Genomic DNA, 72,089 nt, shown 5'->3' on the forward strand with positions numbered 1-72,089 from the left:
AACTATCTGAGAAAGTAGATACTTATAGCTTTGGTATTGTTGTCCTTGAAATTATTAGCGGGAAGAGGTGCCGTGTTGTCAAAGATGGTGAATTCGGTAGCCAAAGCCTCCTTGATCATGTAGGCATCCCACATGTCGATATGATTATTCAGTTATAGTTTATCCATCTTTAACTTTTTCTGTTATTGTTTCTGATAGGCATGGAATCTATACGAGTGTGGGCAGCATTTGAATCTGATGGATGACAGACTAGACCCTAGCGAATATCAAGCAGAAGATGCAAAAAAGATCATAGAGATAGCTCTGATGTGCACTCAGTCACCAGTCTCTGCAAGGCCAGCTATGTCTGAAGTTGTTGCACTTTTAGGTGACAGATCACTTGAAGAAATGCTACTCGTAAGGTCTACATTCCATGACGATGCCGTAAAGATTGAAGTTGATACCTAAAGATCATTTTCCTCCAATGTGGCAATGCCACTGCCTCTTTATTTACACCACATTACTAGTTTGATTTTTACAAAAATGTATGGTAAAATCACCAACATTAATGTACATGCCTCTGTTTTCCCTTTCAAATTCCACCCCTGTTTCTCTACCCTGCATATATGTAGCTTCTACTGACCCGAGCCCCAAGCACCATATTGTATATGTTTTACCTTGTGGATTATACAATTCATATACGGAGTATGTGTGAAATGTTAAGAAAAAAACTATTATGGTACATTAATTCTATCCCACTTAATTAAACAGAGGAATTCACATATACATCATTCTTTGACCCACAACCTTACGTGGATGCCTACAAAACGAAAAGCACATAACACCCATTATGCATGTTATTTTTGAGATCTAGGATGCATCTGATATTGTTACATCAATACATCTCATATTCTATACCATTACATTTGTCTTTCAACTCTGCACAAATCGAACAAAAATCTCTGCCTAACACTATCAAACGTGCCTTAACTCACTTTGATATGGGGACTGACACACCCACACGCTCGTCCATGAAGATATGTGATTAAAAAACAAGAATTTGAAGAAGTATATTACATTTTCATGACTCTAACCATGCCACATAATATCGAAAAATGATTTATTACAAATGTTATTGAATACATGATTGATGTTATGTTTGTTCGGAAAATTCAAAAATTAATACTTTTATGCGCAAAACATCTAAATAATTAGATCCATTTGTGCTCATGTTTCTAAAACCCATGTATCACTTTTTAATTAGTTAAAGTATACGCCATTAGCTTAAAACAACCAATTCTTGAATTAGAAAATACCCTGACACATCTTAATCGGCCATTAATTTGGGACTATGATAATTATAAGGGATTAAGGGATTAATTATAGGATGATTAACGTACTTTTCGTTTATATATGGTTGCTTATTATTATACTCTTTTTTATTGATATATACTAGTCTTCAGACTCGTCTATTGGACGAGTAGTCTCAAAATATATAGACCAAAAGTTTTAAACCTATTATAAAAGATCCAAACTTTATTACTTTCACACATCAAAGTTCAAAACTTTTTAACTAATTTCATCCGTATAATCAATATCACAACTTAATCAATACAAAACTACTTATACACATATGTAAAGTATGAATATACTACTTAAATATAAAACTATACAGTGTGATTGTCAGGTTTAAAGGTGCAAAAGTAGTACTTATATCTAAATAAATCCCAAAATTCAATGCCAATTTTTCACAAAACCTAACAGAGAGTTAAATCAAATTTATGCTAAAACTGAATTTGGAAAGAAACACTCATGAAATTTGGACGAAAATTGTGTGGAATACATCAAGAATAAATAAAAAACTACAGACTAAAACACGAAACATGCGAAGATTAACTTCATATCAAATCAATTCCAGTTAACCCCCTTTTTTCATCTTCTTTTTATTGGCAAATTCGTTACTTTTGTTTGTTAATTTGTAATAATTAGTTAAATACAAAATTTGCAGTTCGAAGGAACAGAGAAGGAAAAATATCAGATGATGAAAGAGGTGAAGAATAGCTCGTGAAGTTGTAAGTAAATACAAATTCTTACCCCTTTTTCTTAGGTTATATATTTATATGTGTGTGCAAAGAAAGAGAAGAAGCTCAAAAATAAATATGCAACACGTTTAGAAAAAAGCCCAAAAACTAATGTGCAAATATATTAGAAACTTTAAAAAAAATTATAAAAATACATATCAATTTTGATAAAGATGAATAATTATTATAACATAAGAATTTAATTTCAAAGAATAATGATTAAACATTAAATATATATATATATATATCCTTTTTTTATATTAAATTCGAAAGGTAGTCGAATTTTTTTTTATGTTGAGAATTTGTGATGGTTTTTTCGTAGACTATATATAATAATAATAATAATAATAATAATAATAATAATAATAATAATAATAATAATAATAATAATAATAATAATAACTTTTTGGGAGAATTTTAAGGATAAAAAGCCTTGTACTTTATTTTTTATGAAATAAGAATATAGATCGACTTATAATATTTTAATTAAAAAATATTAAAAAATAGATGATTAATTAGGAGAGATAATCAGGCTCAAGGAGGGGATTAGGGGTGTTAAATGTACCACCAATCTTCTATTTTAGTTATATAATAAATATTACATATCAATTTTGATAGAGATGAATAATTATAATACCATAAGAATTCAATGTCAAAGAATAATGATTAAACATTAAATATATATATATACATATATATATAGGGTAAAGTTATTTTGAGAACCCTTTTTTTTGCGAGAACCTTTGAGAACTTTCAAGCACAACCGATGATTGTTCTTTATATGAAAATTGTTTTTTGACTGTTTTCTGAATAACTTATGTGTAATTTTGAAGTTTATAATTGTGTGGAGCAATGGATTATCATTCGCTATACAATTATGTGGAGATTTGGATATTTAATCACATGTGCACGAATATTGCTATGAACACATGTATGCAAGTCGATCACATGTAATCATAGCAATATTCGTGAACATGTGATCACGAATCAAAATCTCTACATAATTGTATAACGGATGATAATCCATGCCTCCACACAAGGTCAAAAACCTTACCAATGGGCCACCAACCCCGTTGGCTCATAATTTGTTGTTATATTATACGTATAACTTCATTATTGTTTTGTTAAGGGTCTGATTGAGGTTGTCAAGGAGGTGATGCCCAGAGCAGAGCACATGCAGTATGCAAGGCACATTTATGAGAACTTCAAGAAAAATTACAGTGGTGAGCATTTCAAAAACCTCTTTTTTTTTAACAGCAAGGGCCGGATCACGGGTATCCGACCTAAACCATTTCAGAAACTAGTTCTGGAGAGCATGTAAGGCAACATATCCTGTCCAATTTGAAGAAGTTATGAAAGATGTAAAGTTAGCTAACCCTAATGTTTTTAAGTACTTAATGGATAGAAACCCTAAAGCCTGGTCTAGGGCCTTTTTTTGGCTGCATACTGGTTGTGAAGCAGTAGAGAATGGGTTTGGTGAATGTTGGAATTATGTAGTTTTGAAGGTTAGGAATAAGCCTATAATAACCCTGCTAGAAGATTTAAGGGTAAATCTTATGATTAGACTAGAGAGCATCAGGGGTATAAGTTCTAAATGGATACATGATGTGTGTCCTGCCATTAGAAAAAAATTAGACTTGGTAAAAAATCAAAGGAGTGGATGGTTGGTAATTCATGCTGGGGATAATAAACTTGAGGTCAGGAATTATAAGTATTCATATGGAGCAGATGTGGATGCTAGATCTTGTGACTGTAGGTTATGGGATCTGAGTGGAATTCCTTGCGTTTATGCTGTGAATGCCATATTTAGATTAAATGAGGAACCAGAGGACTACATTTCATGTTGGTTTAGAAACGGTATGTTCATGGATGCTTATAGTCAATACCTTAATCCTGTTGGTGGAATGGATACATGGGAAGTAACCCTAATCATAATGTACCCTTGCCTCCAAAACCTAGGATCATGCCTGGGAGGCCAAAAGGTAGGAGAATTAGAGCAACCCATGAACCTAGGGTAAGCCACAATAGAAGGGTAACAAAATATGGTGTGGAAATGACTTGTTCTAATTGTTGGCAAAAAGGCCACAATATTAGGGGTTGTAAAAATGAACCCACTGAGAGGCCTTCACATATACCAAAACCTAGAAAGAAAAGGCATGCATCTGAGAGACAACCAGATGATGAAACACATAATCAATCAGCCCATGAAACACAGAATGAACCACATGTTCAAACACAGAATCAACCGCTTGATGAAACACCAAATCAACAACCCAATCAAGAAAGCAGTCAACCAACTAATGAAAGGCAGAGTGAAAGACAGAGTCAACCAAAAAGGAAAAAAGTTGCAAGTAACTTGTTTGGTAGTCAAGAAACCAGTGAAAGACATAACTCATGGGAACAAGTTTGTGCAAGGTAGTCTGGTAGGAGACAATCTCATAGTCAACCACTTCCTGACATGCAGAGGACTGCAAGTCAACCACCAGCAAGTTAGCCACCTAGGACTGCAAGTCAGCCACCAGTTTATATGCCTAAGTTTGTAAGTGAATCAAGTAGTCAGCCAACAAAGAAAGGAAGTCAAGCAGCTACTGAACCACAAAGTAATGATGCATCAAGGTTTTCAAACCAGCCAAGTAATGAGCCAGTAAGGTTGTCAAGTCCACAAAGGTTCTCAAGTAGCCAGCCAGCCAGGTTCTCAAGTCCACCAAGTAGCCAACCAACAAAGTCTTCAACTGCAGCTACTAGTCATTCAAAACATCGAAAAAAACCTGAACCAATAATTGAGAAGACAACCAACTCCTTTACTCAACCACCAATCAGTCCTGGAAGGAGGCATGGGGTTACAAAAGAGGGTTTCAAGTTTACATTGCCACCAACAGTCAGTAAGTTATTACTTTAATCTTGTTTAATTTATATATTATACTTACAATAATATATAAAGAGGGGTTATAGAGGGGTTACAATAATATATAATCTTTTTTAATCTTGTTTAATTTATGTGTTACAGATAGTGGTTATATAAGAAGCACTGAGGCCAAGTTAGGGATCAAGAGGGGTGGAAATGATTTTGGTAAAGGCAGGGGAGGACACATAGTTGCTTTTGGTAGAACAATGTCATGGCTAGAAAGTGGCATTGGTACATCAGGAACAATGGTTCAACCATCCAGACCACAATCAATTGAAGAAAGGATTACAGTGTCTGCACCAAGGCAACTAAGTGAGGCAAATCAGGGAAAGAAAGATGCATTAGACAAGACAAAGAAAAAACCTCCAACACCAAAGATGAAGGCTCCACCACTCAAACTCAGGACCCCTAGCCAGAGAATTTTGTCATAAAAGCTTGCAAAAAATGTACCAGGACCAGGAAGCACACCTGATGACATGCTTGTAATCGATTAGTTAAACAATTTAGGTCTAAAACTTAACTTATGTAACTGTATTGTTGTCTTTTGGGCTACGAATTTGTAGTAGTAGCTACATGTGGTATACACTTAAGTGCAGGAAAAGTATGATGTCTTTTGTGACTGCTAATTGTGGCATGCCATACTTAATTGCAGCTATTTTGTAACTATTAATCCTGCTATGAATGAATGGTATGTGGCAGTTATAATATGATGCCACAATATTGTATATGGTTTGTTAATCCTGCAGGAAATATATGATCTAGTGTCACTGCTAATTGATCTTTTTGTTTAAGATAGGTATGGTATGCTTTATTGTCACTTTTTATTTCCTTAGAAAAATGTTGCAACAAATTACATTATTTTGACAAAATCAACAAAATATGCCACAATAAAACACTTTCATTACATAAGTCCAATAAAACAGATACAATCAAACCAACACAACCTACTTAGTTCATTAGTACTAGTCCTATCACAATGATCAAAATGAATGCAACACCAACAGTAAAATAAAAAAACTTGTCTTTCATATTCACTCTTTTTTTCGACAAATTCAAGTCTTCCAATGCTTTCAACAGAAAATGAACCTTTGAATCATCTTCTTCGTCTCTCATACCAGATTTAAAGTTAGCAGATTCCTTTGATTGAGAATGAAGATCATAAACAAGGTCCTTGTAGTACTAATTTGGTAGTTCTTCATCAAGGAAGGAAAAGGTCGTACACTTTTGACTTTTCACCTGGACAAAAAACACAAAATAACCCTAATAAACAAACCCTAGTTCAATTTATTCATTATTATATGGAAACTCACCTTGGGGCATCGTACAAATCGCCTCCCTGGATTTTTTGTAGTCCACGAGGTGAAAACGAACATCTTTTCCCTGCAGTAACACTGCACATATCGATTAGTTGGGTTTCTTGAAGAAGTAGACGATCTTGAAGCCATGGGAGAAAAAGAAGAAGAAACAGAGTGGAAGAGAGAGCAGAAAAGAAAGAGAGGGAAAAGAGATGGGGGCGGGAGAAATAAAGAAAAAGGGGGGAAATATTAGGGTTGCGTTATTATTTATGTGACATGGAAGCCACGATGGCACGTTACCGGCTACAAAATTGATCCAACCGGTAACTACATGCTTTACTCAACTTAGTAAGTATACTTCCATCAAACGTTCAATTTTTTTGATGCATACATACAATAGTAAAAGATGACAAGTTACATATGTTTCGGTCAAAATTTACCTAAGATAATTTTAGAAAGGACTTTAGACAACTAATGAACCAAAGATTTGTAAGTGGGGTTTGGTGTTCAAAGATCCTCAAATAAAAGGAAAAGTTTTCTTATCAAAAATAAATAAACTAAGAGTTTGTAAAGTAATGCAAAATAAAGTAAAGATCTTAATGAAATGCAAATAAAAGTAAGAACACCAGAATTTTGTTGACGAGCAAAAACCCTTGATCCAGTTAAGGGATCTTAGGTAAAAAAAAAACCCCGGGAGGATACCATCGACCCTTCCTTTGTTCCTTTATTATTTTCGTTGATTACAATACGATGAATGAGTGAGTGATTTGATCGAACTAGTGAAAATAAAGCAGTGAGTAAGTGTGTGTGATTACAAGTGTGAGTACTGAATGCTTAATGTGTCTATACTTCGATCAACCACTCGATATTTATAATACAAAGATTTAACTAACTATCCGCAATATCCGGGATCTTCCGCGCCCAATATAATCAACGTGTTGAAGTAGAAAATAGACGTTGAGTCTTCCTTGACACGTTTATTTGTCAATCCTGTTCTGATATCCACGGGATTGCATATTGACTCTCTCGTGAAATCCGTTAAATAAACGTTGACACCTATTTTTGACCGTTAGCCATTTCTTGATAAATCCTGTATCTTGATTATAGAATCCAGGATCCTGCAAAACATCAGAAATACTATCGTGTTCAACGGAAACTTATGTTAGTTATATCTTTGTTCAGGATATTTTGTTTGCTATCGTTACTAGAATCAATTATCTAGAGGGCGCGTCGCATGGCTATAGTGGAGTAATCATGTAAAATCTTTAATTTATTCAATAATGAGATGTTTAACCTATCCTTTTGTCCTCGTGACTCCTTATCACTCTGCCTATATATATTACCTTTAACTTTCAACCGTCCCACATAAGTTTTATCTTATATCCCTCTCAACAATCTTCAAAGTTTTTCTCTCTTTTCAAAAAACCTTCAGTTTTTCAAGAATGACATCTTCTTATTCTTCACCGGTTTGGATGAACAAGGTAGAAATATGCTCTTTTTCATTTTATTCTCCTGTTCATCTTTCTTATTCTTATCTTTATTTTGTAGCATCTCGATGAAATTACTACTCGCTGCGAAGAACAGTTGAAGCTTCATAGCAAACTACTTCAAGATATCATTTCATGTTATCTATCATCCAAATCCATCTGTCTACTTCAACAGGATCTCACCACAGAGATCATCAGCAAATGGGGTGATGATCTTCAAGCTCTTAGAGGGGAAATCCTTCAGGCCTATGCCGAAATCAACACCGCTCGTGATGAACTACTAAAAGCCAAGAAGAAGATTACCTACCTGATATCTGTGGTGATTTCCTTGAAGAAGGAGTTCCCTGAAGTCAATGCCAGTCTCGCCGATGTGTTTCTCGAAGGAGGCTCGTATTTCTAGGGTTTTTCAAGGTTAGGTGTGGAGAAATGCAATGGTCATGGTCTAGTTAGTTCTAATCTAGTAGCAGTATGTACATATAGTTTTTTGTAATCTACCACTAATGAATCAAAATAGTTTTTATCTTAGAATATCATACCTTATTTCCAAGCTTTGAATTTTATCCTGCAAATTACAAAGATATGAGAACCTTTAAAATTACATACCTTCACAAAAACCAAGACTCATTGAATTTTATTCCCCTGTTTCAAGACAAAAACATTGACAAGGAAACTTATTCATTAAACTATTGGTTAGTTTTATTAATCATTTATTTTCTTTTTTACCAATCATTCTTCCTTCTAATAGAGATATTATCCCTATTCTTTTTTGAGTGATCGTAGAGATCACGAGCCCATTGAGTTGACTGAAAAATCAACAACCATTTGTTTAAGTCCTAACTGTGAGGTTCTTCCCACAATTAAGAGTTTTTTAATGTGCGACCTGGGCAAAATGAGGTGTACTGTTAAACCTTAGACGTTTGAGAAGGTGTTCCCTTCAACCTAGGATTGAAATGTTCAACCCACTGTAATTTATTTACGGAATTCAAACTTTGTAAGAAATCGTCTCTACTTGTACCTTGGGTAGCAACTTATGATCTCCATTTGTCAAGATCCTGAACGTAATTATGCACAAACAAACCAAAACAATTTGCACACCAAGAATAAACATTAATCAATTTGACTAATGCCACTACGAAGCTCAAGTTAGTACCATATTAAAATAATAATTTCCTACTGATAATAAGCTTTAAGATGAATTGCATTCCATGCTCTTTGGAGCATTCTACCTTCTGGCTCTTGGAGCCAATAAGATCCTTTACCTGCTCCTGAATGTATAAAGTAAGGACCTTCCCATTTTGGTGTAAGCTTTCCATCAGACTTCTTTATAGTATTTTTGAATGCTTTTCTCAATACTAAGTCTTCAACTTTGAACCTTCTGATCCTTATGTTCTTTTTGTATGCCTTTGTTACTTGATGTTGGTATGCAGCTATATGAATTTTTGCAGCTTCTCTTAATTCATCAACCAAGTAAAGATCTTCAAATAATGCTTGATTATTATCTTGAATTGTCTGTAAACTGCATCTTGCTGTTGGCACCATCATTTCTGTTGGGAGTATTGCTTCAGTTCCAAACACCAAAGAGAATGGTGTGTGTCCCGTTGCATGTTTCACAGTAGTCCTATCAGCCCATAATACAAATTGTAACTCTTCTACCCATAAGCCCTTCTTGCCTTTCAACCTTTTCTTAAGATTATTGACAATAATCTTAATGCTTGAATCTGCTTGTCCATTAGCTTGAGGGTGAACGGGAGTAGAAGTGATCATTTTTATACCATAACTTTCACAAAATCCAGTCGTCCTTCTTCCAATAAATTGTGAACCATTATCACAAATTATTTTTGATGGTACTCCAAATCTGGTAAGTATATTTCTTTTGATGAAAGAAATCACTTCTGTTTCTTCTACTTGAACAAAAGCTTAAGCTTCTATCCATTTCGAAAAGTAATTCGTCATTGCCAGCATAAATATTTTTTCACAAGGTGCCTTTGGCATTGGTCCAACTATATCCATCCCGCATTTCATGAAGGGCCATGAAGAAACAATGGGGTACATTGGTTCTGCTGGTTGATGATACAGATTACCATGCCTTTGACAACCATCGCACTTTTTGACGTAATCCTTCGTATCTCTATCCATAGTAGGCCAGTAATATCATGTCCTTACTATCTTAGCACGTAATGCTCTAGCTCCAGAATGATTTCCGCATTCCCCATCATGTATGTTTTGGTCAAAAATGACCTAAGGTAATTTACGTTGGAGACTTAGATTAATTATGTAACCAAACTTTCGTTCGTGAGGTTGTGTGCTTGTAAAATACGTTGAGTTACAAAGATGCGTTGGTAAGAAAGACTTTTGATAATAGATTATGTCGACTAAACAATAAAGATGGTTTATATAATCGCAAACTAATGTAAACAATGCAGAATATGTTAAGATAAACAAGATATTAAGCAAGAATCAAACAAATAATGCGTAAAATAAAGAGTAAAGAGCAAGAACACCGATATTTGATGACGAGGAAAAGCCCTTAATCCTTAGAGGATTGTTGGGATAAAAAACCCAGGGAGGAAACAATCGTTCCTACGTTGTTCTTTATTGATGTATATTGAAATGTTTACAAAGGGTGGAAGTTTGTTGATCAATCTTTCTAAGCGTATGAGCAGCGAATAAGAATAGTATGTAGTGTGTGTGAATACAAGTGAGTAATAGCATATGAAAGTAAGTGCCTAGGATCGATCAACCTTCTTCTATTTATAATGCTAGTGTTAAACTAATTCTCCGATACTGCAGGGATCTTCAGCTCTTGAACGTTGGTGAAGATCTTGCCTGGTCAAGTGACCGTTAGCTTATTTCATTTCGTGTTGAATTCAACTTGAAGTCCGATTATGTTGGAGGACCAAATCTTCTTTGCGCGTTGAAGAGATTCTTTGCGTGTTTCCTTGATTTCGTACCGTTAGAGGTATTTCTCCATGTGTGATATTGATTATCATTGATCCTACATGTATTACTCACGAGGAAATAATAATAACATGTGTAACAATACGTTAGTATATCTTCCGAATGTTTAGCTGTATCAAGATCCTGAGATGTCAAGATCTTGGGCCTTCAAGATATTGGTACTTGAAATTTCCAAGCATAACAATGTATTTCTCTCATGACTTCTCGTGCTTCCTCCTTTTCCAAGCATCTTAAATATGGACCTGCAAGTGATTTCCTGAACAACCTATTTTGTATAATAGAGAAGTATGATACCTTTATCTTGAAAGCTCTGTGATTTTCCTGTTCTGGAATAATTCTTTCTAGCAAATATTTCATAATTGGTTCAATCTAGGATCCTGAATTGTCCCCAGAGCTAGGTTCTTCTGATACTTGTTCATCAACTGCTTTAATTTGTAATGTTTCTATGGTCGGATTCATTATTTTTATTATAGGTATTTTAGTATCAGGTGGAATATTGAGTGAGGATCCTAAATAAGCTAAAGCATCTGCTTCTATATTTTCTTGTCTCGGGACTTGTTCTATGCTAAAGGAATCAAGGTGTTTAGCTAAAGTTTTTACTATTTCTAAATAAGCTATTAACTTTTCACCCCTAACCGCATAAGATCCATTAAAATGATTTGCTAATAATAAAGAATCTACATAAATTTGCAAGCGTTTAATGCCCATATTTTTAGCAAATTCTAATCCTGCTATTAAAGCTTCATATTCTGTTTCGTTATTAGTAGCAGTAAATTCACAACTAATAGATTGAGGTAACATATCCCCATATGGCGATTTTAGTATGATTCTTAAACCTATTCCTCTCACATTTGCAGCACCATCAGTACGCAATATCCATTTTTCAAAATTTTTAGTTAACATTTTAACTTCTAAATCAGCTTCTGGTTGTAAATCATTAGTAAAATCAGCCACAAAATCAGCTAAGGCTTGAAATTTAATAGCAGTTCTAGGTTCGTAAGTTATATTAAATGCACTTAACTTAACAAACCATTTAGCCAATCTTCCTGATAATTTTGGTTTTCTATAGGATAATTAGTTTTTATATGGATAGGATGTGTTTCAAAGTAATGCCTAAGTTTAGTTGAGGCCATTATCAAAGCTAATATTAATTTTTCTAAGTGTGAGTACCTAGTTTCAGCATTTAGTAAACTTTTACTAACATAATAAACAGGATGTTGTTTACCTTCGTGCTCTTTTACGAGAACAACACTTACTGCTTCTGATGATACCGAGAGATATAGAAAAAGTATTTCACCTTTTTCTGGCTTCATTAATAAAGGTGGAGTTGATAGATAAACCTTTAATGTTTGGAATGCTTTTTCTTGTTTTTCATCCCATTCAAACTTTTTATTTTTCTTCAGCATATCATAGAATTCCTTGCATCTGTCCGCTGATCTTGATATAAATCTGTTTAGTGTTGCCAATCTGCTAGTTAATCTCTGAATATCCTTCACATTCCTGGGTGATTTCAGCTCCATGATTGCCTTTATCCATTCTGGACTTGCTTCAATTCCTCTTTTGGTTACTAAATAACCTAGGAATTTTCCTGCACCTACTCCAAAGTTGCATTTTGCCGGATTGAGTTTCATATTGAAGCGATCCAATATGTCAAAAGCAACTCCAAGATCCGTTAGATGATCTTCCGCCTTCTTCGATTTTACCACCATATCATCGATGTAAACTTCCATCGTATCCCCCAGTTGGTCTTTAAACATCATGTTCACCAACCTTTGGTATGTTGCACCTGCATTTTTCAATCCAAAAGGCATAGCAGTATAACAATATATACCTGTTGGAGTCATGAACGATGTTGCTTCTTGATCCTCAAGCTCCATCTGAATTTGATGAAAACCCGAAGATGCGTCCATGAATGTCAACATTTCATGTCCAGCCGTAGCATCTACCATTGCATTTATGTGGGGTAATGGGAAAGGATCCTTGGGGCAGGCTTTGTTAAGATCCGTGAAGTCTACATAGACCCTCCATTTCCCATTCTTTTTCTGTACGACTACCACATTTGCAAGCCATTCTGGAAATTTCACTTCTCTTATCATCTTTGCCTTCAATAGCCTTTCAACATCCTCTTGAATAACTGCATTTCTTTCCGGAGCAAATTTTCTTCTTTTTTGTTGAATAGGCCTGAAACTTTTATCAATTCCTAACTTATGAGTAATAATATCTTTAGAGATACCTGTCATGTCTTCCTGCTTCCAAGCAAATATAGATCTTCTTTTGCTTAGAAATTCGACAAGATCCTTTTCAAGATTTTCTGGTATCTTCTTTCCTATGAACACCTTAATATCAGGATCTTCATTTGATGTCTGTACTTCTTTTACGTCTTGATTTTCAGATTCCCTGATATCAAGAATGTTCTTCCTTGATTGCTATGCTTCAGTTGATTTGCTTGTAGATTTCATGGAGGCCATATAACATTCTTTAGCATCCTGTTGGTCTCCCTTTATCTTTACCACTCCCCGGGGAGTTGGGATCTTCATGTATTGATGATAAGTTGAAGGAACAACTCTCATTTCATGTATCCATGGCCTACCTAAAATAATATTGCAACCAGGCAAAGAGTCAATAACACAAAATTTTTGCATTGAATTTACCCCTTCGACGTATACTGGAAATTTTATTTCGCCATATGTATTCTTTGTTTCTCCGCTAAAACCAACGAGAAGTGTGGATTTTCCGCCAATTTCTTCTTCAGATATCCCCATCCTTTTTAAGGTTTCCAATCTAATGATATTGACTGAACTGCCATTATCAATCAAGATCCTGCGCACAAAATGGTTAGACGCATATAAAGTTACTACCAAACCATCATGGTGAGGATCCTAGATGCTCTCCATATCGTCCTCTTCAAAAGTCACTTTATCCATTCGTAGCACACTGGATTTTTGTAGTGGTTTTTCTCCTTTTTCTGACTTAGCCTCCTTTGCATTCTTTTTTCCTGATGAATAGGACGTACCACATACTTCCGATCCACCTAAAATATAGTTAATAATTCTAGCATTAGTTGGAGGTGATTTGGGCCTTGGTGGTTGTTGTTGACTCTGCTTGCCCAAATCCTTAACATCAACATCTTTGAGCTTTCTTTTTGCCAAATAATTCTGTCAGATATCCTTTGCCAAGAAGTATCCCAATTTCCCTCCCGAAGGCAAAACATTCTTCGGTAGTATGCCCAAAATCTTCTTGATAGGCACACCATCTTGACTTGTCTTTGTTTGCATCAATCTTAGGATTCTTGGGAGGCCATCTAACTTTGTCCCCAAGATCCTTCATTGCTACTACGATTCCTGCAACATTAACAGGCAAACAACATTCAGATAATTCAGGATATTGAGGATTTCTAGGCTTTTTGATTGTCTTTTGTTGCACAGCTCTTGTATATGGCTTGTTTCTGCTTGGTCGAAACACAGGAGTTTCTGTTCTTCTGTATGGACGATCATATGTTGATGGTGTCTCCATCCTTTTTCTCAGCATTTTGTCTTCTTCCAACCTGATGAACCTTAAAGCACGATTTCTTGCTTCGTCAAGTGACCTGCAAGGTGTCATAACAAGATCTTGATAATATAAAGAATCTTTGCTTAACCCCATCTTTAAGGCTTGAACTGCAGTATTCATATCTAATTTTGGAATCTGCAGAGACTCTCTCGTAAACCTGTTAAGAAATTCTTTCAAAGATTCGTTATTCCTTTGAGTGACTTGATAAAGATCACTCGTTATCTTTTCAAAAAGTCTACTACAAGAAAATTGTAATTTAAATTGATTAACTAAATGTGCGAAGGAAGTAATAGATCCAGTTGGTAAATTTAATAACCACTTCAGGGTTGCTCCTAATAATGTAGCCCCAAAACCTTTGCACAAGCATGCTTCTCTTAGATCCATTGGAATCAGAACGGTCTCCATTCTTTCCTAATATTGAGCTACATGTTCTTCTGGGTCAGTGGTTCCATCATATGTTTTCATATGAGGTGCTGAGAATTTCTTGGGAATTTCCACGTTAGCAATAGCCGGTATAAATCTGGAAACTCTGTACATCTGTGGATCGGCTTCTAGGATTGGCTGATAGTATCCCAGAACCGTTGAAATTAGTTCCTTGATTTTCTGCAACTCCCTCGCTAAATACGCATTCGCCATATTGTCCTACATACCATTAGCATTATTTTCATAATTAAAGGGGGGGGGGGTAGTCAAACCCGGAACCACCGTAGATGACGGAGGTGTTTGTTCGTTATTATTATTATTGTTATTATTTGAATTATTTCCTGCGTGAAAGAAGGAAGCAGATCCAGGTTTTGGAGGAGGGGTGGAAAATAGACGACCCAATGATTGAGTTGCTGACATCCCTTGAGTACTAGTTCCTCCAAAATTAACACTCCTAATATTTGCGGGAGAATCCTCTGGAGCCTCTAGGTCATGAATTCCGACTTCCTGACTTCTAGATCGTTGGCTCCCGCTTCCTATCATTCTTGACTCTAAAATATCGAATCTAGCGATATTTTCTGATTGTGTCGTTGCTAACTGTTCCTGCAAAGTTTTAAACATAGAAGCAACATCTGGGTTAGCATTAGTTTCGCCGCGATTAGTTCTTACCTGTGAACCCGCGAATGGATCGATATAAGGCTGGCTCCTTAGGCATCGGGCGATTTGGATTATATCCTGCAGATGAATCATCAACAGCCTTTCCAGTATTTCTATTATTAGTATTTTTCGGAGGCTTATTGATTAGATTTTTCGAAGTTGTAGATCAAGAGACAACGAAAGAAGCATTTTGAGAGGTCGACATTTTTAGCAGATTAATTTGATAAAATTATTGAAATCAAAACTAAGAAAATGTGATTAAGTTGCAAAAACACCTTTTTACCCCACGGTGGGCGTCAAATTGTTTCAGTCAAAAATTACCTAAAATAACTTTAGAAAGGATTTTAGACAACTAATGAACCGAAGATTTGTAAGTGGGGTTTGGTGTTCAAAGATCTTCAAATAAAAGGGAAAGTTTTATTATCAAAAATAAATAAACTAAGTGTTTGTACTAATTAACGAGTTTGAAAAGATCTTTGAAATCAAAATACTTTGAGTAAATAAGAAAACGGTTGAAGATAATGTAAAGTAATGCAAAATAAAGTAAAGATCTTAATGAAATGCAAATAAAAGTAACAACACCGGAATTTTGTTGACAAGGAAAAACCCTTGATCCAGTTAAGTGATCTTTGGTAAATAACCCGGAAGGATACAATCGACCCTTCCTTTGTTCTTTTATTATTTTCGTTGATTACAATACAATGAATGAGTGAGTGGTTTGATCGAACTAGTGAAAATAAAGCAGTGAGTAAGTGTGTGTGATTACAAGTGTGAGTACCGAATGCTTAATGTGTCTATACTTCGATCAACCACTCGATATTTATAATACAAAGATTTAACTAACTGTCCGCAATATCCAGGATCTTCCACGCCCAATATAATCAACGTGTTGAAGTAGAAAATAGACGTTGAGTCTTCCTTGACATGTTTATTCGTCAATTCTGTTTCGATATCCACAGGATTGCATATTGACTCTCTCGTGAAATCCGTTAAATGAATGTTGACACCTATTTTTGACCGTTAGCCATTTCTTGAATATCCTATATCTTGATTATAGAATCCAAGATCCTGCAAAACATCAGAAATATTATTATCTACAACAGAAACTTATGTTAGTTATATCTTTTTTCAAGATCATAGTTATAGAAAATTCGACCCTAAACAATATACATCCCCAAATTCTTTTCTCTGCTTTAAATTCAAAACCACGTACCATATATAGATGTTTACAAAATTGATAGAAAAAAAAATGTATCAGATTAAAAGAAAACGTAACTTATCAATATCTCATCTTTCATATCTTGAGATTCAAACCACTATGTGTGGTTTTTCTTTATTTCTATCACTAATATGAATAAAGTAGTAGATAGAGATATGTATATATCAGTGTACCATAGCCATCACCAACCATAGCCATCAACGTCTGACCACCATCCAAACACCGCCACCACCGTCCACAAACAAGTTTCAGTTTTCCCAGATCTATACAAATCCATAAAAAGTGAAAGGAGTTTAAACTCACCGGAGATTAAAGTCGCCGGAAATCACAAGTCAAACTTTTTTGATTGATTGATGTATTGACTATTTTAATTGAACTTTTTGAAGCCTTTTTTTTTTCTTCTTTTTGGCTCTCTATATAGATCCCGTTAAAAAAATGATTTGATCTAGATAAGTGTTTTTTGAAAATCTGTTTTTTTATTTTTTAGATCCGGATTTTTTCTTAGAGAGAAGCAAACATGAAAGAAATGTAGATGAAAGAGAAGATGAAGGGTCAACCATGTACAAATTTTATAAGTTTGTGATAATATACACGAGTATCGATAAAAAAAATAATATAATAGGCAACCATGTATAAATAGAATAGTCCATCAGTCGTCCCTAATTATAAGTCTATAAGTAGGGATGACAACGGGGCGGGTATTGTCGGAGATCTCAATCCCCACCCCTGTACCTGATTTTTACTTGTAATCACCATCCCCATCGGGGAATTAAATTACATCCCTATACCCGTCCTCATCGGGTATCGGGGATACCTTTTTTTTTAAAGAATATGAATTCATCTTAATAAAAGATATGTAGGAGAATGTGTATTTCAACATTTTTTTTCTATGTATAAACTAATATATATGTTAAGTAATGATTAATAAAGTATAACACATAAAAAGTATTAAACAAAAGCTCTAAACTTAAAATTGATTCTAGAATATAGATAAGAACTTAAAGTGATTTTTATAAATATATAGAGTATTTTTGGGTTCGGGTATGGGGATCGGGGATCGACGGTTTCCCATCCCCGTCCCTATCCCCATCGGGGAATAGATATGCATCTCCATACCCGTCCCCATCCCTGGTCAACTCGGGGATTCCCTGGTCAAATCGGGTGCGGGTATCGGGTTCCCTATCAGATACGGGTAATATTGTCATCCCTATCTATAAGTCAACTAATTACAGCTAAAGTCATTTCCTGATCACCTCAAGGAGAATATTTTTCTTTCAATTTTCTACATGTCTTGTTGAAGCTTTAGTGTTAAGACCAACATTGCATTCCATCTTCTGTCAATGGAAAGAAAAACTAGATTTCTCATCTCAAGACTTTCAAAATCTTCAAGGATTTCGGTTATGGTAGTCATGATTTACATGATGGCGGCGAAACAGGTGACTTCACAGTCGTCGGTTGATAGGAGTAACACTCTTTTAAGAAAATACTGTAGATTATACAATGCAATGAATGGACCGGCATATTTAAACAACCTCAACACCACCCTTTCTAGCCTTCGAAGACAACTATCCGTGGGACAAATTTACTTTGCCTTTTCACAAGCCGTGGATAACAATGAATTTGTGTATAGTTTCGCTATGTGTAGAGAGTATCTCTCGACCTCGCAGTGTCTGGCGTGTTTTGACACTGCAGCTAACGACACGAAAGCATGTGGTTTTGCCGATGGTGGTAATATGATTTATGATGATTGCAGTATCAGGTTAGTAGTACGTAATTTGTGAAAAGAATTATATATATATATGCTTGAGATTATTAGGAGTTGTGTCGCATATTAGAAGTCATTGAGATTGTAATTGTCGTTCTTAGAACTTAGGGGCTGGTGGAGCATTATACCAGATTATCATTAATTAACAACCTATTTCGGTTGGTTATAATTGTGCCATTCATTTGTTCTTACCTTTGATCTCTGTTACAATCTGTTTATTTAGTCAACTATTGCTTGGATTATGCCTTGATACATATTATTTTCTCGTTACAAACTTGTCAGTACAACGAAGCACACATTAGTACTCGTATATGCTAAAATGTACGTCTGTTGTTTATAGGTACGAGAACTATGTCCAAGTTTTTGGTAACATAAGGGATAATGATGCCCTTCCAGCCGGAGTCTGCACAAACAAGTCAGCGCCACAGCCAATAACAACTTTTAACAACATGGTAAATGAATTGTTGTCTGATATCCAAGTCAGCACTCCAAGAACATCTAATTTCTATGTAGCCTCCACAAGGCAAGTCTCGACCAACAATTCAACCGTGTATGCAGTTGCACAGTGTGTTAAAAACATAAGTCAAGCCGTTTGCGGTAACTGCTTGAATACAGCGTACAACAATTTACAAAATTGTCTGCCCGGTAAAGAAGGAAGGACCATTGACTTTTATTGTTTTATGAGGTATTCTGACACTCCTTTTTTCCAAAGGAACCAGACAATAGACATCACACCTTTCCTAACTAAAGGTGAGACATCTTATAATTCATTATTTTAACTGAGTCATTTTGATGCAATTAATTAGTGAAAATGTGTTAGTAGACTAATTTGGAGAAATTTGTATCTTTCTGTCATAGCAATTTCAAGCAAGTTGGGAGTTATAGCTGGAGTAAGTAGCGGGGTAGGTATCTTCGTTCTTATACTGGCTTTGTGGTTATGGTATCGACGACATAAGAATTCTAAGTCTGTTGGAGAAGGTAAAACACCGAAGAAGTACCGTTTCCTTACATTTTTCTTGATATTTTATGTTCATATATGTTTTCCTCAAGTTACATTTATTAACATCCATCTCAATGTGTACTTCTTAGATAATTATGATTACTTACTATATTTTATTCTTTTAATTAGATGATGACAATGGATTACAAGGAGGAAAAAGTTATAGCTACCAATGTTTGCGAATAGCAACTCATAATTTTGATGAACAATATAGAATCGGGAAAGGAGGTTTTGGTGAGGTATACAAGGTAATGATTTCATTTAGAATAAATGGTTCAAGTATATATTTAGCACAAACGATAATCGTTTCTTAGTTTGTCGCTTAACAGGCAATCATGGACGATGAGAGTGTAGTGGCAGTGAAGAAGCTTAATAGTTTCTTAGTTGGTAGTTGCACAGCAAAATCAGATTTTCTAAACGAAGTGAAGCTTACGAGTAATGTTCAACATAAGAATCTAGTACGCCAACTAGGTTGGTGTATTGAAGGACCCGAACTACTTCTTGTCCTAGAATACATTCCACAAGGCAGCCTTTCCAAATTCTTATGGGGTAATTAGATTTACTTACAAACCTATTTCTTGCAAGTTGTACAATAAACTTTTGACAAAGTGGAATTAAAAAGTACTTCATGGACAGGTGCTAAACGGGGCACATTAAACTGGCGAAAGAGATATGACATTATCTTTGGAGTTGCTAAAGGTCTCGCCCATCTTCATAATGAATTCCATGTAAAGATAATCCATAGAGATATAAAGTCGGAGAACATTCTTCTTGACGATGATTTGCAACCCAAAATCTGCGATTTTGGTTTGGCTAGATTTCAGACAGAGGATCAAACTCATATTAGCACAAAGCTTGCTGGGACTTTGTAAGTAACTGTACACATTCCCTTCCCTTTATAGAGTTACCCGATTCAAAAACTTAACCTTACTAATATGGTTCATGACGAGATCAATATAGGGGATACATGGCACCGGAATATGCAATCAATGGACATTTAACAGAGAAGGTTGACGCCTACAGCTTTGGCATCGTGGCCCTTGAAGTCGTTAGTGGTCGAAAATGTACTGATGTAAACTTTAGTGGACCTGACACAGATTACCTTCTTGAGCATGTAATATCCAATTTCCTTAATTGGTCTTTCCTTTTTATAACACATCTGAACTCAAGATCAGATATATACTTGATAATTCAAGGTGCATATTCAAGTATTAAAGATCTAACTGCAAATATATATATGTGATGAAAACTGCTTTGTCTTGTGAATAGGCGTGGCAGTTGTACGAGAGAGGTGAGCACATGGAGTTAATCGATGAAGCGTTAGCTACAGAGGAATACGATCAAGCAAGCGTGATGAGGACAATAGAGATTGCTCTAATGTGTACCCAGTCACCAGCTTCTTTAAGGCCAACCATGCCTGAAGTTGTTATAATGTTGTCAAGTGGACAATTTTTAGGGCCAAGGCAACTGGTCAAGCCTAGTTTCAATGATTCTCGCAGACTGATGAGACGCATAGTTGCAAATCGGTCCTAGAATACTACACAACTTGTATCGAGCTCTTAGGTACATTTTAGGACAGTTGCAGCCCAACACATTATTGTGATCATATATATCTTGTTCTTCTTGATTTTGGCATAGGAGTTTGAAATTATCACTTAGGGTACAGCACTTTATCGAGACAAAAAAAGAAGGAAAAAAAAAAAAGAAAAAAAGGAACTTCAACTAATATTGAAAAGGGGAAATTTCATAAATAGAGAACCTTTTTATCTAGTATCAAAACCTAAGATAGCAGTAACTCACTTTACAGAATCTAGTCGATCGACTATTTGTACAATGTCGATCCGTGTTATGCAACACACTGTGAATATATAGCCACTAAAGTACTGATATGATGTCTATCTTGTATTGTATGAACATTCAAACTATCTTACTGAAGTGTTGGTATATATCGAATGCCATAATAATGGATAATATCCACTAGTAAGTTTCTTATGTAAAAAACTATATACAATTTCAATACAGGCATTTCGTCGAACACTTGGAAAGCAACTAAAGACTAGATATATAATGTAATGTGGGAAATGGGAATGAGCCACGATATATATCAAGGAAGGCTGGCCGGTTGGTTGATTGAAAACTATAAATTAACCAATTAATGTAATGTTGATTTAATTTTTTTGAATGGAAAAATTTAGATAAGATATTAAGTTGATTGGACGAAGCGAACATCATTCCTACTAACCCCTTATTACCCAATATAGCTTAGGGCGAAGGTGTAAAACCCATAGGAGTGTTTCGGCCGAAGTCCAAAACGGAGGAGAGGAGGAGAGATTTCTTATGTGTGTATTGATTTAAAACAAGCCCTCTATATATAGGGGATAATTAGGTTAAAATAATCTTAGAAAACAAGTTAGAATTAAGGCTTTCTAAGCCTTAATCCAACCACCCCCGTCACTTTTTGGTTTGTTGGTTTCATTGCCCCCCATCTTTTGGCACAAATCGGCAAATTATCATGGCACATTTTAAGTGAACATTGGTAAATGTTGGATGCTTTGGCATATTTTGACAAGAATTGACACTATACTTTTGAATTTGTCAAGATTTATCACATTTTGACAAAAAATCAAGAGGCCACAAGGAAAATATTTAGTTATAACAAAACTTGTCAATTTATCAAATGTTGACAATGTACTATTGCTTATGACCGTTTAACTGTTCAAAACATTACTATTAAGATTTATAAATAATATAAATTTTCCATGAAAAAAAAGGAAATTGGATAGAAACCCATATACCCATGTACCAATTGGTATCTACTAAACCCCAGGCTAGTGTTCATGTTATTATCAATTACTTAATAATCTTTTGATTATCTCAAGTTTACCTTTAGCAAGACTCGAACCAAGACCTTCCCTGAAAAGTAACGGCTGGTAGCCATTGGGCTATTACCCAATAGTTAAATTTTCCATGAATTAATATCCCAAAACGTTGCTTCTAATATAAATCATGAATTCTTAATATAATAATAGTAATATTAATATCGTTGATAAATGTTATCACATAAATTTTTATACCGGGATGTGGTTGTGACTTGTGAGCACTGAGCACCCACCGATCAGCACTCAGCAGCAATAAAAGCCCAAGTAGTCACCATCAACTCAAATACTCAGGTTAGTTCTATATACATGGATCACATATTCACATATATTCAATATATATATATATATGGGTGAGTTATTTTGAGAAATTCCCTAAAAAAAAAACTCAAAGAACCATTCTGTATCATACATTCTTTTTCTTTTTTTCTCTCTTCAATTAAATAATAAAATTCACTCAAATCATTCAAAATGTTCTAACTCACAAACCGTAAATCATTAGAGAAAACAAAAAACATAGGTAGTCTTAAAATTTCGTCCTCTTTCATTAGAGATCCAATTCGATATACTTTTAACGACTTTTTAATTTTTTTTTTCTTTTTGGTAGTTACACATAACTTACACATGTGTAGGTTGAACTTACACATGTGTAAGTTGAACTTACACATGTATTACATGTGTAGGTTGAACAAAAATTATGATTCGGAACGGGTTTCGCCCTTAAGGATATTCATAAACCAAAGCTAGTGGGGGTGACAGGTCATAGAGGGTGATAGGTCATAGGGTGATAGGTCATAGAGGGTGATAGGTCACAGGGGGTGACCAGTGAGGGGTGATCTACCTAACGAGCTCCGCCCTTAGCCTCTATTCCTCCGCCATGGACTGACGGGCTCCGTCCTTGGCTACCATGGCTCTGCCATGGATTGACGGGCTCCGCCCTTGACCTTCATTGTTGTGTACATATGTTTATTTACTAATTTACATATGAAAACAATGATCTTACACATGTGTAGGATGAACTTACACATGTGTAGGATGAACGCGATGGGAAAAAAAACGAAAATTAAAAAGTCGTCAAAATTATATCGAATTGGATCTCTAATGAAAGAGGACGAAATTTTAAGACAACCCATGCTTTTTGTTTCGTCTAACGATTTACGGTTTGTGAAATAAAGCATTTTAAATGATTTGGTGAATTTTCTTATTTAATGGAAGAGAGATTAAATATAAGTAAATGAGTAGTCTAGAATTGTTCTCGCGTTCTTTTTTACTTGTGAGTTCTCAAATAAACCATCCTATATATATATATATATGTTTTTAACAACATACAGCAATGAAAATATAATAGTTTTATAAGGATTTAGGATTAATTATTTTCCATATACTGAATATACATAAAACATTTCGTGTATATGATAAAAAAGTGTTTTAAATAAACTAAACACTAAAGTAAATATTAAATTATACAAATATTACAGTCTTATCGATTTGAAAACTATTTTAAATAAACTTATCATTTAACCGAGAATTAAATATTCCGATTAGTTAATTAGACTTTAGGCAATGACCCACTAGCAAAAGGTAAGACAACCAGAGGTAGGGCTATCAATGGGTTCAGTTCGGGTTGGCAGGTTCGGGTTGGTGGGTTGAAAAACTCCGACCCTGACCCAACTCTCTAAAAATTTCAGGTCAGAAATTGCAACCCTGACCCACAATCCGTCAACCCATGACCCAACCCATATGACCCGAGAAGCAAAAATATATAAATATAAAATGGAATAAATCAACCAATATAAAGCTTTATCATTGATGGTGTAAGCCGAAAACGAAGGGTACAAAAAAGAAAAAAATACGAGGGTATTGTTAATACTTGGCACAAAGTTAACAAACTTACCGACTCATCCTACATCACTTATCATCTCACAAAATTTTGAATCCTTCTTTTATTTCATATTTGAAATTACTTTAGGTTAGAAATATAAAAAATGAGAATAGGACGTATGAGTTAGTGTAATGTGGAGTATGAACGTTGGGTTGGCGGGTCGACCTGACAACCCAACCCGGACTCAACCCATAAAAAATCAGGTTGACGGGTTGGCGGGTCGAAAATACTCAACCCTAACCTGATTTTTTTCGGGATTGGCGAAATTGACAGCCCTAACTAGAGGGGATCTCTCAAGTTATTTCCTCAAGTTGATAAAATCTTGACTTTTGATTGAAAATCAAGGAATTCAGAGACAAGATTCAAAGATTAGGGTCAAGATTACCCTAACATAAATAGTCATGTTAGGGTAAATTGAGAGAATCCCCTCCTAAGTCAACCACGGATTATTTATCGTAAAACAAAAGTTTAAGTCTTGTCAAATATAATTAGCCTTACTAATATTAAATCTGTTTATCTGTGAGTTGTGAGGAACCTGCGAGATTTTCATTCAGCGCTGTTGCTCAACTTATGATGATAGTTTGGGTTTAGATTGTCAGATTAAGGTGGTGTTTGTTTATTGTCTTAATAAATAAGTCATGACTTAATCAAAAATACTTAATTCATTAAGTCATTAAATGTGTTTATTTTTTTACTTAATACATAAAAAATAAGTATTGACTTAATCCATACAAATATTATTTATCTATGCAGTTACTTTATCAATTAAGTCTAATGAATAAAAAAACAAACAGCTCTAAAGTCTTTATCATTTGACAGTAAGGGATTATTTTTATTCAAAGGTCTCGTATAAAACAAAAAATTCAAACGATTGATTATATTAGAATTAAGATTCCAATTTTTTTTCAACCAATTGCTAGTTCTAGTTATTTTCATTCAAAGTAAAATTAAAGAAAGTATATGGAATGGAATTCAAATCATGCTAATCATATTCAACGCTAATATTTTCAAAACAAATTCTTTTTATTACGAGTAATATTTACAAAAAAATGTTTAATGGATGAGGATTTTCTAAAGTTTAAAAAGTCAAGTTAAGAGAATCATAGTCTATGGATTAAAATTAAAGGTTAAGATTCAAATATCTTATGACCCTTAATTTTAATCCATTGAGCCATGATTATCTTAACTTTACCCTTCAAGTTGTTTTCAACTTTCAGGGATCTCCATCCATGTTTAATAGACTTAATTAATATGTCTAATAATAGACTTAAAAATGTTAAAGATTAAGAGAAAAAAACCCATACTACATGCGTAAAACATTTAAAACATTAGACACATCTTTAAGTTTATTAACTGTATCTTCTCATGCCATATATTTTTATCTTATTATTAAGTTTATGTTTTAGTCATCTCCAGATGTTAAATGCTAATATTAACCCGATGTTAAAAAAAAGAAAATAAATGTAACAATAATAATATAGAAGTAGAAATTTATACTATTCATCGCCCTAAACTACATGAAAAATGGAAACATATGATTTTCGAAAAACCTCTCAATTAATCCATCCATATAAATGTGACCTTAATTTCTCGTTATAATATAATAGGCTGAAAACTATAATGTCTTTTGATCGATGTCGTTGGACCGATCAAAAATATAAACTAAATACCACTAATTAGTTAGGGTAAGTCGAATATCGTTCCACAGGGAATCACGGGAAAGTGTTAAACAAGTTTACAAAATTAATTAATCTAGGCATAAACTTAAAATCGATTGATTGATTGATTTAGTTAAAACTAAAAATGATTATTGACTTAACACAATAATTCAATTAAACAAAATAGACCATTCTCATGCTCCCAATTATGTTTTCAAATATGTAATCTAACTTATACTCATTGGAAACCACATAGACATAATTCGTTATAACGTTTGGATTGAATAAATTCAAGAACTAGACTAATCGATTGTGATGATTCACGATAACGAAAACCGGGGAATTGACACAACTAGACTTCTAATTCATTAAAATAAACTATGAGTTCATAAGAAATTCATTCAATAATCAATGATCAATTAACAAGTTAAAACCAAACGATAGATGAATTCCATTCAAGTCATGAACAAATAATCATTCAAACAATCCAAACAACATTAGATGTAAAAGACTAATAAAGGATTAAACATCTAATCCAACATGAGTATGAGAAAGATTGAACATAAATGGCTTACATAATTATTCACATGAGAATGATCAATAGAAAACCTAGCCTATCATCTTCATCATTGAATCTTCAATTTGAATTGTCATCTTCATGAATTGGTGATTTGATGATGATTTTGGGGTCTTCTCTATGTTAGGAACTGATATTGTGAGTGAATATTATGAATGGTAACTTCCCAAGTCGTCAATTGAATTGTATATAACTGAAAGTTAATTAAAACCATAAAAATCGGGTTTCTGATCTGCAACTGGCGTAACCTACTACCCCCTGGGCGTAAGTTACGCCCCTTGGATTTTCAACTGGCGTAACCTACTGCCAAGTCTGGCGTAAGTTACGCCCTTTGTAATTTCAGAATTCCAGATTTTTGCTTCTTGGTTCCTTGACTCGTTTCTTGATTCAATTAGCTCCATTTCATCACCTAGTGCCTGAAACACTTAACAAACATAAGGGTACCCCTAATCGTCTATTAAGCTTCACAAAACAACTTGATTTTACATCTTAAAATTATGCACTCTAGGCGTTTATCATCTTTCCGGAACTTAACTCTTTTCGTCCCGAAAAGACATTCATCATGTGTCAAAGCTAATTTACAATCCTATAATACTTCCTATCATCAAAGAAACACCATATAAGAATTATATCAACTATACATATTTGTAAAACTCAATTTTCAAGCAACCTTCAAAGTACACTTGGGCAAAACTAAGCAATGCAAACCAAACTACATAACACAACCAACTCATGAGACTTACAACTATCAAAAGATTTACAACTAGTAAATAAAAATATATAAATGTGCAATTAAACCTAATAAACCTCAAATTCGTCACAATACATGCATCACACTCTCACAATGTGCACTCCCCTCGGTTCATATTTGAGTGAATTAGCAAAAGATGTGCCAATATATATATGAATATGAAGCTCTCAACTCATTATTGCACACTAAAAGTCATAGGCTAGTACACAGATCGAATCAAGACCTCATAACTCAAACTATTACTTCGGTATTCATACAAGATTGATGGAATGAAACACAGTAATGATTCTCAATTGGCGATTTACTAGAATGATTTTGGAACAATTCACTTTTGGTTCTTTTGGATCAACTTACATGGATAATTGACTTGAATTTGACTTTTAACCATATACTTTGATTTTTCAACCGGATATTTCAATTTGACTTCAATTTGTTCTTTCTTTCGATTCATTATCATAAACAACACAACTTTGAACTATTAACAGATTTTATGACGAGGTGAAGTGAACTATGGAGTGATTTGTATGATTGTTTTATGATTTTAAGCACATAATTCAAGCTAGAGGTCTCGACACGGTAAGTATACTAGTTCTAACCTAATGTTCAATAATGATTCACACAATATGATGATCACGAAAAATAATGCTACGCTAACAATCTAAATCAATCGTCGACGAGGCGTTTTTCTCTCATGAAATTGAAGGATATAACGGATAAATAAGTATGATGCATGCATTATAACTCAAAATTGGCATATTACCTTCAATTGTACATTTCTATGTTTTTACTTGCTAGCAACTCTATCAAGCGGCTTATAAATCAATCATGTCATGCAATCTAGCCTATACTACCTAGCTCCACTTACATATACTCATCTAATTACAAGAAAATCTCATTTTACAAATATGTATAACTAATATAACTCGAACATTTTGTCTCTTTGATTCAATTCCATAATACAAGAAAGTAAATTAACAATAAATTAACAAGAAATTTGAAATCTACCTATGAATTGAAAATGCAAAAGCACAAAAACAAATAAATAAATAATCACATAATCACACAAGAAATAACAAAAATAAAAATGAAAAGAAGGTACCGATCACTGTCGTGGACCTCGTGATCCAAAAATCGATTCCATCAAACCCCGATAGAGAGATTGGGCTTCAAATGGATCCGAAGCTGCTGGTGATGCATCCGAAGTATCCTCGACCCGACCGACACAAGAATGTCGGGGAAACCATTCAGAATCATAACTTTGAGGATATGCTGGATGAGCTGTAGGATTAAACGGCTGTGTATAATCGTATGGTGGGGGAGTTTCTACATAATCAAGACCTGCAATGTGGTCCTGATGATGGCAGACCTGCTCATAATAATCGAACTGCTGTCTTCTATGTTGTTCATGAGCATACGCCATAGCTAATTCATAACTCCGCCTCTGTACACCACTCTGAGCAGTAATATCCCACATACTCCTCTCATAGGAGGTCCACTGATCATACTCCTGAGGCCTATCATAACCAAAACTCGGCCCTGTACCTCCTATCCCAGCTCCCAGCAAACCATCTCTTCTTCCTTGAACACCTTCTTGAGGCCTACTTGATTCACCCCTTTGACTAGCACCCATTGATTCCACCAGTGCTATTGCCTCTTCCCGAGTAACCCCCTGCTTAGGGGCTACCAAGTACCCACCAACCTTCAAATCCTTAAGGAGTCTAAACTGTGGATGATCTTGAAACTCCCATTCATTCCCTTTCAACAATCTCTTCCTTGTATAAGGAGTACCATCCAAAAACTGTAAATTAGTATCCTTTGGGACTACCTTATTGATTTGAAGTAGGCGAGAAATAAGTTTCGGGTGAGGGATGACAAGCTTGTTCCTCTTGTTCCTTGCCTCCCAAATATTAAACATCATAATCTGTCTAAGTGATAAGGCTAGGTTCCCCGTTACCAAGGCATATAAAACAATAACATCCTGATGCCTAACCATACTTTTATCACTGGTTCTGGGGCAAACATTCCAAAGTAACATTGACATTATCAACCGGGGCAGTGGTTTCAACAAAGAACGCTCCAACCTAAATGTTGTGCTCAAACTGTCTCTTCTAACATCAAAAATCTCAGAAAGCATATCAATCCAATTAGGTGGTGTTTCCGCCCCTGCCAAATATTTCTCATCTACATAATCACAAGCCCTTCCCGACGTAGCACCCGTGTCAAATTTTGCTATTTTATCTAAAGTAGCAAAAGACATTATCACCTTCTTTCCATTTACCGTGCCTACTAACTTAGAAGACACAGGAGGGTTACTACCATGAATTAATTCTAAGGTACTTAACCAATCCATAATACCATTTAAGTACACCTCAGAATTATCATTATTGGTCCAAACCAAGGCTTGTTTCCACCCCATTTGCTCAAAGGCCTCAATCATCCCAAATCCCCGAAATTCTGACAAATCAAGTGGCCTTTCCCCCAACAATTGATCCTCAAGATGTCTAGCCTCCCCCATTTTTTCTTTAAACAAAATTGGTTGCCATTCAAGAGGTAATGTAAATAAGGGGATACCTTGACGCCATTCCGGTTTATCCACTTCAACTTCCATTTCATCACTTCTCTGCTGTGAGTTTTCTTCTTCTGATGATGATGATGATGATTCTTGAATAACCACTTGCCTTTTCTTCTTCTTTTGTTGACTAGAAGAAGTGTCACCTTTCTTGCTTAAATTCTTGACCATCTTTCCTGCCTTCTTTAGAGCATCCATGTCAACAACTAACACAAAGTAACAACTTTAGCAAAGGTTAGTGAATTAAACAAAAATTAAGAAGAAATTTCAAAAAAATTCAAAATTAAACTCACATGAATCTTGAAAATTAGGCTGAAATTAAACAAACAAAGATAGGGGTTTTGTAGCCCTCGAAAAGTTATGCAATTTAGCCTAAAGAATTGTTAGAATTGATGAAGAATTGAAGAAGTAATTAGAGATTGAAGGTTAGGGTTTTGTGGAAAATAATTGGGGAAGAAAGAATTGAGAGATAGAGATATGTTCAGATATATGTGGGTGAAAAGAAAAAGAATTCTGGTTGTGATTGTAATTAAAAAGTTTTAAAATTTTCTGGATTTAAAAAAAATAAATTCGACCTTCTGTTTTCGACCTTCTGTTACGCCAGGCAGGGGCGTAACCTACGCTGGGAAGGGCCGTAACTTACGCCAGTAGTATTCAGACATAAGTCTCAGTTATACTTACCGTACCCTACGCCCTATGTAGGCGTAACCTACGCCTGATCAAAAACACTTACCGTAACTTACGCCAGAAAGGGGCGTAACTTACGCCTATCTGGAAATAGTCATTTTGGCGTCTTCGGAGGCGTAAACAGAGGATTTTTGGCGTAAACTAAAATAGCCACTTCCAGGGCACCGTAACCTACGCCAAGGCTGGCGTAGCTACGCTAAATTGAAATTTTGCAAATCCTTTGTACCGTAAGTTACGCCAGTTAGGCCGTAGCTTACGCCCTTATGAATTTTATTTTATTTTATTTTTTTATTTTTATTTTTTTTTTTAACTACAGCCACATTGATTGCAATTGGTTATAAAAATAGACTCCCTTCCCTAACTTAAAGGCACATTGTCCTCAATGCACGCCCGAAATTAGAGATGAGTTACTCAACTACGTAACTTGCAAAACGTTTTCCTTTTTCACCCAAACTGACCTTCCCCAACTTAATTCTCAAACATAAGTGCTGGGAATTAAGTTTTCATGTGTGATTATGCTACAAAACACTCAAACAAATAAATAAAAATGCAAACAAGCTAACTTACCGAAAATGAGGCTAGAAAACAAACAAACAACGGGTTGCCTCCCGTTTAGCGCTAAGTTTATTGTCCTCAGCCCGACATTACCTCAATTTGATTCATGCAAGATCATAAGATGGTGGACTTGAGATGAAGTTCACCATTTCCTTTGTAGAGCCATTAATGTCACTTGCATCCAAATAAGGCTTCAAACGGTGCCCATTGACTATTTGCTTCACTCCATCCTTTGGATCCTCAATTTCAATTTCACCAAACTTTCCGACTCTTGTAATAACATATGGACCCATCCACTTGCTCTTGAGTTTTCCCGGAAAGAATTTGAGCCTTGAATTGTAAAGCCACACCTTTTGGCCAACTTCGAACACCTTTTTCTTTAATTTGGCATCATGAACCGCTTTCATCTTGTCTTTGTATGTTGATGCGCATTCATATGCTTCATTTCTCAGTTCTTCCAATTCGCACAATTGCAACTTTCTTTCCTTACCTGCACTCTCAAAATCCATGTTAACGGCCTTAACGGCCCAAAAAGCCCTATGTGCAAGCTCAAGTGGAAGATGACAACCCTTCCCATAAACCAACCGATATGGTGTAGTGCCAATAGGTGTTTTAAAAGCGGTTCGATAAGCCCATAAAGCATCATTCAATTTTGTTGACCAATCCTTTCTATCGGGCCTAACCGTCTTTTGCAAAATTTCTTTAATTTGCCTATTGGAAACCTCAACTTGACCACTCGTTTGTGGGTGGTAAGGAGTAGCAATTCGGTGGTTCACGCCATACCGTTTGAGAAGTTTGCCAAACTGAAAATTTTTAAAATGAGATCCCCCATCACTTATGATCACACGAGGAATTCCAAATCTTGAGAAAATGTTACTTTGAACAAACTTGCAAACAACGGTATGGTCATTGGTTTTAGTGGCAATGGCTTCCACCCATTTTGAAACATAATCTACGGCTACTAAAATGTAGTAATTACCAAAGGAATTAGGGAATGGACCCATGAAATCAATGCCCCAAACATCAAAAATATTAACAACTAAAATAGGTTGCATGGGCATTTCGTTTCTTTTGGTAATACTACCTAGTTGTTGACACCTAACACACTTTTTAACAAATTCAGCGGCATCTTTAAAGATACTAGGCCAAAACAAACCACACATAAGAACCTTATGACCTGTCTTTTGGCCGCTGAAGTGACCTCCACATGCAAATGAGTGTGCATGAGTCAAAACCTCTTGAATTTCTTCTTCCGGAACACATCTTCTCACCAATTGATCCGGGCCCACTTTAAACAAATCCGGCTCATCCCAAATGTATTGCTTTGCTTGTGCCAAGAATTGTTGTTTCTTTCTCTTAGGCCAATGTTCCGGTATCTTACCTGCAGACAAGAAATTCACAAAATTTGCATACCAAGGAACAATAGAAATGGTTAGTAAATGTTCATCCGGAAACGTTTCATTGATCTCCTTGGTTGATCCATCATCCATTGATTGAATCCTTGACAAGTGGTCCGCTACCACGTTCTCACTTCCTTTCTTGTCTCGAATCTCCAAATCAAACTCTTGTAGTAGCAACACCCACCGAATTAGCCTTGGTTTTGCATCCTTTTTCTCCATCAAATGCTTCACCGCGCTATGATCTGTGTACACTATCACTTTGCTACCACAAATGTAAGAACGAAACTTGTCAAGTGCATAAACAACAGCAAGCAATTCTTTTTCGGTGGTTGTATAATTCAATTGGGCATCCGATAAAGTTTTGCTTGCATAATAAATCACAACGGGTTTCTTGTCTACCCGTTGCCCCAAAACAGCCCCGATTGCAAAATCACTTGCATCACACATAATTTCAAATGGCATGGACCAATTTGGTGATTGCAAAATGGGGGCTTCAACCAATTTCTCTTTCAAGGTTTCGAAAGCTTTTAAACACTCTTCATCAAAAACAAAAGGTACATCTTTTAGTAACAAATTACACAAAGGTTTTGTTATGACACTAAATCCTTTGATGAACCTTCTATAAAACCCGGCGTGTCCAAGAAAAGAACGGACACCCTTAACATTGGTTGGAGGGGGTAAAGTAGAAATCACTTTGATTTTGGCCCGGTCAACTTCCATGCCTTTATTTGAAATTACATGACCCAAAACCGTCCCCTCTTGAACCATGAAGTGGCTCTTTTCCCAACTTAAAACCAAATTTGTCTCAACACATCTTTTCAAAACTTTGGTAAGCTCATCAAGACAATTATCAAAGGTTTGACCAAAAATTGAAAAATCATCCATAAAGATTTCTAGTGATTCACCGACCATATCTGAAAAGATACTCATCATACACCTTTGAAAGGTGGCTGGAGCATTACACAAACCGAATGGCATTCGCCTAAAGGCAAAAGTCCCATAGGGGCATGTGAATGTGGTCTTGTGTTGGTCATCGGGATGGATAGCAATTTGATTATAACCTGAATAACCATCTAGAAAACAATAAAACTTCTGACCTGCAAGTTTTTCGATGATTTGATCAATGAATGGTAATGGGAAATGATCTTTTGAAGTAGCGGTATTCAATTTCCTGTAATCAATGCACACCCTCCACCCGGTGATGGGTCGGGTAGCAATTTGCTCACCACTATCTCCTTTCACCACTTGAATTCCGGCTTTCTTAGGTACCGTTTGTGTTGGACTCACCCATGTACTATCCGAAATTGGGTAAACAATTCCAGCATCCAACCATTTTAGCACCTCCTTCTTCACAACTTCACGCATATGAGGATTCAACCTTCTTTGAGCATCACGTGAAGGTTTTGCTTCAGAATCGGTGATTATCTTATGCATCACAATTGATGGACTAATACCTTTTAAGTCGGCAATTGTCCACCCAATGGCCGCCTTGTTTTCCTTGAGCACTTTTAGCAATGCCTTTTCTTGCACTTCTTCCAAATTTGATGCAATAATCACCGGTAAAGTTTGTTCTTCTCCCAAAAATGCATACTTCAAATGAGATGGGAGCTCTTTCAACTCAACTTGTGGTGGACTTTCAATGGAAGGCTTGAGATGAGTATCAATATGATCCGGTAGACTTTCCACCAAGTGAGTCCATGGTGGTCTACCTTCTTGAATTGCCATGATCTCCCAATCTTTCTCTTCCTTCTTCAATGTTTCACTATGCTCCACAATTAACCTGTCAACTAAAGCACAAGACTCCCGTGTGTCCTCCTCATTTTCATGAGAAATACACTCATCAATGACGTCCGCCATAAAGCATTCGTCACTAACTACGGGGTTAGGAACACTAGCAAAAACATTCAATCTAATCTTACGGTTGCCAAAGGTCATTTCAACCGTACCCCTTCTACAATCAATTAATGCATTAGCGGTGGCCAAAAAGGGTCTACCCAAGATAACGGTGGGTTGCCTAACATTACCGCTTGGTGCAAAATCAAGTACCAAAAAGTCTACGGGGTAGTAAAAATCCTCCACTTTAACTATGACATCTTGGACAATTCCCCTAGGGAGTTTGAGTGACAAATCAGCCATCACCAAGGTGGTGTCGACTTTTTCCAATGGTCCAAAGTCATATTGGTCATACAAAATACCCGGTAGGATACTCACACCCGCCCCAATATCCAAAAGTGACCTTTTCATCTTAAAATCACCAACTTGAATTGTAATCAAAGGTGCTCCTGGATCTTGGAGTTTGGGTGGGAGTATGCCCATCACAACGGCACTAACTTCCTCATTTAAAACAATTTTCTTTGGAAGCTTATGCTGCCGTTTTTGGGTACACAAGTCCTTGAGGTATTTAGCATAAGCCGGAACTTGTTTGATTATGTCAATAAGAGGTATATTGATTTTCACTTGTTTAAAAATTTCCCACATTTCTTCCTCATGGGGACCTCTTTTCTTAAGTGTAGGCCTAAGTTTTGGATCAATCAAAGCCAAAGGGAAAGGAATGGTATTACCCTCCATATCCTTACCTTGTTTTTCAGAAAATTTTTCACTAGACCTATTGTTTTTTACCTCTTTAAAAGACACTTTTTTACTTGGTTTAGGCAAAACAAATTCCGGTTCATGCTCACTATCTTGGTCATCATCAACTTCCTCCACCACACCATCTACCAGTGATGATGAAGGTTCAACTTTATTATCATAAATCCTACCACTACGAAGAGTACTTACATTATTTATCTCCACATTCTTGATATTCTTTGAGCCGCTACTTTGGTGTTGTGGATTGATCTTTGTGTCACTTGGTAGCTTCCCCGGATCCTTTCTCAACGCAGCCACATCTTCCGCCAATTGACCAACTTGCTTTTGCAAACTTTCAACCGTTTTGTCCCGAATCTCATTCTTTCGATCCATTTCCTTCAAGTACTCCATAATCTCCCCGGTTGATACCTCATTACCTCCCGAATTCCCACCTTGGTTATTACCTTGTTGATAGTTCCTTGGATAGCCTCTATTGAACCCTTGATTTTGGCCACCTTGATAATTTCCTTGGTTGTAATTTCGGTTTTGGAACGGTTGAGATGGTGCTCCACTGGTTTGGTTGTTTCCTTGAAAGTTCGGGTTGAGTTGGTTTGATGAATTCCCATATCTAAGATTGGGATGGTTTCTCATTCCCGGATGATAAATGTTGGAGTTCATGTCAAATGGCCTCTTTTCTCCAAACACTTGATTCACCTCTTCAACTTCTTCCGGGAGTAATGGACATTGCAAAGCCGTATGCCCAAGCTCATCACAACTCTCACAAATCGGGTATTCTTGAGAAACTTGAGCAACACCCCTATTTTCAGCTTTCCCCAACTTGGCAAACTTTCGCTCCAATGCCTCAATTCGATCTTTTGTTGCTTGATCACTTGTTGATGATAATGAAGCAATTGGATGCCTTGCCCTCCTATTTGATTGAGCTTGTCTCTTTGAATTCACACTCATCTTCTCCAAGAATTCCCAATCAACATCTTCGGGATTTGTCAAGAAAGTACCATTGCTAATAGAATTCACATCTCTTTTCTCTTCCGGTAACAAACCATCATAGAAAGCCGTGATCAACTCCCATTTAGCAATCCCATGGTGTGGACAAGTTCTCAACAACTCATTAAACCTCTTAAATGACTCATGAAATGTTTCACCCGATTGTTGTTGAAAGGTTCTAATGGAGGTTCTTGCATCACTAGTCTTTTGCATTGTATAATACTCATCCAAGAATTGTTGTTGCATTTCAGCCCATGTAAAGATACTACCCGATGGCAAAGCTAAGAACCATTGCTTCGCTTTATCCTTCAAAGTGAACTGAAACAAAACTAGTTTAATCTCATCCGGTGAGAATCCTTGACCTCCAATGGTACCACAAATAGCCTCAAACTCTGACAAATGCAAATAAGGCTCCTCCGTTGCTTTTCCATAGAAACTCGGTAATATACTCAAACATTGAGGTCTTACCTCAAACGCTCTACCCCTCAACACCGGTGGTACTATAGGTGAAGCATTAACGGCGATGGTGGGTCGAAAATGACTATCAACTCCTTGTGGTGGAGGTTGATAGTTCATGTTTGGAGCAGCTCGATTACGTGGTGGGTAAATTGGGTGGTTTCCATGACGGTTGTGGTTTGGTGGTCCTTGAGGAAATCTTTGGTTAATTGGAGGTTGGTTAAATTGCGGGTATTGGCGGTTTGGTGGTTGAACATAATCCTCCCCATCATTCCATTCATACCCATCCGAATGGTCATCAAACCTCCTATCATCCCAATTAGCAACTCGATCATACACATCCTCCGTATACCGTGATCTATCTCCAACATAGGTTGGTGTTCCAAATCGGTGAGGAGTTGTAAAACCACTCCTCTTGGATCGGGGTGGTTGTTGATATTGGTCTTGATGTTGATAGTTTGGTTCAAAGTTGGGTTCATGTTGAATTCCGGCGGGTTGGGTCTTTGGTGGAATGTTTCTTTGTGAATTACCGGGGTCACTCATAGTTGCACGGTGAAGTATTCGGTTTCTCCTAGCTGTTTTCTCAATTTCCGGATCAAACAACAATGGTGACTTCTTCTTTGAATACCTCATATGCATATACAAACAACCTGTAGCCTACACACAATGAACACACCTAGCGTAAAACTGAAATACAAGAATAAAAAGGAAATAAACAAACTAACAACTAAAACTAGACTACTTCTTTTTGGATTTTTTTTTTTTGAAAATTTTAACAAATTACAAACAAACTTTAACACTTTGCACACCGATTCCCCGGCAGCGGCGCCAAAATTTGATCGATGTCGTTGGACCGATCAAAAATATAAACTAAATACCACTAATTAGTTAGGGTAAGTCGAATATCGTTCCACAGGGAATCACGGGAAAGTGTTAAACAAGTTTACAAAATTAATTAATCTAGGCATAAACTTAAAATCGATTGATTGATTGATTTAGTTAAAACTAAAAATGATTATTGACTTAACACAATAATTCAATTAAACAAAATAGACCATTCTCATGCTCCCAATTATGTTTTCAAATATGTAATCTAACTTATACTCATTGGAAACCACATAGACATAATTCGTTATAACGTTTGGATTGAATGAATTCAAGAACTAGACTAATCGATTGTGATGATTCACGATAACGAAAACCGGGGAATTGACACAACTAGACTTCTAATTCATTAAAATAAACTATGAGTTCATAAGAAATTCATTCAATAATCAATGATCAATTAACAAGTTAAAACCAAACGATAGATGAATTCCATTCAAGTCATGAACAAATAATCATTCAAACAATCCAAACAACATTAGATGTAAAAGACTAATAAGGATTAAACATCTAATCCAACATGAGTATGAGAAAGATTGAACATAAATGGCTTACATAATTATTCACATGAGAATGATCAATAGAAAACCTAGCCTATCATCTTCATCATTGAATCTTCAATTTGAATTGTCATCTTCATGAATTGGTGATTTGATGATGATTTTGGGGTCTTCTCTATGTTAGGAACTGATATTGTGAGTGAATATTATGAATGGTAACTTCCCAAGTCGTCAATTGAATTGTATATAACTGAAAGTTAATTAAAACCATAAAAATCGGGTTTCCGATCTGCAACTGGCGTAACCTACTACCCCCTGGGCGTAAGTTACGCCCCTTGGATTTTCAACTGGCGTAACCTACTGCCAAGTCTGGCGTAAGTTACGCCCTTTGTAATTTCAGAATTCCAGATTTTTGCTTCTTGGTTCCTTGACTCGTTTCTTGATTCAATTAGCTCCATTTCATCACCTAGTGCCTGAAACACTTAACAAACATAAGGGTACCCCTAATCGTCTATTAAGCTTCACAAAACAACTTGATTTTACATCTTAAAATTATGCACTCTAGGCGTTTATCATCTTTCCGGATAACGATTTCACTTTTTTGTTTTTACCAACCGCACGTGTTTCAACGTGTATCTACAATTACACAACTTTTGTTTCCGTTTAGTTTTGTTTTTTTACATAATAATTTATCACAACTTTGTAACTCATTTAACGTTGTTATTATTTATTTTAATGACAACATATCTTTAAAGTTATCTGGGTATCATTCAATATATTTACAAACCGTATATAAGTTAACCCAGGGTGATTAGCTAGTAATATACAAGTAGAAATTCATACTAATGGAAACCTAGGATATTCGAAAAACCTCTCAATTAATCTACCCACATAAATGTGAGAATTGATTATCGAACCCTAATAGAATTTTCAAGGTCAAAAATCTTATCAATAGGTCATCAACCCTGTGTATCGCAAAACTGATGATTCCAGCATATTATAAATTGCTATATACACAAACTCTTCAATTGTCTTTATTAATTACTCAGATATTTGTAAATCGTTGTCTTACACTTTTCATATTTTCGTACGGGGTAATACTAGTACGTGATAAACAAATCCTGGTTTATATAGCATTTTTTAAATACCGATGTGATGCTGTGTGAGGACCGGGTCACCAGGAATAAGCCCATTAGTCACCATCAACAATTTATTTATTTTTTTGACCACGAATCACATATTCTGTGATGCAATTATGATAAATTACACAAACATGTATAAAAAGTCATTGCTCTACAACTTTATATGATCAAAAATTTCATATTTCTCATAGTGGGAAATGGCACTCTTGGTTGCATTCTTTCTATTGACCCTGATGAGGTCTGGAATGTCACAGATGAACAACTCTAATACAAACAGACCCATTGGGTCATTCTGCGGTCGTAACGCTCCAATGGTTCTTTCGAATTTTTTCAATAATCGCAACTTCGCGCTATCTGAAATCAGAAGACAGTTATCCGGTAACGATGTTTTATATGCTAGAGCACAGAGTTTAGCCGAGGGGGACTCGGTCTTTGGAGCTGCTCAGTGCAGAAACTACCTCTCAACAGCACAGTGTTTGGCCTGTTTTGATGCTGCTGTGTCTGAACTGACAAGCTGCTTAACCGGAAATGGTGCTTATGTTTTCTTCGATAACTGTTTCCTAAGGTAAATTTTTTTTTTTTTTCCATTCATGATCAATTGCTGGTCCAGGTGGCAACAAGATATTTTTTATTTAATTTTAATCATATACTTGGTTTCGGTATATATTGTTGGCACACAATATTCTATGCCTTCGGAAAAATAGTTATGACTTAGATCATCTTTATTTAAACATAAAAAGTTCGGACAAAATACGCCAAGGACTACGCCGGCCCAATATATCGGATGGTCTGCTTATTTGCTTCGATACGCCGTTAGTCTTATACTTTATGAAAGTGGTAGTTTACTATCAAGTATTAGTCTTACAATTTAATTTCATTGATGTCAAACGAATTAAAGGGCTAATCACTATGTGGTTTAGTCAGTGGCGGCTCAAGGTTTATAGAGGTCTCAAACGAAATCAATTTTGGAGGCATAATTCATTACGATATAAATTAAGGTAACAAAAAAAGGTAGCTCGACTTTTGTTATTCAATTACTAGTAATAAAAAAGATGTAGATGTTGATACAAAAACTAAAAAGGCGTTACTGCAATGTAATTTGTATAATGATACTTAGTCCTAAATCAAAACATTAAGTCTAATATACAGAATATTGAGGCCTTGAAAATTTTGAAGCCTAAAGCGATCGCCTAATCTCGTACTACTGTTGCCACCTATGTGGTTTACTACTCATAAAACCATTCTACCCATTACTCCATCACACTCAAAAACTATTAAGTAGTTTACTATTAAAGTATTAAGTATATATTAGCCATATAGTAGTCTATTACAATAACATTCTGATCTTCACACCCGTTTTTACCCCGAAACGGCCCAACCCGGCCATCACTCAAAAATGGATTCCATGTTTCCAACATTATTTGGTTTACACTATTAAAATTATAATTACAAGAAATAAAATTGAATATAACAAAATAATTAACACTACGTTTAAAAGTAAGATTATTTTATTATTCAAACTTAGTAAAACCATTTTATAAAATTTTGAAACCAAGCCATTTTGTAAACACTTCAATAATTGAGGGTTGAAAATGTAAACTTAATATTTTAGACTAAGAGAAGTGGGAATAAGGAAAGGAGGAGGCGACTTATGCCATGTGGCATGTGGGGTAAAAAGAGTTGACCCTCAAAAAAAGTGGAAATGGGTGAGTTTTTAAGGGGTGGGCAACTTGTGCCATGTGACATGTGATAATGATTGATTTAATTTTATTTTTGATTTTTTCTTAACTTTGTTATAATAAAAAGGTAATACATATATATTTTAAACATAAACAAATTTATTAAACATAATTAAAATTACTACTAGTTAATCATAAAAATAACAAAGTTCTTAAAATAACAAAGTTCTAAAAATAAAAAAGTTCATAAAAATAACAAAGTAATTAAACATAAAAACTAATCAAGACAAATATTTTTCACGAAGCGCTTGTTTTTTGCGTTTCATGATGCTTCGCTCGGGCTCTTCAAGGTGGGAATAGTCGGTTCCTAACAACTTCCAATCGCGGTCTTCTTCCATGATCTTAACTTTCTTTTCCTTCAACTCAATTTTCTTCAAGCTCATATCAAACAACTTATCCAACTTTTTCGCAATTCCTTCAAACGTCTCCATAAACTTACCCTTTCCTTTCCCCTTGCCTCCCGAGCTCAACCCGACTTCCCCTCTCGACGCTTTCTTTGATGCGTCCCTACCAATGGGCCGTTCTTGATACACCAACTCATCATCATTATCACCCAACTCTTCAAACGAGTTAAGGTCAAAGTTGACCCTAGCATCTGACCCTTGACTAGCCACTGGGTCGGTGGATGATGAAGTCTTCGACCTTTTGGCCGTGGGTTCACCGAGATTGGTCCTCACAGCGCTTTTGTCCACGAGATAAAACTTTGAACTGTACCTATATATATATATAACATAATTACACATAATAAAAAGTAATATATATACATATATATATTAGACATAATTAAACATAATAAAATGAAATGTACATATATATATATATGTTACACATAATTAAACTTGATAAAAAGTAATATATATACCTAATTTTGCCCCAAATTGATGAATACGGAAATGGCTTGCGATAAGTTCCTTCATACACTTCGTTGGCTTTTCTAACACGATCTAAATCGTTTTCCCCACTTGCATGACCGATTCGAGTATAGATTTGGTTGAAGTTTTGAATAATTGGACGTATCTTCCTCCATTTCGCACTCACAACTTCGGGGTCACGGTAATCTTTCGGCTTTTCTTCTAATGTCGCCAAAGCCTCAGTTATTCGTGACCAATATACCCCCTTTTTTTGATAATTTGTTACAAGAAAAAACAAAACACAAATAATATTTCGAATAAAAAAAAATATTTTTTTTAATTAAAATACTCGGTTGTTTTTTTTTTTAAACTGTTTTTTTTAATATAAAAAACTGTTTTATATAATAAAAAAACTCGGCTGTTTTTTTTTTTAAAAAAAAACTGTTTTTTTTTTAAAAGTCGGCTGTTTTTTTTAAAAAAAATTAAAAAACTGTTTCTCTTTTTAAAAAAATCTGAAATATATTTAAAAAAAAACTAAAACAGTTTTTGTTTTATTAAAAAAAACGAAACATATTATAAAAAAAACAAAAAAATTTAAAAAAAAAAAACCGAAACAGTTTTTTTTTTTTAAAAAAATGAGCATATTTATATAAAAAAAAACTAGTATGCGTAAAAAGAAAAATACAACATTCCAGGTCTTCGGTCACCGATAGCCAAGCCGTAGCTAAATTCATTTCTTCCGACGGTAACCACGTTTGTTGGACATTTCTTGGTCGTGGTTCGTCTTCGCCGGCCACTTTTTTCCTATGCCGCCTTGGTTTTGATGGTTAAGGGGGTGGTTGTGTCTCTTGAACAACATCATCATCTTGAGAATCTTGTGGTGGAGTCTCAACTAGCCTTTGACGATCAAAAAATGAACCGGGAGTGTTTTTTTGGCTAGAGGACCCACCAAAAGTTTCATGTTGGCTCGAACTACCCATACCCTTACCCGGACCCATACCCATACCCATACCCAGACCCATACCCATAAGCGAACCCATACCCATACCCATACCCATTTGTTGATTAGTGGACATATGTTGAATCAATTGAAAAAGTTATGGGTTATTGAGTAAATTAAGGTCGTTCATCATATCGGGTTGTTGATTTGGGATATTTGGACATTGACTACGATTACCCGAGGTAAAAGGGTTGTTGTTGAAGTTGTTGTTTGGAAACATTTTTGGTTAAAGATGAAGAAGATGAAAGTAAAAAAAGGAAGAAGAAAGGTATATGTGTGTGTGAAATGTAAAAGGAAAATGGAATGGAAAATGATTTGTTTTTAAAAAAAAGGAGAAATTTTTTTTTTTTCATCTTGGTCAAAAACTAGCCGGTAGGCATTAAATCACCTCGGTCAACGTGCTGGTCAAAGGAAGAGAGGGCGAGACGTGTGGGTCGGGCGAGTGACACGTCGGTCGACGGGGGTGGTGTAGGGGGCGACGATCGGTGACAAGGGGCGACGGTCGGCCAATTTTTGGTCCACTCTGTTTAGTCTTATATAAAAAGTCAAAATATACCAATGAATCTATTCCTTTCACTCATTGGTTCCTTTCACTCCTCGTCCATTTACACAACCAATCGTGCCGGTGAGCGGGCACAAACGAAATGGTCTCATTACGTTGCCATCATGCCAGTTTTTTTTATTCAAAGGCAACAACGGATAAATGGCTAATTAACACCCTCACGTAAGTACGCTTACACTCCTGCAGATGCCCTAAAGGGTTTGCTAATCATGTGTTAGATGAGTATAGCAATGCTAAGGCCCCTCATCACATTTGCATGTGGCAGGATTCGAACTTGAGACCAGAAAAAAACCACATTGTGGAAAAACCCCTTGTAATTAAGTAAAATTAAAACAAACAAGCAAACAAATTAAACGAGGTGCTATGGTCTCGATTCTAAGTGGTCACACAATGGCTCCACACTAAACAAACATAGTGGCGAAGTCGGAATGTGATATTAGTGTTAGAGTTAATTTGTCATGCTTAATTTCTTCACACTTCCGCTTGTATGATGAAATTTGTGTTGGAAATTTTATATATATTTAAGTGAATAGATATGTTAAATAGAAAGTTGAAAGTGTGTTTAACTAATGCGGGTTTGTCCCACATTGTGTAACATCTTAATTTTTTTTAAGCCAATGAAAATTAACCTTTATTGTAGTTTTGACATTCAAAATAAATTCTTAGTAATTAAACTTGAGATATCAGATTGTTTTATTTGGAACTTTAGTAGATAACGGGTATTTTACCTATTAAAAGTTGGATGTGGTGTGTCATGTCAAAGGAGTGCCAGCCATCTCTTTTCTTTCCTTCCTTTGTGACTCATTCCTTTTTCTTCATCATTATCAATCTTTCATTCAATCTAATTCTAACAAAATATCACTTTCATTTTAATCAAACAATCTTTCAATTGAATAATAATAACAATAATATTCAAGTAAAGAAATTAATTTGGGGGAATTAGTGTGCGTGGAGATGTAGGTGTTGACACACATACAGAAGGAGGAAGAAAAGTGTGATTCCAAATTTTAACCCTTTTCTTCAAGGTAATGATTCCTTAACACAATTTTAATTATTGTAAAGATTAAGGTTCATGCAACAAATTAAATGTGGGTTTTTGGGGAAAAATGATTATCTTCCCTTAGAGCCTTTGTTATTACTCAATTTAGGGTTCTTCACTATGAACTAAATTGGGGGTTTTTCGTAAAGTTGAGATATTTGCTTAAATTCAAGTTATGAAACTTGATAAATTGGGGATTATTCCAAAAAGATGAATATTTAGTAATGTTTTTTTCTAAATTCCTACTTGTAATGGTACCTTTTGATGTGTACTTGCATGAATGTTTTGAAAAAAAAAAAGTTTTTGGTAGCTTTTATTGTCAAAACAAAGAAAATGTTGACTTTGAGTAAAAATATAGTATGATCATATGGTATAGATTATGAATTAGAGGAAAATAATGATTTTTGGGTGAAATGTTATATGGCCATATTATTACGTTTATGAAAATGGTTTTTGATATGTTTGGGTAACTATTTATGAAAAGAGATATGGAAATTTTGTTGTGACCATATTTGATAGAGTTGGAAATACTACGAAAATGGTGATTTTTAGGATTAAAATGAGTTATGGTCATGTTGTTGTGAAAGTAAAATAAGATTTGGAAATTGGTCAGCTCAAAGATAATATGGGTTTGAATTGGATAAAAGAAGGTGAATTGTTTGTGTTTGGATATGGCTAGATAGCCTTGAATATGATGGATGACCTTATATGTGTTTTGTAATTTGATTTGCTAGATTGAAAACTTGTAATTTGCGTTCTTGTGGTCATCATGATTTTGATTGTGGTCGTGGAGGAGGTGAGTTTTCTTGCATACTTTTATATATGTGTCGGGTCAATTACCATACGATGGTGGATTCCGTGTGTGGTAATTGATTTGGGGTTGAGCCTAAGTAGGGGCCGTCTTTGATTACGGGCCTAAGTAGTGGTCATAGCCCATGTGGGGCATTCGATATTTAGCCTAAGCAGGGGCATTGATATTGTTTATTGAGATTGTAATCATTTGTTTATATGGATCCATGTAATGCGTTGGCACAAAGGTGAGTATTATAGATATGGTACGACGGTGCCATAGTCTATATGCAATAGACCTTTGTGCATTGCCCTCCTTCATGTGTATAAACGTATGCAAGATTATTCACTAAGCTTTGCTTACTTTTTTTAGTTGTTACCCTTTTTATAGGTTTTCCCGGATGTGGAATAAAGATAAGTGGCATAAAGATTGAATTTGATTCTTAAAGCTTGAAGAATTTGTTAATTGCGATAAAATTTGGTTGGTGACTAGAACCCATAGTGACCCCTTTGGACTAATGGCTCTTGGTACATTTGTAGTGTTTTTGGTAATGATTTGTTACATATATTTCTACAAAAGTTGGTTTGGAGTCATGGTTCTTAGTACCTTGAAGTATTGAAAAACCCTAGTTGATGCCAACTTGGGTAATGTGACTCGTTTCGTTGTAAATGTTACATTTGATCAAATGAAAGCTTTCGGAATGTTAAATCATGTTTCTCTAACTCATTTTGAAGTTTGGCAAATTGGTTTGAAGTATGAAAATGATTGGAGAAAGTTTACTAGTTGTATGAAATGTCAAAATGGATGTTTTGCTCTAAGATGGCAATATGCGGCACATGTTTTGGTCCATGCGGCGCATTTTAGGAAGTCTGAAGTTTTGGTGTCTTCTGAACAAAAAATGCGGCACATGCTTTTACACATGCGACGCATGTTTCATGTCTGAACAAAAATGCGGCGCATGTATAAAAATATGCGGCGCATCTTTTTTTTTTAAAAAAAAATTCCTTATTTTTCCGTAAAAAGAGTTGTGTCGTTTCACATTGGTAGAAGTATAAACATTAAGTGTGTTTATAAGGAGGAGTGTTGAAGGAATAATAATTTCTTATAAGGGGTTACACCCTAAGTGGGCAAGGAGGGTGCGAGGCACCCAGCACGCCCGAGCCCTGGATCGGGGTTGATGAGGTGTAATGTAGCACACTTTGCACTTAGAGCCGCCTTTGTTTTTGGCTAGCTAGACTCGGCTCGATTATGGCTCAATATGGCTTAGTGGGTATGGCTTCCATAGCTAAGTATGGCTTAGTGGGTTGACTTGTTCCAGACCTTGCACCTGGCAATACACTTGACTTAGTCTCAAGTCTAACACGTGTTTTTAAGCATGCAAGTTAACAAGTGTCCCACTAAACCACCCACTAACTGATTTATATGTATATAAATCATACTTAGTGTAATTTTGGAAGCTCAAAAACAACAACAACAACAACAACAACACATTCTTCATCCTAGATCATCAACCAGACTCTTCCAATTTCACTTCTCTTCAAACTGTTCTTGAATGTACATTCTGGGTTGTGGTCAACTCTGACAGTACAATCTACTTTGGCTATTGTACATTGGGAAACTCACGGATTCACTTGGGTGGCCCGAAATCAGTTTTAAGGGATATTGGTTTAACTATATTCTCAGCCCATTTTGCCTTCTTCTTTTATGTTTTATGTTTTTGTTTCATTTACTTTCTTGTATTGATTAGTTAGTAGTTAATTTACTTGTAAATTTTTTGTTGTAATTCAAATATATATCAATAAAATGTTATTTTCTTGAATAGTGTTTTTACAATTTATTGTCACAAATTACTTTCACACTTCAACAATTATATATTTTTATACATTTGGATATGAACTTTTTCGTTTATACATATATAAGTGTGAAAATATTTTGATTTTTTAAAAAAATTTTCACACTTTTAAATGTATGATTTTTTCACACATTTGTAAGTGAAAACATCTTTTTTTATATTTTTTAAAAGTGTAAATATTTTTTTCGTAGTGAGAATTTGTGTTAGTTAAAAAATACTTTGGTCTACTAGTCTCGACTCTCGTGATCATGGTTCCACACCAAACAATTTAACAATATATGCAAGAATTATTCGTTAATCAATATACTAGCTATTTAAACTTAGTGCATGTATAAACATGACCAAAATCTAATAAGTCAAATTAACATGTTAAATAAATAATGATAACAATATTTTGCAATGCTTTAGATATATACTCGTAATATTATATACTGGTAACAATGTAAGTCCTTTTTGTTAATTAAGGTACGAGAACTACGATAGATTCTACAATGACCCAAACACTGTCGAAGATGCTGGTATAGCTCCGCTTACACTATGTGGTAATCAGTCGACACCTCAGTCAGACACCACTTTTACCCAAACTGTACAAGGGTTGTTGGCGGATATCAGAGATGCTACTCCTAGAACCTCTAACTATTATGTGGCCTCTACAAGTCAAATGACAAGTATAAATGCAACAATGTACGCAATTGCACAATGCGTTGAAGGTACAAGCCAGGCTACTTGTCGAGATTGCATGAACGCAGCCTCTGGCAATATAAATACTTGTCTTCCTAATACAGAAGGAAGGTCTATAAACATGGGATGTTTTGTAAGATATTCAGACACTCCTTTTTTCAATGGTAACCAGACAACAGATATTACGAATCTCTTAAAAGGTCCAGCCTCATCTGTTATTTCAACGTGTATGCTCAAAGAATTGAAGTTCATAATTGCTGCTGAAATTATAACTTTTCATATGCTCATATATGATAGGAAGTTCAAGTAAGGTACCTGTAATTGCTGGAGCAATTGGCGGTGTAGGACTTCTTTGTATCATTATTGTTATATGGTTCATATTACGACTAAAAAAGAAGTCTAAGAAGATGGAAGAAGGTGAGTGTATGTATAATTATGTCTCAAAGGCAACAGTATTTGACTTATCTTGAACTATGAATTTACCAATGCTAGATCAATACATTAATTTCGATCATTTGGCTGATCGGGCTTTTTAGGTGATGAGACTCATCGTGTGGGATATGTTAAATAGTATTTACTCATATAATTCTTACTGGAATATAATTTATAATCTCATCTTACTAATAGCATATTTCTATATCTATGCTCACCATTGTGATAAATTAGACTCGGAAGATATTAATGGGGCGATAAATTACCAATATAAAGATCTGCAAGATGCAACCAATAATTTCAGCAATGAGAATTTTCTTGGGAAAGGAGGATTTGGAGAAGTTTTCAAGGTAAAAACTTTTTTACTTTTTTTTTTTTTATTGAATTGCTTAACTTATTGATCGCTCTGCTCAAGTAAGACCCGTTACCCAAAATGTTACTATTTATTTGTCACACATTACAAATTAATTTTTGATATAAGAAGTCAAGATGTCAAGTTGTTTTTTGGTGAAAACCCAATGGGACTATAGCATCCTTGTTACTTTGTATTACAAGCAACTGGTTCAAACTTGATTAATTCCGTCGTCTGACTAATTTCTTGTGACTTAATAGGCAATTCTTGGTGACAAGAGCATTGTAGCAGTTAAGAAGATTGAAGTAGATCATCTGAAAGGAAAAAAGGAATTTGAAAATGAAGTTAAGCTCATAAGTAACGTTCACCATCGAAATCTTCTGCGTCTGCTAGGATGGTCCAGTGAAGGATCCCATCGACTACTTGTCCTAGAATACATGTCAAATGGTAGCCTTGACAGATTCCTTTGGGGTAAGTTTTTGTATAAATCTGATGATATTTATTACCTTAAAGTTAACATATAACAGAAATTGGTATACTAATATATTAATATCTTCATAATGGAGGTACGAAAAAGGGGACTTTGAACTGGAAACAACGATATGACATAATATTTGGGATAGCTAGGGGTCTTGCTCATCTACACAATGAATTCCATGTAAAAATCATTCATAGGGATATAAAGTCGAGCAACATTCTCCTTGATCACGATTTTCAACCCAAAATAGCAGATTTTGGTTTGGCAAGGCTTCAAGCAGAGGATAAAAGTCATATTAGCACCAAGTTTGCTGGGACATTGTAAGCTTTACTAACAAAAAGTTTATTCTTAATACAATTACCAAGTATAATCAACTTATGCTGTGCGTAATATTATGGCAGGGGCTACACGGCACCAGAATATGCACTTCGTGGTATTTTATCTGACAAAGTTGACACTTATAGCTTTGGTATCGTGATTCTTGAAATCATTAGTGGCCGAAGGTGTAATGACATAAACACTGATAGACCATCCATGGATTACCTCCTAGAACATGTGAGATGCCACTCTCTAATACTCTTTCATAATCAGGTGGCTTAAAGCCTTAAATAGATAACTTATACACAAAACTCTCTCCATCCCGAATTAAATACTTTAGTTTGACTTGTTGGGTCTTCTCTTTTTAACTTTGACTTTGTAAAATTATGTTTGTGTTATATAATAATCCATGTAAAATGTATAACTTGATTGGGTTTTAAGTGTATTTTCATTTATATAATCTTTTTCAAATATTATATAAGACAAACAAATATATTTACGGTCAAAGTTGGACATAAAAGACCCAGAAAGTCAAACCAAAACATCTAAATTGGGACGGAAGGATTATGTTGTTAGTAATTAGTATATAGTCTTCGCTACTAAAATCTTGTCTACAACTGGGTCAACAGGCTTGGAAATTGTACGAGAACAAAAAACATATTAACTTCATTGATGAGACATTGGATTTGGACCAAGACCAAGAAGAACATATGATGCAGATCTTTGAAATTGCTTTGTTATGCACTCAGTCACCAGTTTCTATGAGACCAACCATGTCAGAAGTTGTTTCGATGCTTCCAAATGGCGTATCCCCCGATAATAGAAAACTAACCAGACCTACTGTTATCGGGCATGATAGACAGGTTCTTATAGGTGACTCAAATAAGGCTGTCCGGGCAGATAATGTTTCAGGAATGGCAAAGGAATTTGACACAACCAAGAAGCTAAAAGATGATGTACATGATAAGGTAGATGTAATGGAAAAGGGCATGAATATTGCAACGGTCTGGTAATATTATCTTTGAACCTCGAGTTCAATTAGTAATTAAGATTGATTGTATCATGATTTTTATGCATTCATGTAGAAACAATAACTAATATTTCGATTTGATCACAAAGTCGTCAAAATGTTATCTGTTATTGAGATTGTGACTTGCTTATAACTAAGAGAAGATATTAAGTTTAATTGTCATTATTAGTTGATTTCAATATTGGCTTTTTCCTTAGTTGTCAACTAATCCTAAATTTTAGTTGTTTATTTAAACTTATTATTTATTTTTTTAGAAAAATATATGTCATTCACTATAATCCATCATCCCGCAATTACATAATAAGGCAATAATTACAAGGATTAAGTTACATTAAAACAAATTCAATCCTTCCAACTAATTGAATCCTTAGTCATTTTATTAGAATACCACAAGAAATCTAACGATTTAGGTTGCGTTTAGTTCAAGAAAATGTTTTCTAGTTTTTCATTTCCCATTTTTTAGAAAATAGAAAGGGTTTTTCATTTCTAGAAAACCTTTGAAAAATTTAAAACGCGTTCAAAATAAAAGATACAATTTTCATTTTTCCATCTTAGAAACTAAAAAACATGTTCAAATTAACTTGTGTTTGTTTTTGCTTTTATTTTTCCATTTCTCCATCTTATTAGCTTGGAAAACAGAATTTAGACAACGGGGAAAAAAATAGTTTTCTAATTTTAGTTCAAAAAGTGTAAACAAGGATTTTTGTTTGGGAACGGCTATTTACACACATCAACTGTTTGAAAGACACATTAATAAAACGGGCCGTTTTATGTAAAACTCCCCGTTTTGTACCCCGTTTTACATAAAACTCGGCGTTTGCCCGATGTGTAAATAACAAAACACTGTTTGAGAATTACATGTGGTTTGCCACTCATGTCAGAGGAATGATAGGTGTCATTCTCCCGTTTTGGGTCCCATTTTACATAAAACGCTAAGTATTAGTTGAACACCCCGTTTTATAAAACTCCCCGTTTTACATAAAACGTCGCGTTTGGGCGGTGTGTAGATAGCAAAACACTGTTTGAGAATTACACGTGGTCTGACACACATGTAAGGGGAATGAATTCTCCCGTTTTTGATGCCATTTTACATGAAACGCTACATATTAGGTGAACTGCCAAAACCGACCATTTTACCTCAAATGTGTATATGCCAGTGCCGTATTATATGCCTAAACGTAATGTTTATTCAAAGCGGGAAGAATTTTCTCTTGTACCAAAACGATCCCTTTTGTATAAAAGTAGATGATCCAACACCGTTTTGGATAAACAAAAATGTAGCATCAGGGTATAAAACGGGAAGTTTTACATAAAACAGTGCGGTTCGATAATGTTTTCTAGGAAGAGTTGATGTGAGTAGATAGCCTCCCCTATATATAATAGTCCCGCTGTCAGATAAGATCTGCATGATTCTCATCAGTTTTGTCGTTTACTGCCTACGTTTTATCTAAAACGCAACCTTTTTTGGGTGCACTCTAAGAAAATGGGATTTTTTGTCAGATATTATTCACAAGTGTTGGCCCTGTATTTGTCAACTGTATTCATATATTGACTATTTGACTTCTGTATTATTTAGAAATTTAAGTAACAAAATGGAGAAAAAATATTGACTATTTGACTTCTTTATATCATGATTAAATGAGGTTTATATCATGACTATAAGTACATACCTTATAATTATAAAATTTCCAGTGCCAAAAGTTGAATCAACACAAAATGGAAAAAAAAAACACTTTTTCTTCATATTTCCCCATCCAATTCAAAAAGTAGCGTTGTATTCGGACAACGTAACTCAACATCTTTTTTATACCCTAAAATTTTGATTGCAATCAAATATATATTTAAATGTGTTTGTGCGTGTAGTTCATGGTGTATTTTGGATTTTTGGTATGAAAGGTCTTTTTGGATGTAGATGAAACTAATTCTTTATAATCATTTTGATATATTTTTAACTATGTAATGTCTTTTTAAAATTATGTAATGTGTTTTGTTGTTAAAACCCATTAATTTATATAAATTTGTGTAAAAGTAAACTAGAATACTTGGACAAAATGGAGAATCTTACCGTTTTATCTAAAATGGAGAATTACCAGCACATTCACCTGGACAAAATGTCTATAAATAGATGATCATTTTTTTGGTAACTTAACATGTAAAATACTTTTACACTTAAAATGAAGCATAATTTCATTAAACACATGCATCACACAATAGTTATGGTTCTACACTCAAATGGGGGTAGAATTTTTAAAATATCGGATATGGTGACTCAACATCAAGAAGAGGTTAAAAAATTGAAAAAGGAAAGCCCAAATTGTGGATTTCGACTTCCTATATTAATTTATTTTTATACGTTGATCGATTTATACTATGTACGATTTGCATATTATAGTTGTTTTACTTTTTCCATTTGTTGATCGATCAAAAATTGATTTGTATAGTATTCATGATGTTTAGTTATAATAATATTACAAATATGATATTTGATATGAATGAAATTGTATATAATTGTAGCTCAAATCGCATAGATAGCAATCCATTGTGACAACCGTCATCTGAGCATTTTTTTCGATGTACTTTTCTGATCGTCTTTAATACATTCCGTTCATGTGCGCGACTTTATAACTAGAATATGTGTTTTAAGGGAGTGGACCTAATTAGTCTTTAAGACTTTACTATCGAAATAAATGGACTTAGGTTTTTATTCGGGCTTTACGAGCATTTAGACTTTAGAAAAATTGCACGTGGACCCGAGGACAGGAGGAATACTAGTTGTCTTATGGAAATGCCAAATAAAAGCAAATACTTAAAAATTGATGCAATTAAATATTTATTAATAAAAAATGGTCATGTTTATATCCGTTAGAAAGCTATTTAAAAGTTACATGTAAATATGTCGATGATATGAATTAACGGGTCACGAGTATTCTTGGATGGTCGTGTCAAACGAGTTTTAGTGGGGTCAAAGAAGAGTCAAAATTTGGTCAAAGCAAGGGGAAAAAATAACAAAACCCTAGTTTTTCTAAACCTAACCTCATTTCTCATTTTCACTTCTCCCACTCCTCCCTTTTTCCTCTCTAGCTGCCCCCACCCCCTCTCTTTCACTAAAATCCGGCGGCCACCACTCAACCACCACCGGACCACCGTACGGTCGCCACAAACCACCACCATCTACCACCTTAGCTTCTAGATTCTTCATTTTTCTTGTAGATTTGGGTAAGTATTACATGGATCTATATATTAAATGATTTTTATTAATCAAAACTTACGAAATTCATACATGAATATATATATATATATATATATATGTATATAAATTCGGATATATTTTGTATATGGGTATAAAAATCTGAAATCTTTTCATTAATATATATATACATATATATATATACATATATATATATATACATATATATATATATATACATATATATATATATACATATATATATATATACATATATATATATATATATTAGGTATACAAATATATAAATCCGATTTTCATGAACTAAATCCGAAGTTTTTGATTTATTATATATAGACCCAATTTCTTTAACAAAAGCATTTATATTTCCGGTATATATGTTAGATCCAAAAAGAAAAGCCCGGAAACCTTCCAAATCCGGGTTGTATCGCCCGATATCTTTTGAATCCATGAATGTTTGAACCAAAAACTCTTAGATCTGAGATGTTTTAATCCGAAATCCTTCAAATCCGTGAACCATGATCCGAAATCTTTATTCTTGGTAAGATTTGAGGTTGTAACGCGATTTTGATTCTTGTTATTGTCATATGAGGTCCGAAAATATATTTATAAATTTGAAATTAATTATAACTGTGGGTATCTGTGATTTTTGACTTGTTTTTGGTTGTTTTTGGTTAGATCTAGCTTAGATCCAGGTTGTAAAAGGTGATTTAAATTGTGTATTGTGTTTGGATCTAGTCTTGTTCTTGACATTTGGCTCGGTCAACGTTGGTCAAACTGGCCGAAAACATTTTTGACTTCAAAAATCTATTTGTCTTGAATTTTGGTGTTTAAATCTACTTTTGGAAGTCGTTTTCTATACGGTCAAAGTCGGTCAAGTCGGTCAGGTTTTTATTGTGTCTATTTTGGTCTTTTTGATAAAATTAGGGTTAAATTTAGATGGGTTTGTAAAGTGAAAATTGATTGAAGATTTGTTAAACTCAAAATTAAGGTTTTGTAGTCAAAAGTCAAAATTAGGGTTTATTGGTCAAAGTTAATTATGGTTAGTCATTTCGAGTCGTATTAATAACTTAATCCAAATATGTCGTAACATCGGTGTAATACGGACTTATGACTATATATATACATTTATATAAAAGGACTTTGTAAAGACTATATAGATTATACGACTTTTCGAACATAACATATTTTATAATAAATGTTTCATACGAAGACTTGACATGATATAAACAATAAAACGTGACATTATTAAGCGAACTCTTTCATTTGGACAATTTACAAGGACAGCGTGACTATTATATATAGGGGAGGCTATCTACACACATCAACTATTCGTAGAAAACATTACTGAAACACACCGTTTTATGTAAAACTTCCCGTTTTATTCCCTGATGCTACATTTTTGTGTATCCAAAATGGTGCTGGATCATCTACTTTTATACAAAAGGGATCGTTTTGGTACAAGAGAAAATTCTTCCCGCTTTGAATAAACACTACGTTTAGGCATATAATACGGCACTAGCATATACACATTTGAGGTAAAATGGTCGGTTTTGGCAGTTCACCTAATATGTAGCGTTTCATGTAAAATGGCATCAAAAACGGGAGAATTCATTCCCCTTACATGTGTGTCAGACCACGTGTAATTCTCAAACAGTGTTTTGCTATCTACACACCGCCCAAACGCAGCGTTTTATGTAAAACGGGGTATAAAACGGGGTGTTCAACTAATACTTAGCGTTTTATGTAAAATGAGACCCAAAACGGAAGAATGACACCTGTCATTCCCCTGACATGAGTGGCAAACCACGTGCAATTCTCAAACAGTGTTTTGTTATTTACGCACCGAGAAAACGCCGAGTTTTATGTAAAACGAGGTACAAAACGGGGAGTTTTACATAAAACGGCCCATTTTATCGATGTTTATATGAACAGTGCGGTGTGTACCTATAGCATCACCCTTTTGTTTTCTTGGAAAATTATTTTAGGAAAATGTGATTTGAACGCGTTTTCTGTTTTCCCACGTTTTCTTGGAAAATAAAAATAGAAAACAATGGGTGTTTTCTCGAACTAAACACACCTTCTTACAACACCTTATCGACATTGTTCTCTTCTGGATTGAACATCTTTTCGTTTCTTGCTTTCCAAAAACACCAACTAGTAACGAAGACAATACTTTTAAAGAGCTTACAACCTTTCTTTCCCAAATTGACTTTCTATTATTATTATTATTATTATTATTATTATTATTATTATTATTATTATTATTATTATTATTATTAGAGTAAATTTCACAAATGGTCCATGTGGTTTGTCATATTCGCATTTTGCCCCCTATGCTTTTTTTTCGTTGCAGATAGTCCTTGTGTTTTTCATTTTCATTGTCAGACGTCCCTGACACTAACTTCTGTTAGTTTTGGCCGTTTAAACCCTTCATGCGCAAACCACGTGAGGGTATAATCGTCTTTTTAGTAATCACAAGGACCATATGTGATAAAAGTTTTTTTTTATACATACATACATACATACATACATACATACATACATACATACATACATACATACATACATATGCATTTACATATATGTATCTGAACCTTATCTCTCTTCAAAAGCTCTTCAAAAGCTCCATTCCTAAGTATAATTTTCAAGATCTTTTCGAAATTCGTGTTATTGTTGCTCTAATTAGATCCTCATCGTCGTTAACCTGCTCCGACCAAATCCCCAAAGGCGACGAATACCTTCGATCAGATTCACGACGAAGAGAACAACCTCCAATCGTTTTTATATTATTACCACTCCCATTGTAAATCACCTATTCTAATCGACCCCGATAAACTTTATATATGAAACCGCATCATTGGACTTTAAAACCGAAAGCTGTGGTTTTGTTTTTGATCTGAATATTTGAAATTCCGGTGGATGGATATTGATGTATATATGGAGTAGCTTCACTTACAAAGTGAAAGAAAGATGTATGAAGTGTTCGATGTGCATGTTTGGATTATATTTAAACTTTTTTTGTTTGAGGTTAGTTTCTATATCCATTATTTAATTAATAATTTGTGGGTTTTGTTACATATGATGATTTGAGAATATTGTTTTTTTTATATATTTTTTAATTAATTATTAAAGTATAATCTTGATTAGATTTAGTTGAATCTTTGCTTTAGCTTTTCAGGACATCATCAAAGTGCGAATTCTTTTTAGCTATAGACTTTGAATGCGAAATTCATCTACATAAGAATATAGCTGCTAATTGCAATTCAATTTGTTAGATCTGAATTTTAAGTTAGTCTCTTGTTCTTCATGGTTCTTGTTGGTCACGAGATACAAAAGAAAAGAAAATGAAGAAATGATGTGTTTAGAGTAGTGGTTTTATTGTTTAAAAAGATTGTTTTTTTATTTCGATATGTAATCCTTAAAACCATATAAAATTTTGGTTTTGTGTTTAAGATATTTGATAGATTAATAGATGGATACTGGATCAATTATCTATATCTATGATGTGTATTTTCTTGTCTTAAATTTATAAATACGAAATACCTAGCTACTGACTACTACACACTTGCGGGCAGTGTACCCGTTCGTATGCAATATAGTGACTTGGTAAGTACGAGGTCGAACACAAGGACTTATTAAGCAATTATTACAATAAAGTGATTCAGATTAAAAGGGGGTTTTGTGGCTGAATTGCCACTTTGCAAGAGTTAGTAAGAAAAGTCAGTAATCCCGTAGGATTAATCGCAAGAGAATAATATTTGTTGTTGAATTTCGAACAATAATTTAAAAGGACACCTACTTGGATCAGCTCACATGCCAATCATCGGGTCTAAACATTACTTGCATTTGTTGAACGACTCAAAAGATAGACAAGATGAACTTCCGTTATACTTGACACTTTAATTGCTCCAAATATAGTTATCGCTTCCGCGTTTAATTTCTATCCAAAACAATTAAGCATTAAGATTCTGAGTTGATTTTCACGATTCAACCTATAAAGCTTTCTTCCGAACTGCTTATTCACCTAATCAGATTCCTCTATCATAAGTGTTTACACATTCAAAGTGAATTTAATTGTTTAAAATCTTTATCGTTGGTTTCTTTCGAACTCCAACGACTTTAGGCTAATTATAAACCGATCAACATTTTCATAAACCAATTGACAATGACATAGATTTCTTCCGAACTTCTAATTACAATTATCAATCAATAAATATAAAAGATAAAAACAATATTTAAACTCAAATAAATATGGATCTTCGATTAACCGTATGACATGTTCACTACCCAAGCGGGTGCAAATAAGATTTAGCTACTCATAATAACCAAGGAAACACAAATAATATTAAAAGAAATCATATTGTACCGATAATCTTGATGAATTCGAAAAGCAATAATGAATCCTTGAATAAAAATTGATATTCTTGAACAAACAGATGATAGGAAATCGACCTACTAGAGCCTCCTATTCGTTACACGGGCTAACAGCAGATCTGTGCACTTTTGGTCCTTTTTTCTAACGCCCGTTAGGATGTTTGTAACTCCCGTTAGGATTTTGTTACACCATCAGTCCTTCAGTTACTAACGGCAGTTAAGGTTTGTTCTAACGCCAGTTAACGAGCACATGTATCTCCAAATCCCTTTTAACGGCAGTTAAGGTTTGTTTAACGGGAGTTAAGATCTAAAACTCATCCATTCTTCATTTTAACACCCTTTTTCCACACTTCCCTCAATCGTAACTTCCACGAACATCATTTCACCCTTTCTAAAGTCGCTTTTGGCCATTTTCATCCGTTTTACACGTCATAAACCTGAAAGCACTCGCACATACCAAAAAGCATCGAATATACACGAAAATGACTAACAATTACATATAAAACGACCTAAAAACAATGTGAGAAATATGTATATATTTAGTCACATCAATCTATTTGTGTGTATATGTATGTATTTATATTTGTTTGTTTTTTTTTATTTGATTTATATATGCATAGATATGAATACAAAAATAAAAGATACATATGGTGGATGGTAAAATCATCGGATTATGGGTTGTGTTTGACAGGAAGATGACAAAAATGGGTACAAAAGTTGAAGAAGATGATCAAGTGAAGAGATTGAATTGAAATGGACGATTATACCCTTATTAACGGACATAAACTAACAGAAGTTAGTGTCAGTGACGTCTGGCAATGAAAATGAAAAATACAGGGACCATTTGCAATGAAAAAAAAGTACAGGGGACAAAATGCGAATATGACAAACCACATGGACCATTTGTAACATTTTCTATTATTATTATTATTATTCAAATTTATCATATACCCTACGCTTAGTCTATATCTAAAATATCAAAATTAAATTTCATTAATAAGACATGTCCTTATTAGTTTATAAAATTAAATTATTATACTAAAATTATAAATATATATTTATAATATTATTCATTATATATAGCTAAGAGACAATTGTTTTAGGCTTAATTGACATTATATGTTGATTGTTACATTAAATTTTTAGCCTAGTTGTTAATTAATCTTAAATTTTAATTGTTTATTCAAATTCTATATTATTATTATTATTATTATTATTATCATCAATATTATATTTATATTATATTAATATTGTTTTGAACAACATTGGTGATTAGACTCAACGGCATGCCTCTTCATCGTCCGGTAGAGATTGTCCACGTTACCAACACAGGCAATTCGAGGGCATGACTGGCGGTGGAAGTCTCACTACCGTTTTGGAGGAAACTAACTAAATGCTAAAAAAACTCACCTCATTGGCAGATATTTCTCAATATGCCTTTCAAAGGTTTTAAATCCGTAACCAACATTTGACTGAAAGACATAAAGACATTAAATGTCCAGTTGGACTAAGCAAAAGTCTTGGACAATAATGATCAAGTTAGAATTTTGATATTTTTTTCTAGTAGGGATTAAGTCCCTTTATGAGAACTTGGCTTGAATATATTTAACTAATAACAATTACATAATCCAAAACTTTAATGAAAAACAAATACCACAACAGAAATTATAAGAAGTTTCTTTAGTTGTATTGTGAAGAAAAAAATTACAACGGCAAGACTTGACATTATATTGATAGATAAACAAGCTAAACACTTTCGTGAATATTTTAGTATTACATTATGTTATTTTGAATTTCATTACATTATTTATATCTGAATTTATCGATTTGTTCCTTCATAATATTAATTACATTCTGTATATTTGAATTCATAGATTTCTTCTTTCCCAGTTTTTCATAGATTACATATATTCACTTTTATTATAATATGTTATAAATAATCCGTGTATTTGACACCGATCTAAATCTAGTTTTTGAGTAAACATAATCATATTTCGAGCATTTAAATTGGATTGTAACAAGTTTATAACATTTTTATTAGAAAATATGAAAGGGAAAAAAGCCCAACTTGTTGAACAGATTGGTCCGGAAACTTTCCCGGTCGAAACAAAACAGTTTTCTAAACATTGTTCAATCTTTCAAATCTCGAGTTGAATAAAGTTTTTTGATGCGCTTATGAAATTCTCTTTCATTCGTATCCAGATTTAGGCCCACAAGTACAATAGCATTTTTTTTTTTTTAATTCTATTTTTTGAACTGCTACAATAGCACATTAGTCATTAGTGTTCAGTGTTGAGCCAAGAACTTATTGGTCGTAACCACGTGCAAGACCCACAGGCCCAAAGGAGAATTCGGCTCATCTATAGTAAGAACTTCGAGCAGTTGAAAATGGCAAGATAGCAGATTTAGATCAAAATTCAAGCCCAACCATGTATGAGTATACGACTCATATGTACGTTTTATACTCTCCTAGTCTCCTTGCCAGCGCGACAGCACCATTCATCCTAGGGGTGAGCAAAAACCGAACCAGAAACCGAAAGCCAAAAAAAATCAAACCGAAAACCGAATTAAACCGATTGGATTGGTTTCTCTTTTCTAAAAACCAAATAGATCGGTTCGAGTTTCGGTTTCATATAGTTGGTGCTTTACTTTTTATATTATACATAGTCCATAGTTATTTATGATATATCGTAGGTAAAATATTTCATAACTTTATACTTCTTCGGTGGGTATACTTTATAAGAAGATATATATAGTTTGACCTTGGTAAGGTATTTGACCTTGAGGGTTCCACTTGTGTTCGAGTCTCATTTCTTACGCTTGTGGCGGTGGATTAATAGGGCTTTTTCGGGAGTCCTGAATTTCATTTCAGGCATCCATGTAATTTAGGAGTACGAGTATATTAGAATGTCGTTCTAACAAAAATAGTTTGTATTTTACAATTAATATTTCACTATTTGACAAAACAAAGAAGCTATATATTTACTTAATTTGCAAGTTTTGAGTAAAACACAAGGTCTATTCCCTGTGTTCAAAATGAAAAAACACAAAAGAAATAAAAAAAATCAATGAAAAGTGATAGTCACATATTACAAACATTAATATTTGTTGCATTATAAAAGTGTGTCATTTACTCTAAAGCACAACAAAAAAGACCGAAACAAAACCGAAAACAGACCCAAACTGAACTGAAGAACCGACACACCAACCCGAACAAAAACCGAATTCAATGGTTTGTTTTTCAAAACCCCAAAACATCGGTCCGGGGTTCGGTTTTAGACCAAAACCGACCCAAGCTCACCCCTAATCAATCCCACGGCTACTCCTACTCCAACACATGGAGCATTCCAGAAAAACTACCATGGAGCCGAAGTAAATACTAAACATATCTAAAAAAGGAAATACATATTTGAGTACACATAATGTTTTCCGACTTTTCTCCATTTTAATTTGTTTAGTACTACATATTATCATAATGTTTTTGACTCATCTGACTGTCCAAAGATAAGTCTTTCGGAACTTCCTACTTTTGTATTCTTATTAGACATGTCGTATAGACTATACAGTATAGACTACGCTCACTAAGTTGTCCATTGTCCACTTTGTCATGCCGTCTAGACTACGCCAACGAGGTCGTCCATTCTTAACTTATTTCGATACATCCAAATCAATAAGTATTCGTTATCTATGATATCTATATCTATATCTATATCTATACTTCATATATAAACAAATGACCTATTCCTCATTCAATCCTCTACCTTTAAATTGTCCAATATACCCTTTTAATTTATACTACCTTCACATACCTTGTCTCTAAAATTCCAAAATTACCCTTAAAAAAAACTCCACAATTACCTAGAAACCCTATTATGATAAATACTCCATTCAACTCTAAAATTATTAAAAACATCTTAATTGTCATAGATTATATCACGAAATGTTTAAACAATAATATCTTTTTTATAACTCACAAAATTATTAACCAATTATGTCTTTTTTTATATTTGTATTAAATTTTAAGCTTTGACTATTAAATTTTTTAATTTGCTTTGACCTCCTCCTTTACAATTGTATGTTTCATACAATTGTAATTGGTTATTTTTCATGGTTAGTTTTGCACTTCATTATTTCGTTATTTTTTGCACCTAATCCGCGACTTATTTTTAGAATGATAGATACGGTTAGATGTTGCATTGACGCATCTTATGAAAGAAACCTGAACACTGTAAACCGTTACGGCATCTGACGCGCTATAGATCGTCGCTGCTGCAATACGCGGGCACTACTTTATTACGTACATATAAAAATTCCATTATCATATTAAATGTTAGAAAATTTTGATATTTAGTCAACATGTCTAATTTTACAATTAAATTATTTCGATACCTCCATACTTTACTTATTTTGAAATCTACTACATTATAAAGCATTTGTTTCTTTTAAAAATTTTCAACTTTTTCACAATATACACCTAGGGATGAGAAAAAAAACCGTTGACCCGCGCCCGACCCGGAACCGGCCCGAACCGACCCGCCCGAAGCCCAAACGGGCCGAGTCACGGGTCATGCATTTGTGGTTTTCGCGGGTCACGGGTCACGCGGGTTGGGCCGGGCCGGGTCGAGTGAAGGCAAAAACCGAAAAAAAGTGAAGGAAACCCGTAACCCGCCCGCGACCCGCCCGTAACCGACCCGAACAGAACCGGCCCGGACCTTCACGGGCCGGGTCACGGTTTCGATTTTCATGCATTCGCGGGTTGTGGGCCGGGCCGGGTTTTCGCGGGTCGAGCCATTTGCACATCCCTATATACACCTACTAATGCATAATGTACAATACATCTATATACATCTCAACTATTCATTTTTCCCTATCCTCCATAAATTATTTTATTCCTTTAATTCATTCAAAATCTTTTATCTCAAAAATCGTACATCAATAAATGATAAAAATTATATAGGTGTTCTTAAAATTTTATGCTCTTTCATTAGAGATGTCATTCGATATACTTTCGATGAATTTTTAAATCCGTGGGCGGAACCCGTACGGCTAAAGCATTTGACTATCACACTCTATGACATATCACCTCCTATGACCTATCAGAATCTATGACCTATCACCCCCACCATCTTATCGCCGCAACGCACGAGTACTTTGTCTCGTTTTTAAATAGTTGTTTTACCTCTGGAGCTTAAATCCTAATTAGTATATATCTTATATATAGAGAGAGAAGGGATCAAGTGAGAACCACATATATGTTGAGAACCGTGAGAACCATTGAAAAATCATCTCTAAGGGCTTTGCCCTTAGCATTAAGGGCTACGCCCGTACCGTAACAACCGTCACCATCTCTTGGATCGCCGCCCATCAAATCCATACCATTTCCATATGCGTCCGGTGACAACCACTTCAGAAGGGATGTAGGGCAACGCCCGTACCGTATCCATACATTTTCTTAACGCGTAACCCATATGATTTTTTACAAAAAACTTTTTATTTTTTATTATTATTTTTTTGGAATGGGTTTTTGTTAAAAGAAAATAAAAAACAAAAAAATTAGTTGAAAAAGTGAAAAACAAAAATTAAAAAAATAAAAAACCACAAAAAAAAAGATGAAAGAAGGAGGGAAACTAGTGGTTCTCACGGTTCTCTCCATATATGTGGTTTTCACGTTAACCCTACCCGGGGATAGGAATATAAGGCTGTTAGGTACCTAAGCTTAGGTGTGGAACACTCGCATATTATTTTTTTAATCCATAAATATCATGAGGGTCATGTGATTTAACTAAAATTCAACAAATATTAAAAAATTAGTATATGAGGGTTCCACACATAAATTAGCTGTCGGACAACCTTATATTCACTTCCCCCGCCCCCCCCCCCCCCCACACATACATATATATAGTAACACTCCGGTGAGAATAGTCTTAAAATAAGAACGGTGAGAACACTTAAAAACATCATTTTGATACATTAAAAGTCCATAAAACTAACATAGTGCATAACTAATTGTCATTATTTAAGTGTTTAACAACACATTGATCCGTCAAAATCAAAAAAATCACGTTTTTTGTTGGATGCATCATTTTGATGAATATCCAAGATGGATGCACAAAACAAAAAACATGATTTTCTCAATTTTCATAGACCAATGTGTTGTTAAACACTTGAATAATGATAATTAGTTATACACTATGTTAGTTTTACGGACTTTTAATGCATCAAAATGTGGTTTTTAAGTGTTCTTACCGTGTTCTTATTTTAAAACTATTCTTATTTGATTGTCCCCCTGTATATATATATATATATAGATATATATGGGTTGCCACGTATGTCATATTACATGATTTGGACAATTTATCAAGTTGTGAGCATACAATATCCAATATGATAGTTGGTTCCCACTCTAGACATAAGACATTTGGTCATAGTTGGATACATTTCGCGGCACTTAACCCATATATATATATATATAGAAAAAGTGAGTATGGGGCTGTTATGCACCCAACTTGGTTGAAAAACCCTTCACATACCAATATTTTAATATTTTGAATAAATGTTTGGCCCCCATGACTTTTATAGTTTAAAAAAAGGTATGTGAGGGGTTTTTCACCCAACTTAGGTGCTTAACAGCCTCATATTTCCTCCCCCCACACATATATATATATATATATATATATATGGTAAGGTTCATGTGAGAACCGTTCACATATGAACATGGGTAGTATTAAGTATAACTTGATGTGTTCATATGTACACGAATTTGTTCACATATACCAAGCACATATGAACATCAAGTTATACTTAAAAGGTTCTCATGGTTCTTCCAATTCAAATGGTTCTCACATGAACTTATATATATATATATATATATATATATATATATGGGGGATGGGAATATAAGGTTGTCGGGTATCTAAGCTTAGGTGTGGAACACTCACATATTGTTTTTTTAATCCATAAAAATCATGGGGGCCCATGCATTTATTCATTAAACAAGAAATAATAAAATATTAGTATGTGAGGGTTCAACACCTAAGCTTAGGTGCCGGACAGCCTTATATTCCCTTATCCCTATATATATATATATAGTATATATAGTTAAAAATTTTATTTTACTATTAACTCATTTAATTTATTTGAAATTATTATATATTTTAAGTTTAATTATAAAAATCAAAAATATGTTACACGGTATGTTTGACACAAAAGCTTCGAGTTGAGGCTGTGGTTAGGGGCTTGGAGCTGGAGCTTAGAAATGGGGCTAGGGGCTGGGGCTTCTATTTCAACTCTTCTTACACAAGTTTTTATGTTAAAGACCTTTCGGGGCTTTTAAGAGATTTTTGGGGCTAGGGCTTGGCCTTTTGAATTCAAATATCTTTCCAAAAAGTTTTTTAGTTTTAAAAGAAGCTTATATTCAAAAGCTAACTTGGGGCTTTTAAGCTCCTAAAATTCCTCAAAAGCCCTATACTTTAACAACTGAATTAACAACAAATAATATAAATAAAATTGTAAATATATAATTATTAGTAATATAATAATAGTAAAATAAATAATAATAAATTTATACATATTAAAATTTATAAAAACAATATTAACATTTATTAATCATTAATTTAATAAATATTAATAGAAAATAATAAAAACAATAATAAATAATATCTATTAACAATAATGCTAAAAAGGAATAATATATAATAAATAATAATGTTAAAAGATAATCTCTTATATTAATAAAACAAAATTGTTTTTAGAAGATATTTTTAGAAAAAAACCTATGTGGCAAGATAACATCCTATTCTTAAGTTACCTTTTAAAAACTTATGACATCATGTGTTTAAAATTTTCTTTTTCTTTTTATTTTTTAATATTCTACTTATCTTTTCACATTTCAAATGTATCTATAATATTTTCATATAATATTTTTATTCATAGAAATCTATTGATTGAAAATTGGTAAGGTTTTTTTAATATTTGTTTCATGTTACCTTCATTTATATTTATAATAGATTTCATTCATATAAACTCGGTTCATTGTTATAAATAGTAAGAAAAAAATTATGTTGTTTTTAATTGGCTATAAATGTATAATTCGAAGTAGTTTATTTTTTCTTGGGTTTGTTTACTTATTCTAAACATTAAAATTTTCATTTCGGTTTTGTGTAATTTTTGTGAAGTCCCTCACTTGATGATTTAACCCACAAGTGTAGAATACAACAAGTCAAGTAAGCACTAGATTGGACTAGTGTTACAATAAATATAAATGCAAGAATATATATAAAGTAATACGTACTTAAGCAATATAAAGATAAGCAAGTAAAGTAAATGGTGAGACACAATGTAATTTTCAAGTGTATTTTATTTATTGATGTTAAATAAAATACAAGGTTGTTGCGGAACAAGATATTACAAAGTAAGTATCTAAACAACCTATGAATTACAAGTGATCTAATATTGCTAAATAAACTCCTTGATCGAAATACTTAAAGTTGTGAAGTATAACTGTTTAGATCGTGAGTATTTGAGCAAAAGCACCAAATTGCAAAAGTGTAATTTGGACGAGGGAAGTGACTTGGTATTTATAGGCAAAAAGAATAAATATAATATTCTTTTTGCCGTACAAATATGGTTACATGCATTTAAGGAAATTACTTTAATTCCTTAAATGCATTGATTAAAGTACAAGAATAAAGTCACTTGATAGTGACTTGTCTTCTAATTAACCAACCACCTTTACATGCGTGTAAAGCTTTTAACAAAAGACAAATGGATTGTCCGGGTAAAGGCATGTAAAGGAATAAAGTCAATTCCTCGTAATCAGTGTTCAGACTTGTAAGGTCTAGAACACTGTCAAGGACTCCAGTCAAGCAATCTGGTAAGTCTTCCAGTGAGCTCCGCTATTTGTCAGACTTCTTTCTTCAGACTTCAGTCTTCGACTTCAGTGAGAATATTCTTCAGTGGAAAGATCTTGACTAGAGTGAAGTCCAGTGAACAAATCTGGTGGAATCCAGATTCCTGTACAAGTAAATTGTTCGCTGGTCTTCACATAATTTCTGGACAAATCTTTAGAGGGCTCCAGTAGTCACGTCTGGAGCGAGTCCAGTAAATCTGGACCTAACAATTTTAATTTGATTTAATATTTCTAAGACTCACTTGCTATAAGGTTTATCTTTCTCATTTAACTTGCTAGATTTGAATGTTTATCCTTCAAAAGTGTTTATAACATTTTCATATAACTTTCTTTTAAAATTATTAGAAAAGATGGTTAGTCTCCTAGAGGTGTCAACGACAACCGATTTACTCAATATTAGGTCTATTTGGATTACACGAACGAATCAAGAAATTATTAACAAAAGTTTTATTGAAATCCCGGGTTGAACCCGGGTTGCTTAGCTAGTAATATATATAACCAATAATAAATAAAACAACAATAATAAATGATGGAGTTAAATGCAAGAATGGTCCTCGTGGTTTATCAATTTTTGCAACAGCAGTCCCTTTCGTGTTTTTTTAGCAACCGTGATCCGTGAAGATATGTTTCAGTTGCAACGGTGGTCCCTCAATAACGAAACCGTTAATTAGTGTTGTTAAGTTTCCCATGTGTGTAGCATAAGTGAGGTATTAATGTCCTTCCACCTACACAAATAGATGGACGTTTAAAGTATACGTATCGAACCATGATCCGAAAATCCAATACGATTTTCTACGACAAGTTGGATACAGTAAATTTCGGATTCAAATTCGCATAGTGATATTTGAAAAGTTTCAGATATTTTGGATATCTGAAAATATCTAGATTTTTTCTTTTCTGGTTAAATATCAATATCATCTTTTTTTTTTAAATTCAAAAATATCAAAAAATATGGAAAAAGCTTAGTTTCAATATCCGAACATATTCTAAAACTTACGAAAATATCCAAAACGTTAGTCTCAATATTTGATAATACAAAAATATCTATGATGTTTATTTTTTTCCAAAATTCGGATACTTGGGATATTTTTTCAAGATACTTAATTTTTTCTAAAATTCGGCTATTGGAACTTCAGATAGTGGATTTGAATATTCAAACACATGTAAAAGTTTTGGATATTCAAAATATTCAAAACTTTGAAGATAAGATAGACATAATATCCCTTTGGGTTATCTGAAATTTAGGCATATCGTACCTAGAAATTTAGAATATCTGAATTTTGAATATCTGACATTTCAAATAATATTGGATTAGATTTTTAGATAAGTATTTTTTGAACACCCTTATGTTTGTGTATGTGGAATGACATTATGTTAGTGAGGGGCCGCTAATGCACCTAAAACATGTTTTCAGGGATCACCATTGCTAAAAGTTGAAGAGAGGGACTACCGTTGCTAAAAGTTTTAGCAAAAAGGGATCACCATTGCTAAAACTTTTATTGACTCGTTAGTCTTATGCTTGTTTGAGTAATTAATGTTGATTAATTGGCATATGATCGAGTTTAGTGGTGATTAATCGTGTTCAAGGTATAATTATATATTTATATGTATGATTAATGAGCGTTTTGGCAAATTGTATTCATGAACTAGTCAAGGTATATGGTCGATTTAATTGCTTGCTCGTCGATAGTCGTCTTATAAGTAATCTAGAGGATTGTGGCTTGGTTAGTCTATGGATCAACCCAATGACCCATACCCTCACCCATAACCCATCATGACAACCCAACCCTATCCCTACCCAAATCCTTATGCATCTCATCTACCCATTCATTCTTACACTCTTCTTTCTCTCTCTACATTCAGTTACAAGAACTTTTGCATTTCTCTCTCTAAATTTATTGCACCAAATTAAATGTTCCAAGTAAGGTTTTGTTAGGGTTTCTCATTATCATCATCAATACAACAACGTATCAAAAATTGGGGTTTCATAGTGCAAGAATTCATCTAAATCGGGTAGATTTCGGGTTTATACATCTTGTAAAGGCTTTGAAAGGTAAATTACAACTAAACTTCATTTCTTTGTAATTATAAACTGATTTTTAGTCAAAAATGGGAGGGGCTTTGGTTAAATGCTTTAAAAATGGAAATTTAGGTCAAATATAGGGTTTTGGGTCTTGGTTACCTTCTTGATCGGTTTTTGCACTTGGTTTTGTGTTATGAGTCGAAATTCTTAGTTGGGTTATGTTAACTTATGTCCATTCACGTTCAAACCGAGCTTAGAAATCTTTAAACGGGCTTGTAGGTCGATTTAGGGTTTTTGAATGTTGAAATGGTCCAGTGACCCCTTGGGTAAGAATCTTGGTGTTATGATTCGAGTTCAAATGATGGATTTACACCATTTATGTTTAAACATGTTATATTTCTAATGACAATATGTTCTTGAGTTGCACAAGTCGTTTTTAAGACCAAAAATCGAGTTTAGGGTTCTTGGGTTTGTCTTCTAGGGTTCCTGCTGCTGCTGCTGCTTATTTTGGTATAGACCCAACGTAAGTTATGCCTCCCATGGCGTAGCTTACCGCCCCCTCCATCGTCCATTTTCAGTTTTGAGACCCCTACTCTCTGTTTACGCCCACCTTACGCTCGTCCAGACGCCAAAATTGATAGTTGCAGGGCAGCGTACCTTAGGCTGATATATGGCGCACCCTAAGCTAGGTTGTTTTGGCCGAGCGTATCCTACGCCATTAATGGTCGTACATTACGCTAGTGAGAGATGACCTACCGTAACCTACGGCTCCCCTGAACGTAAATTACGGTCTATACATATATATATATAAATGTTAAAATGATGGTCGAATATGATAGGTGTTGAGCGTGTGGCTACCAATCGAAGTTTGTAGACCATTATTTACTCATCGTAGCCGAGCCAAGGTGAGTTCGTAGCCTCTTTTCTTTTATATAATTTTGGGGTGAAAAGTGTACATCTTGTTTCATGGTTTCGTTTGATTGTTATGTGTTCGATTATGTAAGTAATCAAGGTAATTATAAGATTGTTGGTTAGTTTATCAAGGTTACGTGTTTGTTTAAATTATGAATCAATGTTGTATGATTGTTTGGCTAGTTTATCAAGGTTATATGTTCGTTTGAATTGTGAATTATGGTGGTATGATTGTTTGGCTAGTTTATCAAGGTTATGTGTTCGTTTGAATTGTGAATCAAGGTTTTATAGATTTTTCCCTCTTTTACAATAGGTCAAGTTAACCTATAGCCTAATTAAACATTCAAAATATAATCCCACTATATAAAATTTGAGTTCCTAAATTTTTGTAGCCCAAGAATATTTCTTAGCTCATGTTAATAATATAACCGACCTTGAGAGAGTAACGAGTGCAGAGATGGGAGAGGTCTCAATATGGTATCACGGTGAACAGTAACCCTTCTCAAAGAGCAGCCCTAACGAGAATTGTTTTTAGAGAAAATGTCACAAATGGTTCATGTGGTGGTTTATCATATTCACATTTTGCCCATTGTGTTTTTTTTTCTTTGCAATGGTCCCTTCCATATTCGTTGCTAATAATCCTTGACACTAACTTTCGTTAATTTAAGGTCGTTAGTGAGGGTATAATTGTCCGTTCATATAAAAGAAACATGTTTTTCCTTCCTTCATCCTTTCGACCACCACCACAATCAGGCCAAATGTTTTCTTTTTCCAAATCTCTATTTCCAACATTATATATTCCCTCATATAAATCTATCCATATATCACATATATCTATCTGTAACACCCTGGGCTAGATACTGTAATATCACTTAATTTATATAGCACACGGTGGAATTATCGTAGAACATAAACTACATGAAAATAAAGGATTCGGTGAATCCAAGCCAACATTTAAGGTACAAGATACAAAGTAAAGAAGAAGTCATGAATGAGAAATAAAACGGGTCATTACAACTAACTTCATAAGTACTAAACATGAACCCTAAGTGGACAACGGATCACGGATCCATGGGAGTCCCAATCCAAGCTCTAGCAGAAACGACAAGTAGCCAATCAATACTCGAACTTCACATGAATACCTGAAAAGTGTACTAAACAAAGTCAACACTAGGTTGGTGAGTTCATAGTGATGGATCACAAGAAGCCATCGACAATAATCACAATATATATAAGGAAGATCAAGCATACAAGTAGCCTTCACGTACCCCATTATCAACCCATCAAGATTTCACGTTATAAACAAGCGTGTAATGGTTAACACATATAATGCCAATGCCAAATAGGAATTGTATGCATGTCAATGTCATAATTTGTATGATATGCATGCCAAAGTTGTGATGCGTTTGATATGTATGGCCATCTATACAACGATACCCACATGTCATCATGACCAATGTGGCATCTCAAAAATGCTTCGGCGTATATACGTTTATATACCCGATCAACACCGGTGCATACGTCTATACCCCCGGATAAACATTTGTCTCAACAGACAATCATCTCATCAAATGCACGCTTACGTACCCCGGGGAGCGAACGGCCCCGCACACGATTCCCCGCAGGGGTGTGAACGTTCTCGCTCACGTTTCCCATACAAGTGGGGCTACGTACATCTCAACAATAACCAACCAATTCAATCCCAAATGCATTTCCCCGAACAGCCCCAAACTTTGGTTTACTACAAAGACCAACAAACTAGCCAATATCTATATCAAAGCTTAAGTGTGTTGCCTCTATCACAATTTCATCAATAATCATCCATCAATCCAACCATCTAATCAAACTATACATACATACACTTAAGAGGGTTTGCTTTCAAAGAGTCCTTCATGTTTGTATACAGGGTCACCCGCAGCCTTCCCACCACATCTCAAACCTTTTGAAAGCAAAGTCGACTTCCATGGATGTACTTCTATCCTAAATAACCACAATATTCCAAACATATACATAATCCATCAAACAATTCATCAAACAATCCATCAAACAATCCATCAATCAATCCACAATTCAATCAACATTCAATCACACAATATTTAATCATAACGAGTGAAAATACATTAAAAAAAATCATCAACCATCAATAAATCAATCAAAAAATTAAACACGTAAGGGTGCACTTTCCAGCCCGAATCTCAAGCGAGTAGGGAACTACGGAACTCACCTTGGCTTCCAAGCTACGATTACGAGTTAATAAAGAGTTATAAATGCTCAACAACCGCTACGAGTCCGCAAACTAACAATAAATATCATATTACCATCAAAGTCAACTTCTATAATCCTAAACAAGTTGGTTTAGTAAGATTAGGGTCGAGTCACAACTCTTAGACGTCTAACCGCTTTCCCGCGTAAGAACAAGACACATTCGACTCGACATTTTTGAAAATGGAGAAAGATTCATGAAAAATGAATGTTACCACAAGAAGGTAGACTCTTATACGATTCCAATGATAGGTCATATGACTCGATTAGACTTACGGATCAAAAGTTATAAGTATTTGAAGTTGACAAAAAGTTTTCGGTTCAACAGCATTTCACTGCGCCGCAGTGGGGTCTGGCACCTCCCACTGCACCGCAATCAGCCAAATCTGTTGTAGAAACTTGGCCAAAAATGATCCAAAACATCCCAAAACCCCATTTTTGACCCA

At 34.5% G+C, this 72,089-nt stretch overlaps 6 protein-coding genes and 1 long non-coding RNA gene across 8 annotated transcripts in view; 4 read left to right on the top strand and 3 right to left on the bottom strand.

Annotated features, from left to right (window-relative positions):
• The window catches only part of LOC122605556 (cold-responsive protein kinase 1-like), a 7,058-nt gene extending 6,311 nt beyond the window's left edge, over window positions 1-747 (top strand). Inside the window, exons 7-8 of the mRNA XM_043778515.1 lie at window positions 1-119; window positions 199-747. The exon at window positions 1-119 is cut by the window's left edge and continues 41 nt beyond it. Coding sequence (XP_043634450.1) covers window positions 1-119; window positions 199-447 — 368 coding nt within the window. The 3' untranslated portion in view covers window positions 448-747. The remainder of the gene's footprint in view (window positions 120-198) is intronic.
• A 13,078-nt stretch (window positions 748-13,825) lies between these two features.
• Window positions 13,826-14,659, bottom strand: LOC122604606. Its single transcript, XM_043777484.1, has one exon. It carries the CDS (start codon window positions 14,657-14,659, stop codon window positions 13,826-13,828), a length of 834 nt encoding a protein of 277 aa, XP_043633419.1.
• A 1,303-nt stretch (window positions 14,660-15,962) lies between these two features.
• On the bottom strand, window positions 15,963-17,008 carry LOC122606172. Of its 2 annotated transcripts, none has more exons than XR_006324826.1 (2): window positions 16,857-17,008; window positions 15,963-16,402 (listed from the first exon to the last, which is right to left on the bottom strand). It is a non-coding gene; the product is annotated as an uncharacterized LOC122606172 (long non-coding RNA). The 2 variants fall into 2 exon arrangements; XR_006324827.1 differs by lacking the exon at window positions 16,857-17,008 and adding an exon at window positions 16,727-16,846.
• Window positions 17,009-17,890: 882 nt separating this feature from the next.
• LOC122605863 (cysteine-rich receptor-like protein kinase 2) lies at window positions 17,891-20,948 on the top strand. The gene is made up of 8 exons (XM_043778822.1): window positions 17,891-18,312; window positions 18,659-19,068; window positions 19,177-19,296; window positions 19,448-19,566; window positions 19,648-19,867; window positions 19,955-20,186; window positions 20,279-20,432; window positions 20,588-20,948. Exons 1-8 carry the CDS (start codon window positions 17,894-17,896, stop codon window positions 20,849-20,851), a joined length of 1,938 nt encoding a protein of 645 aa, XP_043634757.1. The 5' UTR covers window positions 17,891-17,893; the 3' UTR covers window positions 20,852-20,948.
• Window positions 20,949-30,977: 10,029 nt separating this feature from the next.
• Window positions 30,978-36,935, bottom strand: LOC122604608. Its single transcript, XM_043777485.1, has 3 exons — window positions 34,620-36,935; window positions 32,120-33,698; window positions 30,978-31,615 (listed from the first exon to the last, which is right to left on the bottom strand). The coding sequence occupies exons 1-3, from the start codon at window positions 36,933-36,935 to the stop codon at window positions 30,978-30,980; spliced, it is 4,533 nt and encodes a 1,510-aa protein (XP_043633420.1).
• A 2,091-nt stretch (window positions 36,936-39,026) lies between these two features.
• LOC122604609 (putative cysteine-rich repeat secretory protein 7) lies at window positions 39,027-45,243 on the top strand. Its single transcript, XM_043777486.1, has 2 exons — window positions 39,027-39,394; window positions 45,201-45,243. The coding sequence occupies exons 1-2, from the start codon at window positions 39,027-39,029 to the stop codon at window positions 45,241-45,243; spliced, it is 411 nt and encodes a 136-aa protein (XP_043633421.1).
• A 1,893-nt stretch (window positions 45,244-47,136) lies between these two features.
• LOC122605536 (cold-responsive protein kinase 1-like) lies at window positions 47,137-50,115 on the top strand. The gene is made up of 7 exons (XM_043778493.1): window positions 47,137-47,543; window positions 47,641-47,760; window positions 48,010-48,125; window positions 48,388-48,598; window positions 48,694-48,925; window positions 49,007-49,160; window positions 49,553-50,115. The coding sequence occupies exons 1-7, from the start codon at window positions 47,324-47,326 to the stop codon at window positions 49,934-49,936; spliced, it is 1,437 nt and encodes a 478-aa protein (XP_043634428.1). The 5' UTR covers window positions 47,137-47,323; the 3' UTR covers window positions 49,937-50,115.
• Window positions 50,116-72,089: the final 21,974 nt, after the last annotated feature.

Source organism: Erigeron canadensis, chromosome 6 (genome assembly GCF_010389155.1).
Source record: "Erigeron canadensis isolate Cc75 chromosome 6, C_canadensis_v1, whole genome shotgun sequence".
In the NCBI taxonomy this organism is placed as follows: domain Eukaryota; kingdom Viridiplantae; phylum Streptophyta; class Magnoliopsida; order Asterales; family Asteraceae; genus Erigeron; species Erigeron canadensis.

Coding starts and splice junctions, on each gene's coding strand:
- LOC122604606 (XM_043777484.1), bottom strand. CDS start 14,659: ATGGAGACCGTTCTGATTCCAATGGATCTAAGAGAAGCATGCTTGTGC.
- LOC122605863 (XM_043778822.1), top strand. CDS start 17,894: ATGGAAAGAAAAACTAGATTTCTCATCTCAAGACTTTCAAAATCTTCA. Junction 19,069..19,176: donor CACACCTTTCCTAACTAAAG/GTGAGACATCTT, acceptor TTTCTGTCATAG/CAATTTCAAGCAAGTTGGGA. Junction 19,868..19,954: donor CCTTTCCAAATTCTTATGGG/GTAATTAGATTT, acceptor CTTCATGGACAG/GTGCTAAACGGGGCACATTA.
- LOC122604608 (XM_043777485.1), bottom strand. CDS start 36,935: ATGAGGTATTCAAAGAAGAAGTCACCATTGTTGTTTGATCCGGAAATT. Junction 33,699..34,619: donor ATAAGCTTCCAAAGAAAATT/GTTTTAAATGAG, acceptor GTGATGCATAAG/ATAATCACCGATTCTGAAGC. Junction 31,616..32,119: donor AAGATGTGTTCCGGAAGAAG/AAATTCAAGAGG, acceptor CTTACCACCCAC/AAACGAGTGGTCAAGTTGAG.
- LOC122604609 (XM_043777486.1), top strand. CDS start 39,027: ATGGCACTCTTGGTTGCATTCTTTCTATTGACCCTGATGAGGTCTGGA. Junction 39,395..45,200: donor TTCGATAACTGTTTCCTAAG/GTAAATTTTTTT, acceptor CCCTTTTTATAG/GTTTTCCCGGATGTGGAATA.
- LOC122605536 (XM_043778493.1), top strand. CDS start 47,324: ATGACAAGTATAAATGCAACAATGTACGCAATTGCACAATGCGTTGAA. Junction 48,126..48,387: donor GATTTGGAGAAGTTTTCAAG/GTAAAAACTTTT, acceptor GTGACTTAATAG/GCAATTCTTGGTGACAAGAG. Junction 49,161..49,552: donor TGGATTACCTCCTAGAACAT/GTGAGATGCCAC, acceptor CTGGGTCAACAG/GCTTGGAAATTGTACGAGAA.